This window comes from Oryza brachyantha, chromosome 12 (genome assembly GCF_000231095.2).
Source record: "Oryza brachyantha chromosome 12, ObraRS2, whole genome shotgun sequence".
Classification (NCBI taxonomy): Eukaryota; Viridiplantae; Streptophyta; class Magnoliopsida; order Poales; family Poaceae; genus Oryza; species Oryza brachyantha.
Genome location: NC_023174.2, coordinates 1,839,698 through 1,892,450, shown reverse-complemented (window position 1 = coordinate 1,892,450; position 52,753 = coordinate 1,839,698). Strand labels below are relative to the sequence as shown.

General features: G+C 40.3%; 5 protein-coding genes and 1 non-coding gene across 6 annotated transcripts in view; 3 read left to right on the top strand and 3 right to left on the bottom strand.

The window, feature by feature from the left end:
* The first annotated feature begins 8,409 nt into the window (after positions 1-8,409).
* On the top strand, positions 8,410-9,886 carry LOC102703534 (probable glycosyltransferase 3). The gene has a single exon (XM_006663755.2). It carries the CDS (start codon positions 8,410-8,412, stop codon positions 9,760-9,762), a length of 1,353 nt encoding a protein of 450 aa, XP_006663818.2. The 3' UTR covers positions 9,763-9,886.
* Positions 9,887-13,911: 4,025 nt separating this feature from the next.
* Positions 13,912-13,984, top strand: TRNAA-AGC. The gene has a single exon. It is a non-coding gene; the product is annotated as a tRNA-Ala (tRNA).
* A 1,611-nt stretch (positions 13,985-15,595) lies between these two features.
* LOC102701500 (RING-H2 finger protein ATL8-like) lies at positions 15,596-18,147 on the top strand. The gene is made up of 2 exons (XM_040529234.1): positions 15,596-16,132; positions 17,708-18,147. The coding sequence occupies exons 1-2, from the start codon at positions 15,819-15,821 to the stop codon at positions 18,093-18,095; spliced, it is 702 nt and encodes a 233-aa protein (XP_040385168.1). The 5' UTR covers positions 15,596-15,818; the 3' UTR covers positions 18,096-18,147.
* Positions 18,148-29,161: 11,014 nt separating this feature from the next.
* Positions 29,162-30,802, bottom strand: LOC102701224. The gene has a single exon (XM_040529602.1). The coding sequence runs from the start codon at positions 30,574-30,576 to the stop codon at positions 29,608-29,610; it is 969 nt and encodes a 322-aa protein (XP_040385536.1). The 5' UTR covers positions 30,577-30,802; the 3' UTR covers positions 29,162-29,607.
* An 8,065-nt stretch (positions 30,803-38,867) lies between these two features.
* Positions 38,868-40,730, bottom strand: LOC102700948 (seipin-1). Its single transcript, XM_040529741.1, has 2 exons — positions 40,074-40,730; positions 38,868-39,948 (listed from the first exon to the last, which is right to left on the bottom strand). Exons 1-2 carry the CDS (start codon positions 40,689-40,691, stop codon positions 39,301-39,303), a joined length of 1,266 nt encoding a protein of 421 aa, XP_040385675.1. The 5' UTR covers positions 40,692-40,730; the 3' UTR covers positions 38,868-39,300.
* Positions 40,731-51,528: 10,798 nt separating this feature from the next.
* Positions 51,529-52,753, bottom strand: part of LOC102700670 (phytosulfokines 5) — a 1,405-nt gene continuing 180 nt past the window's right edge. The window contains exons 1-3 of the mRNA XM_006664276.3: positions 52,555-52,753; positions 52,349-52,440; positions 51,529-52,240 (exon numbers count right to left, since the gene is read on the bottom strand). The exon at positions 52,555-52,753 is cut by the window's right edge and continues 180 nt beyond it. Coding sequence (XP_006664339.2) covers positions 52,100-52,240; positions 52,349-52,440; positions 52,555-52,714 — 393 coding nt within the window. The 5' untranslated portion in view covers positions 52,715-52,753 and the 3' untranslated portion in view covers positions 51,529-52,099. The remainder of the gene's footprint in view (positions 52,241-52,348; positions 52,441-52,554) is intronic.

Here is a 52,753-nt window from a genome sequence, read left to right as displayed (position 1 = left end):
ATAAAAATGTTGGATTTTTAGTTTCTAGAGTATAACTTTAATTTTATAGAAGCTAATTATTATTTGAGAGCATTTAACTTTCATAAATTGGACAGCAGATCTACTAAGACTCTCAAACATGGCCTTAGAGTATTTATAAAAACTCATTCAAATTTAATCATCCATATTATTATTTAAATAAATTATCTCTTTATATCGGTCATCACTCCAATATGACATTTATATAACGTCCTTCATATATATTTTATTAATATTTTGGTATAATAAGGACCGTCCCAATGGTATATTAATAGTGATTTCTATTCTTATTAAAAGATTTGTCACGTAAGTAAAATGATGACATGATAACATATTTAATAAAGAAAGAGAGAAAAAACTTAAAAATGGTTTCCTCATAAAGAAACCAAGTCTTCTCTTCATCCAATGCACCAAGAAACCATGAATTCATCGTTAGGGAGAAATCACCGGTTTCTACGAGACATGTGTCACGCTCACTGGTGTGGAAGAATATAGAGTTAGTAGAAAAAGAGAAAACAATTATTACTCGAAAATACCACCACCGTGAAAATGGTTTATATAGATGATTTGGCAATTATGTTAGTTTTTTTCATTAGGACTGCTCTAACTCTCATATTGTTCTCGCTCTCTTCATCTGAAATAAGATATTAAGATACGAAGGAAGTAGAGAAACTTTTTCGATATGGATTCCAGTTAAAGTATCTGCTAAAGCAATTTTTTTCTCTATTTTCAGCAAGTAGGAATGCTCTCCGTTTGCTTCGGATACGCGTCGTTAATTGCTTTGACCGAGCGGCTAATTGGCTAATCGATTCCCTCGTAGTCTTAGCTAGCAGTAGCCTTTTCACGGCTCGAAAAAGGGGGCTGCATGCAGTAACCAGTAATTAAGCTCGACGAGACGAGCCAGTAGCTTGTTGCTTCAGTTACGAGCAAGGCTAATTATATAGCCAATAAACTGACTATAGGATTTTATATAGTCTTTTTTTAGCTCATCTATATACTAGTTAGCTCTTTATCATTAGTGTAGAACCCACGTATCACTCTTTGGTTCTTGTGCTTAAACCGACTAAACTCTCTCCTCCTCTCTTTCCTCCATATAATCATATAGCCGGGAAACCAAACACAAACATCGCCGGCCGGCGACGTACTGCACGGTTCATCTCCTCTCGCTGATGCGGTGGTGAATCCCCAACGCGTAATTTTGCCACTAATTTTGGGGGGTTTGGCCGGTCGTACGTGCTTGGAATCGCACGTTAGGCTGCTAGAAAACAGCAGGGCAGAGAGCTACAACGTAGGTAGAAAGAAGCTACTACCTCTCTCCCATAAAAATCTCATTTTTCATTTTTTCGTGTCTAATGTTTGACCATTCGTTTTATTTAAAAAATTTACATAAAAACTTTTAAAAATTTAGTCACGTATAAAGTACTATTCATATTTTATTATCTAGTAATAATAAAAATATTAATCATAAAAAAAATTAAATAAGACAAATGATCAAACGTTAGACACGAAAAAATAGAAAATGGGATTATTATGGGAACGGAGGTAGTAGTACTACCTAGAGCAGAGGAGATGGTTGATATGGATGTGAGAGCGTGAAGTCCAAGTGTAGCCGGAACAAATGCATGACTCGACCAAACGATGGAGATACCATGCGTGTGTATTCTTCCGTAGCACGTACCTAGCTCCCTGACCTGACCTGGAACTTCTTCTCTCCCTAATTTTCCGTTTTTTAAATTATTTTACATTAAATTTAAAGTTGATTTTTTTATCGATGTTTCATTAGTTAGATCTCTGATAATACGTATATAAAATTTTATTTATAAATTATTTTTCATTTATAAATATATTCTTTCGTTCTTTTTTTTTCTCTCGTGTCACAGGCAACGGTACAGTCCCGCGAGTGACCTGGCTTGGCCACGTGGTCGAGAGGAGGGTAAAAAGAGAATGGCCCAAAGAGGTTTCTTAGAGATGGCAGTGGGGATCCGTGACCCGAAACCCGATGAGTATTTACTCTATTGGAGTATGTGTATGAGCTAAATATATTATCCTAATTGGGTAAATACTTTCACCGATGGGTACGCGGGTATGAAAACGTTCTTATGATCTCTATACATGTTTAACTATGGGTAATAAATACCCACAAGTTTAAATACATGTCATGGCCTAATATCATATTACCCTAGTCTAGTTAACCAAAACTATAGGTATTTAAACCATCCATGTATTTTCCACCACACTATATGAATATGTGATGTCCTAAGTATCTAGCGTCTATACATATACTATATAAAAAATATGATATTTAGATTGTTTTAAACTTTTACGGGTATATAGGTAAACCGATGGGTAAGGTTTACCCAAACGGTATAGGTATAGGGAAATTTTCTTATCTGTGACGGATATAGATACTTTAATAGTATAAAATTTTACTATTGAGATGAGTATGGAATAGCAATATCCGATAAGTATTTACCCATTGGCCAAAGGTTTCTCTGGCCTAGTAGCTTGCAGGACACACGATGCCCGAGGCTCGCAAAGCTGCAACGGGTGGTCCTCAAAAAAAAAAAAAGCTGAAACGGGTGAACATGAACAGCTCAGGCAACTGTACAGTCGATACATAAGACCAATTATCAGATGTCGAGAGAAAATAAAACGACCTAAAATTATGATATAATCGATTGAGTACCCACAGTCTAACGACTTAAAACCAAGAGAACGTAACTTAATAATAGATCAACTTTATTACATTAATATATTTATAAAGTGAATACAAACTACTTCTCTTAAATCCTATTTTTTCTATTTTATAAAAGTTATATTTATCCGGTCTTAACACCTCTCCTGTTTATACCTAAAAACCTCATCATAAACTAAGAGTACAACTCACTGGTCCTAATAGATCCAAATCCTCAATTTCCAAAACAGATTTAATTTAGCAGATCAAATTCTCCCCTCCCAAGTTCCAGCATTCAAACCAAAACGAACTATGTCAGTATGTATGACGCCCTACTACATAACCATGTGCTACAGTACCTATAAGTAGTGCAGGGGCAGCTCATCTCTATTTTTCTTTCTCAACTTTCCATCAATATTTCTTCACGATTTCTTAAATGCTTGCAAAGTTAACTTGTGAACCCCGTTACGATGACCTCTCCACACGGTATCCATACAACGTGTGCTATCTTGTATACAACATTGTTACCCGGTATCCTCAACCGTTCTGGACTTCAGTTTCTGTCTGAACCTAGTCTTGATTTTAGTTTGAGCAATGTTGATCAAGGATCTCACTCTAGTCTAAACTTGTCACATGACATCCCGACGGTACGAGACCCCGATTCCTCCCAGAACCTAGTTACGTTCCTCGCCATTGGCTAAGGTTGACCCTAAGTCACCAGCACACAAATAGACAAATCAACTATTTCTGGACGTAGATATCGCAACTTGATCCATAGTAGTTACACGCATGTACACTAACACCAGTAATATTTTCAAACCAATTTCTATTAAATAAATCATTTACGATGTCAATTGTTCATCATAAAATATTAATCATAACAATAATCTTATAGCATTGTGTTGGACGAAGTTGTGCCCCCATTCCATGATGCGGTCTGTCCTTTCCATGTGCATGGCTAGAAAAAATGTGGCGAGACAAACTACGTTAGGGAAGATGAGCACGGTGATAAGGAGAAAAGAGACGCGTACCATTAGCGATGACCTCGTCGGCAGGATAACAGATCCGTCGGCTATAGCTTCCCTCGTCATCCTAGACGTCGTCAACCTAAGTCACTTTTATATCCGCATTGGAGAGTTAGAGAGGAGAGGAGAGGTGACATCGACGGATCTGAATGGGCACTGCATGCATGGATCTAGTGGAGAAGCTATATGGTTGCGCTTATCGACGCGAATCTGGTAGAGAAGCTTATCAGTGGTATGGCGTAGATCGGTGGAGAAACTATTAGGATGAAGAAGGACGAGCCGATGATGTTGGCTGAAGAGGGACGAGCTCAGCGCTCTTCGATCTACATAGTCATCGGCCAAGGTGGGAAAGACGAAGGCAATAAGACTGGAGGGAAGAGATGAAAACGATTGGAGAAGGGATGTGTGCCAATGTTGCCTGGAGGAGAGGAGCGCCGGTGACCTGACTTCAACTGGGAAGGGAGATGCCGATGGAGAATGAGTGAGGGATCGAGGAAAGAGAAGATGCCTGAATTTCATATTAATGTTGGAATTTTGGAGGGTTAAGTGTAAAATTTTAAACCTATATGTAAATTTTAAAAATATGAGAACTTCAGCAAAAATAGTAAAGATGCTATTAAATTAAAGCCACCACTTGAAACCACTATACACTCAATCTTTGTGATAATTAGGTGATAGCTAAGACCACTCATATAAGGCCATGTCCAACGCATATGATGTGGCTACTGACCACATCTTGTTGGAGCTGACGTGGCCATGCAGACTGTGGTCTCACGAGGCTCTACAGAGCTCTGCGAAGCTTCAGATTCTTAAGTGTGTTTTTGTGAGGGACCACAGTTTACGCGAGATGTAATGCAAGTTGAGAGTGTGAGACTATACTGGATTAGGAGGGGTGTGGCCTTCTAGTGATTCTCGGGTCTTTGTGTTGGAATACCTAGGCTGCGTTTGTTTCGGCCTGTTAGATTGAATTTCTCCTCGTTTTCCATTAGATGTTTTTCAAACTACTAAATGATGTATTTCATGCAAAATTTTCTATATATAAATTGATTTAAAAGATCATAACTCTAGTTTTAAAATTTTTAATAAGTAATACTTAATTAATCATGCGCTAATTACGTTTATCGTTTTTCGTAGGACTAATTAGCTTCTGCGACCCTCAGCCCTAGCGTTTTGCATGGGACCAAGATGAAACTACGAGATTGTTGCTTTCTGTGTGGACGAGGACTGAATCTGATCGAAGGCCCCATGTTAGGATGGACGTGTCGGGGGCGTCAGTATTCATGGTATGGATACGAGAGAGGTGCGTGTTTCCTTTTTCAGGGGATTCAGAGACATCTGCAAAGCTCTTCGTAGGAGTGTAGGACCCCCAGTTCATCTGCGTGGATAAGCATCGGACACACAGAGTCACAGAGACGATCATCATCCATGACCTGCACTGCAATTCCTGCGTGTCTCTCGTTGCGATGCTCCTCCATCAGAGCTATCTAGCCGAATAATGTTAAACATGACAGCATTACAGAATTTTCTGTGTTTACATTGCCGTGGCTTGTCCATTGCAAACCTACTACACTTGTTCTTTGATGCCCTTGGGTTAATTACATTGCATACTAGGCTGTTTTTTGGTAGATGATTGATTAAATTTCATCATCTGATATATTTTTTTATAGCTATTAAATGATATAAACAGTGAAATTACATACTACAAAGTTCAAAATCAATTTCTATTTTAAAAAGGTTATTTAACAGTTTAAAAAATATGACTGCAAAAGCTAAGAAATAATCGGACCAAAATAACATAACCTTCCATGGTTAAGTCGAGGGGAAAGGTGATTCTGTTTTTTGCCGGTGTACGAGGCAGGCAGGGTCAACGGGGCAACATTGTTTTGAGACTTATGTCTGATTCTAAAATGTGGCTGGTAAAATCCCATGCCTTAGTTCTGTCGGCGAGAGCAGATGCAGCCAGCATTATTTCTTGTGATTGCCTCGTGTGTAGACTGAAAAGCTCAGAAACGTCACAGCCACGGCATGTAGACTGTAGTTCCCCCATTCGAATCCAATTGTTGATTTTTCACTTACATGTCTTCCAATCCTTTAAACGGGAGGTTTCCTCAGAAAAAAAAATCATTTTAAGATTTGCTAGAAGTTAATTGAGTTTTAGACAAAGCATAGTTAATTAAGTCGTTTATATTTTTAAATGGAAGTAGTTATCTAAAAGTTAGAATATAACTTAATCGTGCAATCTCAACCATCTTAAACATCATCATGGTATTACTCAAACAGTTTTGCTATAAAATATATGAGTAGTTTTTTTCCTTAAAATAACCCGAATGTAAACATAGTATAATGATAATGTAATTACAACGTAACTATTATATAATTACTCGATGTAACTAGTATGTAATTCTAATGTAATTAGCATGTAATTACAATGTAACTAACACTAACCTATGTGTGCTATTTATTTATATGAGATTTACATGTTAGTTATATTAGTTTTATTTGTAACTGTGTACTAGTTAGAATTGTAGTTATACTACTAAAGTTATGTTCGCGTGATTTTAATAAAATATTCTCTCAGTTGATATATACATTCTTGCTCAAAAGCATCACAAATGGATTGCACGTCTTAAAAAAAAAAGGATTGCACAGAAACAAAACCAAAAGGTCAACGGAATCTAGTTAGGAACAAATTCTTCTCCCTACAAGTTTTGAATTATCTCCCTCCTCATCCTGCCCTCTCTTCCCGCCACATGTCACCCACCCAACGCCTCAACAGGCCGCTCTATTTGTTAAAGGAATCAATGCATATGATCAAGTATAATAACAGGCTGTAAAATCAACTGTAAATATATGGAGAGAGAAAACGAAAAATGAAAGTATTAGTTGTCATCAGGGTTTTTTTTATCACGATAATCGTCACGATTGTCATGATAATGGAGCATATCAACCAAGAAACGAAACGGTTTGGATGGTTTCGTCGGGAAAAACCGCCCAAATTCAAAAACAATTGAAAAAATTGATGAAAAATTAAGAAAAAATAAGGCAATATATATGTATTTATTGAGCTTGGATGTGAAGAAAATTTTGAAAAAACTCAATGAATCATTTATAACTTTAAGAAAAGACGATTTGACTTAAGTTAATTGGAGAAAAATATACTTTTTCGCATAGCTCATCCGGCCCAACTTGGCTTAGTAGGGAGAATAATACCCTCCCATGTACGCACAGCCAGCGAAATGGTCCAAAATCTCTCTCTTTCCCCATTTGTATGCATGGCCGGTGTATTTGACTATGTTTATATGACAGATTTTCTGTTATGGTTGTGGACTTGAGCCTCTGGTCGTCGTAGATTTTACTAGATTACTATTGTGAACATTAATATATTGTGGTTGCCGACTTTCTTATAATATGCATGTTTATTTCATACCATGAATTGTAATTTTGTGATTGTTATCTATGCTCTTAATCGCTAAATTCTTAAACTATTAGCAAAGGTCATACCAATTTTTTTTATTTTTACTCTATGGCTGCTCAGGTATGCTTACTTTTTTACGTAAGCCTCACCATCTTCTCCCCTAATTTTTCTCTTTAATTTTGATGTCTAACGGCCTCTATATATTTTATGTAAAATCATGCAATTATTGCTTATATTGCCACGACTGAAACCGCACGATTATCGCTTCAAACCGCGATCGTCATATCGCCATGATAATCGTCTGAAACCACGCGATATGAGGCCAAAAACTGTGACGATATTTTTTGAATTTTGGAACTTGAATTTGTACGGTTTTCATTCCATAATCATGATAATCGTCAATTATCGCGTCTTCGCCCAAGAACGGTTTAGGATGCCCTCATGATAAATAAAACCCTAGCTGTCATAGAATAGATAGCTCTATACATATTAAGATATATGCATTAAATATGTATAAGTAAGATAAAGAGATATAAAAAATATTGAAGCTAACCTTATAGCTAACAACTTATACATGTTAGCTATAAATTTATAACTAATAAGTTGACTCTACGTTAAACTTGCTCTAAGGACATTAATAGTACAATGGCTAGGATGATATACATAGAATTAAAAGAGTTGTTACACAGGATAGAATATGACAGGACAAATAAGTAGATGAAAATAAGAGAAGAAAACATCTTGCATGAGAAATGATTTGTATACAACACCGAAAACATGATAAAAACTAAGTAACATTAAATTTAAATATAAACTAATAGTATTTGCATTGCACGAGTAGTGTACAACGCTAGTTTTTTTTAATAAAGTATATAGAAATTATAACCGGTGTTTTGCATTAGTAATTCTGTAGTGCTCTTACTTGATTAATTTGTCCCAATGAAGTCGCAGATCTCCGCGAGGATACAGTAATTCCAGAACAAGAATCAAAGCTGGCCTGCCCCGAATTTCATATTATTACCACCTCCCGCCTCAATCCTCGCGCGCTGACTTTCCCCTGCCGCCACGCGCGAATCGAATCGATCCGAGCCGAGGTGTAGACGTCGTCGCCGCCCACTCGCCGGCACGTCGCCGTCCCCCCCGTCGCGCGCATTGACCGGCCAGCCACCACCGTCCTCCCCCCACTCCGTCCGTCTCTAACTAATACGGGCTCACTGCCTGCCTCCTCTTCCACGTACTTACATTTGCACCTGCTACGCACGTCGAGGTTGGTTGGCATGGCGGTGGCCGGCGGTGGGCGGCCGGCGGGGAGGCCGGCGAGGGGGAAGCAGATGCAGAGGACGATCAACAACGTCAAGATCACGCTCATCTGCGGCTTCATCACGTTGCTCGTCCTCCGCGGCACCGTCGGCATCAACATCCTCGCCTACGGCGTCGCCGGCTCCGACGCCGTGGCGGCTGCCGAGGAGGCCAGGGTCGTCGAGGACCTCGAGCGCATCCTCCGCGAGATCCGCTCCGACGCCGACGACGACGACGAGGAGGAGGAGGGTGGCGGCGTACACGCGTCGGCGACGACCAACTCGACGACGCCCACGGCGAGGAAGAGCTCGAACCACACCTACACGCTCGGCCCCAAGGTGACGCGCTGGAACGCCAAGCGCCGGCAATGGCTGTCCCGGAACCCGGCGTTCCCGTCCCGCGACGCCCGGGGCAAGCCCAAGATCCTGCTCGTCACCGGCTCGCAGCCGGCGCCGTGCGACGACGCCACCGGCGACCACTACCTGCTCAAGGCGACCAAGAACAAGATTGACTACTGCCGCCTCCACGGCATCGAGATCGTCCACAACATGGCGCACCTCGACCGCGAGCTCGCCGGCTACTGGGCCAAGCTGCCGCTGCTCCGCCGCCTGATGCTGTCCCACCCGGAGGTGGAGTGGGTGTGGTGGATGGACAGCGACGCGCTCTTCACCGACATGGCCTTCGAGCTCCCGCTCGAGCGCTACGTGGCCAGCAACCTCGTCATCCATGGCTACCCGGAGCTCCTCTTCGGCAAGCGCTCCTGGGTCGCGCTCAACACCGGCAGCTTCCTCCTCCGCAACTGCCAGTGGTCGCTGGAGCTGCTCGACGCGTGGGCGCCCATGGGGCCCAAAGGGCGCGTCCGCGACGAGGCCGGGAAGGTGCTGACGGCGAGCCTGACGGGGCGGCCGGCGTTCGAGGCCGACGACCAGTCGGCGCTGATCCACCTGCTGCTGACGGAGAAGAAGCGGTGGATGGGGAAGGTGTACGTGGAGGACAAGTACTTCCTCCATGGCTTCTGGGCGGGGCTCGTCGACAAGTACGAGGAGATGATGGAGAAGCACCACCCGGGCCTCGGCGACGAGCGGTGGCCGTTCGTCACCCACTTCGTCGGCTGCAAGCCCTGCGGCAGCTTCGGCGACTACCCGCGGGACCGCTGCCTGAGCGGCATGGAGCGCGCCTTCAACTTCGCCGACAACCAGGTGCTCCGGCTGTACGGATTCCGGCACCGGTCGCTGGCGAGCGCCAGGGTCCGGCGGCTCGCCAACCGGACGAACAGCCCGCTCGTCAACAAGGAGGCCGCGCTCAAGATGGACGCCAAGATCGAAACCTGAAGAAATTTGAGACTTTCTTGTACCCCCTTCTAAATCAGGCACAGATGTAATCCAATATATGTGTGATCGATCGATCCCGCAATTTTTTTTTCCTTTTTATGTGTTTATTGGATTAAATACACATCGTTTCAGATTTTTTGTTAGCACTGAAATAGTAATGATGGCAATGATACTAGGGTTGTTAATGGGACGGGTCGGGACTAGGTTAGGCAAGAACGACTTTGGTCCTAACCCCAAACTTTATCTCTGGCACCGGCAAGACAAAAATGGGGCGAAACCCTCCCCTGGCCTTGACCCCGACGAATCTCTGAACCCGGAAGGGCCCGACACCCCAAGAAACAGTGCACAGAGAGAAAGGAGGGACTCACCATCGCTGGAGAGGGAGTGAAGACATCGGCCGCCATGCCCCCAGTGTCACACCGCTGTGACGCCCGCCGCGGAGTCCTGCCATCGTGCCGCCGTGAGACAGTGAGAGTGAGAAGGAGGGTGAGGCAAAGACCAAAAGAGAGTGCAGCTAGCTAGCTAGGGTTTCTTTAGAATTATATTGGGCTTTTAGCTATTGGGCTTTCAATTTACTACATTTTAAAGTCTAATAGACCTCTCCGGGTCGCTGCGGGTGTAAACCCTTCCCTAACCCTGCCTGACCAAAACCGGGGCCCCGGCTCTGAAACCCCATGGGGCTAAAATATCCCTTGCCCCGCCCCTACTGGGGAAATTACCATCCCTGGATGATACAGTAATTTGTGGCAGCAAGTCATCTGCTCCTTTTTGGTTTTGGTTCTGTTTTTTTTTAATTGTGGGACAAAATGAAACAAGACAAGGGGAAATTGACAAATACTTTTTTTGAACCGACGATTCCCATGACTCAAAAAGGTTGATTTGTTTGGTTCCATTATGGTTCAATGTGCACTGACCGTTACTCCATCCATTTCAAAATATCATTATTTCTAAAATTTCAATCTTGTTTCACAATATAAATATTTATAGCATTATTGATAATATTACTTTCATCCATCTATTCATATTCAAAATTCTTCCCGTTTTATCTTCGTCTACCCTCCCACCCCATCCATTTCTCATTTATTGAGATACACCGTATTTTTTTATTCTTTGCCTTAATCCTTGCTAAAACAATATAGCAATACTTTTATTTTAAAATGAATGGAATAATAATGTTTATCGCGCTTATATTATAAGATCACCTATCATATGTATGATGAATAATTGGTAAAATATATTATTGTTTACAGGATATGTTTTCTTTATCTTTGATGCGTAGGAGAACATATATAGTAGGTGATCATGACGAGTGATGAGATACCGAGACTACCCTGGGGTTTTCGATGTTAGTCAGTTTGAGAGAGGTCACTGGATAGCTATGCTCTAGGTTAGTCGCATGAAGATGATGGATACCGTGAAACAGGATGTATCTGCATTTGTTGGGTCCATTGCGTTTGGACGTGATTGAACCAGCTAGTGGACCGGTGGTTCAGTTTATAATGGATTATGAGCTTGCTGGTCTATATGGGTTTTTAACCAAGTCATATGTTTATCGGACCTCATCTACTTTATGGTATAAAAGGTTGAAATATAAAGATAGAGATATGATAGTAACTTTGGAAGATCCGGCTATCCTTCATCGAGCCTCCCTTTATGCGGATGACCTAGTCCTCTTTCTCTCCCCTATCCGTCACGACCTTGAATTTGTTCAAGGCATCCTCTCGGTCTTTGGCCTAGCCTCTGGTCTTTGTACTAACTTCTCTAAGTACTCGATCACTCTGATTCGTTGCTCGGCGGATGATCTGGAGCCAATCCGTTCTTCCTTCCCCTTCTCTATCTCTGATTTTCCTTGTACCTACCTCAGGATTCCTCTCTCGGTCCGTAAACTCCCGAGGATGGCCTTACAACCGCTGGTTGACAAGGTGTCCCGTCGGCTACCCCCATGGAAGGGCTGGCTTCTCTCTCTTGCCGGTCGCACGGTGCTCGTCCAGTCGGTGCTATCCTCCATCCCGGTCCACGTAGCCATTTCGGTTGGCCTGCCGGGTTAGACTATGAAAGCCATCGACAAGAGGCGTCGTGCCTTCCTCTGGATGGGATCAGACTCGGCCTATGGGGGGTAATGTAGAGTGGCCTGATCAAACGTCTGTCGTCCGAAAGCTCTGGGAGGGTTAGGGATACCGAACCTGAGGACTGTTGATTTTGCTATGCGCTTCCGCTGGCTTTGGCCTCAGCACTCGGGTCACCCCTATTGGGCTGGCCTGAAGGACCACTTCGAGCGTAGTGTCTCTGACATGTTCGCCGCCTCTTCCTTTTCCATCATTGGGGACGGGGAGTCCACTCTTTTTTGGATCGACCGATGGCTAGACGGACGGTCAATAGCCTCCCTGGTCCCACTCTTGCTCTTCGCAGTGCCTCGTCATCTTCGGAACCAACGCTCTATAGCCACTGGCCTGGCTAACGACGCATGGATCTCCGACATCCGAGGAGCGCTTACCGTTTCGATCATTGGTCAGTTTCTCCTCGTTTGGGAGGCGGTGAAGCACATCCGACTCTCGCTCGGAGTGCAGGACCGTCTGTGTTGGCGCTGGACTAGTGACCAACAGTACTCAGCGCGCTCGGCCTACAAGGCTTTCTTCATCGGCCAACAGTCCTTTCCGTGTGCCAACCTGCTCTGGCACGTGAAGGGCCCAACCAAGTGCAAGTTCTTCCTCTGGTTCGTGCTCCAGTGGCGCTGTTGGACAGCTGACTTGCTCCAGACGTATGGCATTGCTAGCCACTCTGTCTGCTCCCTGTGCGGGCAGGATCCTAAGATAGCAAACCACATTCTCCTTGATTGTGTGTTCGCTAGGCAGGTCTGGCACCATGTGCTATCACCGTTGGGCTGGACGTCACTCTCTCCCCGTAGTGGCGCTTGCCTTCAGGACTGGTGGCCTTCGTCTAGAGTTTGCTTACCTCACCACCTGAGGTCCTGCTTTGACTCCTTAGTCCTCCTCGTCTCCTGGCAGTTATGGAATGAGCGAAATCGCAGGATTTTTGACTTGAGGTTGTCTTCCGTCTTAGCAGTGAAGGAGCCTGTAGTTTCAGAAGGCCGACTCTGGTCAGCCACCAAGTTTAGCGCAATTCGATCGTTTGTTTTTAACCGATCTAGGTTTTAGTGAATGTATGTCATCTTTTGATTAGATTGAAGCTTGCTTAGATCCCTTTAATTTCGTCCATTGTTTTTCATGTTTCTTGGTTAAAATATTTGTTTTGGTTGCTTTGTAAGAAACATTGACGATCATTCAACTATCCATGCCATCCAATCCTACGTACTCCCTCCGTCTCAAAATAAACTAATTTTTCACTTTTTACCTTTAATTTTTGACTTTTCGTCTTATTTAAATTTTTTTGTGATTGATATTTTTGTTTTTATTAGATGATAAATCATAAATAGTATTTTACGTGTGACTAATTTTTTTCTAATTTTCTAAAAAAATTTTAAATAAGACGAATGGTCAAACGTTCGACACGGAAACCGGAGAATTCGTTTTTTTTTTGACAGAGGGAGTATGTTCAAGGGAAGTTCGTATACGACAATCTCATTACATTGTGTCATTGTGTGCAGGCCAAAACTTTGACCGTTGGAGAATAGGAGAAGCATCTCTCATGTACAGTGTACAGTCTTGTTTTTAAATCTGCACAGTTCACTTTTATCCTTCTAGATTAAATAAAATTAGCACCGTCTAAATTCGGGTTCGTTCAAATAAACTATATCGATGGGTTTTATCTTTACCGACGATAGGATGCCAGATTGCAATACCTTCCATAGCGCTGAATTAGGCACAGAGATCAACCAAATATGTGATGAACGACGCAACAAATGTTCCTTTCCCCCCTCCTTTTTGTACTTGTTTTTTCGAATCAGACACACTTCGATCCAGACTTTTATAGTGGAGAAAGTCATCCGTTGCCGTTTGGATTCTGTTTTGGCTTGAGATAGAATGAAACTGGATAAGTGAAACGGACCACATGCACCATCGCTCTTTCTGAACTGAGCTAATGCTGTTGCGTAAAGAAATGGATGGTCACAGCATGCAGACAAACTCTCTTTACATTTGTGCTTCCAGGACTATTGATTAATAAAGATTTGAACAAAAATTGGCCAAATACGGGGATGTAGCTCAGATGGTAGAGCGCTCGCTTAGCATGCGAGAGGTACGGGGATCGATACCCCGCATCTCCAAAGTTTTTTCTGTTATCACTTTTTCACTTGTTTTTCATCTTAACTTTCGATCTTAAGATTCATTTTCTCTGGCAAATTTCACTTCTTTTTCGCAAATTTTACCTCTCTTTTTTCCCTTGCCTTTTCTTTTTCATCTAACTTTCGATCTTAAGATTCATTTTCTCTGCATATTTCACTTCTTTTTCGCAAATTTCACCTCTCTTTTTCCCCTTGCTAACACGAGATTAAACATTCGATCTTAAGATTCATTGTTATCTTCACTTTATTTACATTGCATTCGATTTTAAGATTTATTGTTATCTTCTTTTTTGTTTACTTACGTTCGATCTTAAGATTCGTTTATATTAAGATTTATTTTTTATCTTCTATTTTTTTTACCTTGCTAACGAGAGATCAAATTTCACTTCTCCTTTTCGTTTCCCTGGCTAACACGAGATCCTCAGATTTATTTTTTATAGTAGTACATTAGATTATGACCTGGGCCTATAGGAGGAGGTGTGGCCGGCACTTGCATCGAGGGCTGATTGTATCGGATGTGATTGTTTGGTTTATTTTATAGAAAAAGTCAAACGGTATATTTACAAATAAACCATAATTTTAATTATGAATAAAAGATTTACATACATATTCTCAGCGTTTCAAAAGTCAAGATTGGAAATAAACTATGATTAAAAAACTAAAATCATTTCCAAAGTTAAAGTTGAAAATTCAATTTTTTAACTTATAAGGGTCCGTTTGGTAGAGCTCTAAACTCCAGATCCTAGCTCCAAACTCCAACTCCAATGAGAGCTGCTCCTGTGCGAGCCGAAGAGTAGATCAAAACTGTTTGGCTAGCTTGATCTGCTTCAGAACTCCTAAAAGAGAGAATACGAAGCACATTGACAATAATAACCTTGCGGATTATATGTAGTCATGATTAAACGGGCCCTAAATATAACAAAAGTGAATAAATAGGATTCTGAAAAAGGAGGAGGTGGACAGAGGAGGGGGTGGTGGTGTCGACAAGGCATTGGGTGGTAGGCATGGAGTGAAAGGATGAGATATATGGATTATGTTATGTCATTGGGCCTAATGGACAATACTTAGGCATGTTAGTCCTATTATACTAATTTAATCTATTTGGTTAACTCAATTCGGGCCATCTGAGACTGAATTGATGATTGAATATCTTGGTTTTTATGTTTTTGTTTGGCCTATTCGTATTTTGTAGCAAAGAACACTACATAAAAAAAATATTGAGCAGGTGTTGTATCCCGTATATTTGGATAGGGAAGTAGGATACCCGATAACATACCGAAAACTATTACTAGAAGGGAAGGGAGGCGACTTGTTTTTTCTCCGGATGGAGTGCACTCAATAAAAAACGATCTACTCCCTCGGGACGTTACTAGCGCAATCTTGCAACATGTTAGGCCTTTTTGATGCATGGGTGTTATGAACGGATTCCGTTGGCTCTCCTTCCTCCGTGCGTCGCGTACCAATCGTTGGCTCCTCCCTATTTCTATTCTATATAGTGCGTATTATGCCTTCCTGCGTCGCGTACCAATCGTTGCCTCCTCCCTGCTATATAGCGGATAGAGTACACAATAGACCGAAAAACGCAGCCGCGCCGCGGTCACGCTGCACTGTTGACATTGCGAATCGCATCACCTCCCACCCATCCCAAACCCAACCCAACCCAACCCAACCGAATCGCTCGCATCGCAACGGGACGCCACCTCCCCTCTCCCTCCCATGTAGCCTCGCCTCTCTCCTCTCCTCCTCTTTGCTTCGATCTCTTTGCTACTACTACTAATCGCGAGGGAGAGGGAGAGGGAGGAGGGAGAGGGAGGGCATGGCGTCGGGGGTGTCGAGGAGCATGGTGCTCACGCTGCTCGGCTTCTGCGTCAGCGTCCTCTTCATCGTCTTCGTCTGCTCCCGCCTCCTCTGCGCGCTCCTCCGCCGCCGCCGCGCCCGCGCCCGCCTCCGCCGCTCCTCCCCTCTCGCCCACCTCGCCGCCGCCGGGGTCCTCTCCATCTACATCGACCGCCACCACCCTCCCTCCTCCTCGTCCGCCTCCTCCGGCCTCGACCCCGCCGCCCTCGCCGCCTTCCCCACCCGCGCCTTCTCCTCCTCCGACCCCTCCTCTTCGCCCTCCGCCGCCACCCAGTAAGTACCACCGCCACCACTCTACTCCCCGATCCCTTGCCCCCGCCCCATCGGAGATTCCGATCGTCGCGTTGCGTGCCATCTAAGCTTCGAATCTACCGTCTTGCTGCCGCCGCTGCTATTAGCTTCCTAATTGCGTTTGTTGGCTGAACTAATCACTGCGATTCGAGTGGAGCTTGCGGTTTGAATGGACCTGTCACACTGGGATTGCGCACGCTCTAGTTAGCGCAGGATCGAGTTGATTATTATTTTGTGGGGGGAAGGGAAGTGGTTCCGCTGAAATTGCGGTCTTGCTAGTTGCGAGGACTCCCTCAGATGGGTGAGGAAAGGGGATCTGTCACCCACTATAAAATACAATTCGATACTTTCTGTTTCAGCACATGTCATTGTCAGTTGACAGGCTCGTCGGGATGTTACTTTCGTTTGGTGCTCACTCATTCTTTTCACATATCTAGGAACAGGAGACTAACTGACTGGTCGTATTATTTGTTTTTAGGGTGGGTTTTGGGTATATGGCATGGTTCAATCTGAAACTGTTGTATGTAATAGTTGCTTGAACTGTGCTACGATCCATTGTTAGTTAGAGCTGAGCAACAGTCGCTGAGTCTTGCAAGGCAACAGCTAATTAGTGAGAGAGACAGTCACTCAACCTGTTGCCTAAAATTAGCTGTTTCTGTACTAATCTTGGGAAAGTGTCTGCTTGCTTCTAATCAGTTGCTGCTACTTGTACACATCTGATCATGGCAAGCCATAGCCATAAACAACTGCTACTAAAAAACCTTTTAAAAAACGGCACCGTGCGAGGTTAGTACCAAAAAAAGGTCGTCATTGTGTATGTTCATAGATTAACTAGGTCCATGTGGATATTGGTCCCTGAGAAAAAGAAAGTTGCTTTGTTCAGTACCAAAGTCTTGATTATTGTGCTTGATTGGAGATTGACTATTGAATCGTGAGGTCCCTAAACTGCATTGCTACTGAACAGCTAAAGGCTGCTAGATAAATCACAATGGAGTACAAAATATTTAACTGCTCTTCAGTAAGGATGGTGCACTGCCATGAATGGGTTAAACATCCCTTCATCTGTGATTAATATGTTGGTAGCAAGGATGAGCCTAGTTGTTTTATGCATTTGACTGTTATCTGGAGGTGTTACATGCTTTTATTTGTTATGTTTGTCTTGTATTTACAAAGGGCTACTATGTTTGATTTCTACCAGGCATTATTGCATCTAAAGCAAATATGGTGGAACACTGTTGTTTACTCTGCCGTATATATTCTGAATTGTCATTTCTGTTATCTATAGACGTTTAGGACAAGATTTTACTTTTGACCTTTAATTATATATTAGAATAAGTGGATAGTAGTAAAGTCTAATGTTGTAGGCATGTTAGCACTTTCCGAGACAAATCTGTGCATACTATTTATTTTGAGAAATTATAGATGGTCAAAGTTTCAAAAGTTTGACTAATTCTTGTCATAAACATCAAATACTTATTACCAGAGGGAGTATTTTAGTGTTTTTCTCAGTTATACCAAGCCTAGATTCTGAACTAATTGCTTTATTACCATTGGCAGGTGTGTCGTCTGTCTTGCAGAATATGAAGAGAAAGATGTTCTCCGTGTTCTTCCCTACTGTGGCCACGGTTTTCACGTGGCCTGCATAGATATTTGGCTGATGCACCATTCAACATGCCCAGTATGTAGAATTTCATTGGGTGACTACCCTGATAGCAAGCAGACGATGTCTCCTTTACCAAGTGCAGCAATAATACCTCCATGTTCTCCTGAAGCATCAAGATCAGATCAATGCAATTGCCTATTTGTCAGCACAGGGCATTCACCAAGGACATCACAGGTTGTTAGAAACGAACCTGACCAGGCGAATCGGACTTTACGTAGTCCATCAGTGGAAGGGGGGAACAGCTTGCCATCATCTGAAGTTAATCCCCCTGGAGAGAAATAGCGATCAAACAATGCAAAAAAAAAAAAAAACAGTAGAGTCCTCGTATTCATGACAGATCATGATGCATTCAGCTAGGACCCTTCAACTAGCTGCTTGAAATTTCTCTTGTTCTGTCTGCTCTCTGCCGGGTGAACTACCTGTAATATTAGAAACAACAACACAGGGGGGGGATCCGTGGATTGCTACTATAGGTTAGGTTGGAGGGGTTTTGATGTAAATATATGAGAAACCTTTGAGGTTTCTTGTTAAGAAAATCACATTTATTTCTTATCATATTGAGATCTCACTGTATTCACTAGCCTGTTGTTAACAACAATGCATCTTGAAAATTGCAAAAAAGAAGTACCTGGAATGCCACAGGCAAACATGACGATGTAATTCCCGACTACAGTTCAGTGATGGGATCATTTGATAGGAACCTGACCACTCCAGTTCATGTCCTGGGCGATCTGCTGATCAGCAAACTGGAGCTTGCCCTACTCATAAAGTCGTGAATAAATTCTCCCTGAATAGCATCTATATCACTTGCCAACTTGCCATATTGTTTTGATCAACTTAGCGATTAGTCAGACATCACACACTGCTATTCAACGGCTCCTGCAGCAGCATGTGGCTTTCACTTCAGTGTCCTATGTTTGTCAAGTCTGATTGCACCATGGTGTGGTATAGTGGCCCAATTGCTGTGATTCTGGGATTCAGCTGATCAAACATGATCTACATTCATTGGTGGGAAACAGCACAGATTCTGAGTAAAAATTATGATCCAAGATCTGGTGTTTCAACTTCAGATGGTGCTGCCTCCTCTGGAAACCAAATCTTGCAGGGCCAGAGGGGCCTTCAGTGGCAGAAGAACAGCCTATGATTGTCCACCCAGGAATGCACGATGCTGGTCGGTCCAATCATGGCTCATGCTAGATCTAAACTGTGTGCTCAAGCTCAAAGCAGCAGCAGCAGAAGTAGTGATGGTTCTTCTTCCCTGCTGCTGCTTTGCACCCTGGGAAGGCACTGGAGGCGAGAGCTTTGTGCTTTTCGGCCATGGTGAAGTTCATGGAAGGACCCATGGTGGTCTAGTGGATGACATCCTGCATGCCATGGCCGCCCCATTCTAACAAGTATTCTGTAGGGCGCTACACCATCAAAAATCAAAAGCAGAACAAAAAGAGTGTTGGCTATTAATTTTAAGAGTGTACCATCATTGTGCATTGTAGTATAGTGCCATGTTCTTCGTGTGATTACCTTGATTGCACCATGCCCTACACATCTTCGTCTCTGCTGACCTTGATCAAACCATGGACGCTGACGGTCGAAGTCGTCGATTACACCATGGATTCCAATGAGGACATCGCTCCGATGAGCCGGAGGAGCATCTGAGCAAGGATGAAACTAAAGAGCATGGGGTATTGGGGTGACCAAACAGTATATTTGCAAATAAAAATAATTTATAAATAAAACTTTTACATATATATATATATATTCCGTGCGATCTAAAAGCCAAGACTGAAAAAATAATCTTTAGCAAAAAAAATCTTAAAATCAACTCTAAATTTAAGTTTAAAATTTTAAAATTTGGTTTATAGACCTAAACAGAAGCAAAAAGATGGGCTTCATGCTTATAAACCTAAGCAGAAGCAAAAATTTGGCTCAAAATCAGTGGATGCATCCGCATCAATATCAACACTTGTTGTGAGTTGGTCGCCCTCCTTTCTCCAATCTTATATCTTCGTTTCAGAAACGTCTCTCCATTTTGCTTCATCCTCGGAGTAGTATTGAATATGTTTTTTTTTTTGGTCGCTGAAAATCTTGGGTCTTAATTCACATAAATGTATACCAATGTCCAATCGTTGCCAAGGAATATTTCCTATTTTTAATAACAAATTTTGCTCCTTTTGGCTTACTACTAGTGTTTAACTGATGTTCTTGTATTCAGGTACAAAGCCCAACAACAATTACACTCCTCACAGGACAAAGATTCAGGCATGGAAGAAAACTCACATAAGAAGTGTCATGCACGCCTCGGGAACGAATGCATTCGTGGAATATTAGAAGGGTGCGGCTAATACACTATCCCTTCCCTCTTTGGCCGTGTTCGTTGCCTCATATAAGTTAACTTATTCGCTTCGTTTTTCATGCACACGTTTGTATATTTTTTATAAAATTTTCTATACGAAAATTCTTTAAAAAAAATTATATTAATCTATTTTATATATTTTTTAATAATTTATAATTAATTAATTATGTACTAATCTATTACTATGTTTTCCGTGCCACATATAAGTTAACTTAGGCCCCTTGGCCAAACGCGGCCTCTGAACATAAGTTTTTTTTTTTCCAAACCTCCGGTGCACAAGGGGTGATTGTTTGAGTTTTCAAAGAAAAACCCAAATAATATATTTACAAACAAGAAATAATTTGTGAATAAAAATTTTGTATACGTACTCAGATCGATCTAAATGCCAAGGCTGAAAAACGAACTTTGGTCAAAAAATCAACTCCAAATATGGGGTGCAAGGCCATTTTTGTTTGCGTTTTCTTCAACTGGTTACGTTGCTTTGTTTATTAATGTTCTTGTTTCTAGTTATGTAATCTTCATGTTACACAATATTTAAATTATTTTCTGAACATCAAACCAAGATTTCCTACTTTTTACACTGTTAATACTTATGAAGAAAAACTTGTATTTTATTATTTCAAGAATACAAGTCGCCTTTTTATTGTATACGGTATAATTAAAATTTCTGTGTGATGCATGTTTCTTTTACTCACTCAATCTTCCATTTTTACACCAGTACAAACTCTATCTCGACATGAACTATATATCTACATATGGTGTGAGCCTTTTTGTCATTGTTAAAAATTACATTGAGATACTTATGCGTAAAAATTTAGTACTTTAAGATATAATGTACCGTAAGGTATTAAAATTTTACAGTAAAATTTTTGGTATCTCAAGATATTTCTCAAGGATGATAAAAAAATCCTATTTATAAGAGAATATGGAACGGCGTACCTTTACAGAACGGGATACCTCTGTCCCACAATAAGTTCATTTTTTAGTTTTTAGATACAATGTTTTGACTCTTCGTCTTATTTAATTTTTTTTTGTGATTAATATTTTTATTGCTACTAGATGATAAAACATGAATAACACTTTACGCGTGACTAATTTTTTTAAGATTTTGTACAAATTTTTCAAATAAGACGAATGGTCAAAACGTTGGACACATAAATCGAAAAATGAAGTTATTATGAAACGGAGATAGTAGGTATCAGGTATGAACATAGGTGTATTAGGTTTGATACCTAGTTATCAGCCTATCCCGTTCCAACGTGATGCAGTTTTCTAGCATGGCTGTATTTATAAACATCAACACATGAGAGCCATGTATTGCTGTTATAGGTTAGTTTGGAGGGGGTTTGATGTAAATATGAGAAGCCGTTTAGTTTTCATGTTAAGGAAACCACATTCATTCGTTACCATATTCAAGATCTCATTGTATTAAATGTCTTACTGTTAACAACAGTGCATCTGCAAAATTGCAAAAAAGGTAAGTACCTACAATGCCACGGGCAAACAGAATGAAGGACATCTCTTGATTAGCTAATTGATCCGATCATTTGAGAGGAACATGATGCATGTCCTGGGAGATTAACTGAGCAGCAAATTGGAGCTGCCCCATTCATGAAGTCGTGCGGAAATTCTTCCTGAACAGCATCTAATATCAATCGCCAATTAGCCATCTCGTTTCGATCTACTTGGACAATCTCACATCACACGCTCCTGCAGCAGCATGTGGCTTCAGTGTCCTATTTTTTTGTCAAGTCTGATTGCAGTATGTACCATCACCATGGTACGATAGGGTGACTCAATTGGTGTGAATCTGATATTAAGGCCACGTTTAGTTAGGAAACAAATTTGGGAGAGAGTTCACGTTGATACGTACGGTCATATATTTAAAATATTAAACGTAGTCTAATTATAAAATAAATTTTAGATTCTGTCTAGAAACCACGAGACGAATTTTTGAGTCTAATTAATCCGTCATTAGGACATATTGGTTACTGTAGCACTTATGACTAATCATATACTAATTAGGCTCAAAAGATTCGTCTTACGATTTTCTCCATAACTATGTAATTAGTTTTAATGTTCATGTATATTTAATGCTTTATTTAGGTGTCCAAAAATTCAATGTGATATTTTTGGGAAAAAGTTTTTAGGAACTAAACATGCCCTAACTGATCAAACATGATCTACATTGGTGGGAACCAAATAATTCTGATTCAAGATCTGAAGTTTCATGTTCAGATGGTGACGCATCCTCTGAAAACCAGCCTACGGTTGTCCATGCACGGATGTCGGTCGATCCAATCAAGTACTCCCTTAGTTTATAATACATGATGCTGTTGAATTTTTATCAATATTTTTGATTATTTGTCTTACTAAAAATTTTTCATGTAAATATAAAAAAAAGTTGTGCTCAAAACACCTTTAATTAATTACATATTTTTTAAGTAAAAAAATATTATTAAACATACACCAGAAAATTAACAGTATCATCTATTAAAAACCGGGGGAGTATCGTTCAGATCTAAACTATGTGCTCAAAGCAGTAGCAGCTAGCAGCAATGGTTCTTCTTCCCTGCTTCAATATTGTGGGGGCTTGACTACCTATCTATGCTGAAATGATTCAACCAAGTGTTAGTAGTGTACTGCCAAGAAAGGCCTTGGTAAGCTTTACAGTGGTTCCTGCCGGTTGTGGTGGACCTCACCGGAGCAGCGGCTCTCACTCACACCGACAATAAAATGGTGGTGGTGATCATCGCACTCTTGCGGAGGTGAGAGAGCTTTGCGCTTTCCGACCATGGTGGAAATCAAGCACCTTTTTCCTGGTGAAGTTCATGGAAGCCACCCTGGTGTGGCGGAGGAGATGAGATGACATCCTGCATAAGCTTGTTTCAGAGATGGGCATTGTGAAATGCTTTGAGTGGTATATGCACATCGGTGCTGGTATATTCAGACTTGCTTTTCTGCTCCAAATTACTAGCGTCAGTAACTGGATGAACTTGTAGACCAGTCAGATACAACATGCCTAAGATAATATTACTAGTCCGATTAACTACCTGAACTAACCTGCAGCTAAAACTTGTTCTTTTATACCATTTCCAGCATCTAAAAAAGTGTCATTTTTCTTTTCAGGGGAAGGGAGGAGATGCTGAATTGCTGAGACGCAGGGCTTCACTGATGTCTTCTCCCTGACCTTCGCGAGCTTCTGAACTCTCAAGATCTGACGAGGTACATGAGCCACGAGAAACACCCGGAGTTCGCAGGCACGTTCATGGCAGCAATCGACAGGGTCGTCGTCGCCAAGCCACCGCCGGCCGGGCAGCATGATGACGACATGGACTGTCCATCAAGGCTCAAACATTCATCAACCATCGTACACTTCCTTTTCAGGCTCCATCCCCCACATCATTGCTTGTTCTGCTACATTTCGCTGTGTTTAGCTGTAATCCAGCGATATGCAGTGAATTCAGCTCAGGTGTTTAGGCCAATCAATAAATAAATTTCTTCATCTTTTTGGTCGATGTTACTCTTCTCCCTTTTGCTTTTCGGTCTTAATGATGGATTGACTGATTCCTAAACAGCTTTTATGACTCACAGTTGGTTAATGGTTACTTCTGAAAGCCTGAAGCTTTGGCGAAAGCAGGTTTGGTGCTTACTCGTAGAGGCACAAAATGGTAAACAAATGCTTGTGTCATGTGAAGCCACTTAGATTGGCATTTAAATTCCATCTGGAGAGGGGCGGTGTGATCACTTTTTTCTCTCATCTTTTCACTTTTCTCTTTGAGAGACGTTGGAGTGGTATCTTTCTTCTAGCCTTCATAGCAAGCAAACGGCAGATATGTATCATAGTATTCACGGTTGTTAAGGGGTAAAAGAGAAGGGCACAGTTGATGGGTGGTTAAAAAGATGAGATTTGAGTTATGCTCGGGTCCAACAAAAAGTACCTCGAGGTACCAAATCATTTCTTACCATTGGATCTAACTGAGTATGATGTGTACTGTTATATCCAACGATCAGAGACGATTTGTATCGCAAGGTATCGGTATCTCGAGATACTTTTTATTGGACTGAACCAAACCTCTAAAAAAGATAGGAATATTTCTTTTTAAACAAGGATATAGTTGAAGCATTTGAAGAAATGAAGTATGATGTTTATAGTGGGTATTTCAAAAGTATGACGCCTAATGGAGATTTTACATATTCATGCAATTTTTCATGATTATGGACGTGTCGATTATCCAACGGAAGTTTGCTGACAAGGTAATGAGTATCTTTTTTTTTTCTCAAATTCGCAGGTGTGCTACTTATCTTTGTACTCCCTCGTCCTTGAAAGACCTTATTTTTAAGCTAATTATGTGTTTGGCAGGGTGGGTTCCCAACTTCTACTTATATTTTTGCTCGAACAGTTTTTTAAATTATTAAATGGTATGTTTCTTTGCAAAAAGAAAATTTATAATAAAGTTACTTTAAAAATCATAATCAGCTATTTTTCATGCTTTTTACACTTAATAACTAATAAATCATACACTAATCCACGCTCTGTTTTACGTACGTGCGGATGAAGGGTTTACAATCCCAAACGAACACAGCCTGACCATTCTAATTGGAAGTTTTATTCCCCTTGAATATGGTGCAATATCCATATATTTTTTTTATAATAGGGAAATGAATTTTCGAAGAGAGATGAATTCAGTTTTGTCTAACCATGTGTACACTGTTAATAATGTAGCGTGTGTCTGTTATATATTACCTATGAAACGATAAAATAAAGCTTTTGCATTGTATGAACTTTTTCAATCATCAACTAAATATTTATGTTATTTTTGTGATACAATTTGGAAATATAAAAATGAAGCCTTTCGTTCAGAATGACCTTTAAGTATTTGTCCAACAAAAACCTTATGTTTAGACATGCGGTCAACAGGACCTCTTTATTAATACTCAAGGTTTTCTACTCGTTTATTATTTTTAGTTGTTAGATTTGGACCCAGTACTCCTCGTTTAGAGCACGTACAATAGTCTAAACAGCATTGTATATTTCACGTACACAGGTAGCTAAACTGACAAATTATACATGAGTTATCTATTTAGTTGTTTCAATCATATTAATACATTATTTTTTATGTTTTATATTTATTGCATGTAACCAATGCACGAAGTTTTTCTACAAAATAGGTTCTATATATGCAACTTAGGAAGACACACATGAACTGTAGATGAAAAAAGAGACGTCGACCAAGTTTTTGTTAAGTTAACAATGGCACGTATGATAATTAATCTGATATGTATGTATATATACAACAATTATCTCACTGTTACACATGCATTATATTCTCGGGTGCAATTAGTTGTCTCCACATGTGAAGGAGCTGCATCGATCAGGAGACATTGTGCCTGGGTTTAATTACCGTCCAGGACCTAATGAAGGATACGTTTGTCTTTTCTCAGTGACACTAAGAGCAAGTGTAATAGTAGGGACATATGATACCTCTAGTTTTATCCATGTAAGCAACTCATACTACCTCTAATTTTACTTATATAAGCAACTCGTTAAATAAGGGTCTTTTGGCATGGTTCCTGCTCTAGCTTCACCTCTTCTGGAGCTAGAGCCTAATCAAACAATTTTGGCTTCACACAAGATAAAGATAAGAGCGGAGCGAGCGAGAGTAATTAGAAAAAATAGAGCTGGATACTCCACAACTATATTTTAGACCAGGCTCCTAGAGTTAAATTTAAGAGTTGGAGACCTACCAAACAAGTCCTAAGACGTGATATATACAACACACTGCATATATGCTATTTCTAAACACTAATTCCAACCGTAAATGTTTGTCCAATCTACCTTTTCTCTTGGAACTGGTAGAAGTTCCCGCTTTCTCTCCTTCACCTTATCATCAGATCATACATAGCATCTTAGAGGTTATGTTAAGACATCCATAATAACTAGTCTAATATGTCTAAAATTACTAAAATTGAGGTCTTTTTATGGACAGAGGAAGTACATTAACAAGAAGAATGAAACAAACCAGCCCTAGGGGGGCACCATCAATGCCAATATACACACAACGCACAATTGTTACGACGTTAAATCGACAGGCTATTACATTACATGATATGATGTGATATGATACGTCACTAGCTGATAAATATGCTGACAATCTAAAGATACCATTGGCTGGGATTTGATAGTGTTCTTCGACATTATAATTTGTTTCGTTGAAGCATTCTTACATTGATAGGAATGTTTAGCCAGTAAGATTAGCGACTTGCAGGATTGGAATAGATCAAACAGATGAAAATGGATTCAGATAACGATAGGAGTGAAAGAAAAAGAGCCCCTTGCTTTCATCCCCAACCCATGTAAGCCACTTTACATAACTTGCAAGGGTAAACCTTATCAAGCATCATTTCCTGATTTCTTTAAGCATCCCATGTTTATAAACGTGCAGCATGGAAAGCATGGAAGAATCGCGAAATAACATTTTTACATGGTAGTTTTGTTTAGTGCCCCACAGAAAAAAATTATTTAGTACAAAAATTTGGGGAAAGTTTCAGAATTAGTAAATTTTTAGGTGGGTTGTGGAGTACATATTATTGAACTACCAAATACTCCGTAATTGATAGCGCAAATTTTGGCATCGAAGTATAGCTGTCTGGGTGAAGGGCCAGAAAAAGAATAACATTCGAGTTCTCTGCAAAGAGAAAAAAAACAAAATCATTTGAGTTATTTTTCACTCTAGCGCCTTATCTTTTGGCTTTTTGCCTGAAAAAACTAAACGACATATTTAAAAAACGAAAAAAATAGAAATTTTGTTTAACCTCAAAATCAACTATATATTTAAGGTTAAAAATTTAAATATTGGATTGTAAGTATAAGCAAAAGCGAAAGGATAAGGACCATACGTATAAAACGACTTGTATTTGAACCAGATCGATGTAGTGTCTTTAATTTAGTTCCACTTTATGCTAACTCTCCGTAACTAATTTGAGGAGGTACTACAAAATTAAATACCTCGTGATACCTCTTGAAATTAAGAACACAAGATTGCGTGGAGTTACTCACGCCAACAACTCAGCGTACCATCATTGTTTCAATTCATGCATATATCAATTCGATCGTTGGGGTCACCATTGTCCATTAATCATCATATACGCTGCATATCTTGAAAGCAAATCCGTAATAAATCGTGATAGCAACACTGAATTTGGCCGGTAGTATAGTAATCAACCCACGGATAAGGCCGGCCAAAGTGCCTTGTGAACAATTCCTGTGTGTACTAAAATCAGATTATATACTGTGCGATTTCAACAAAAGCTCTGTATGTGTGATTTTGTAATGTTCAACTTTATAATTATTAATTCATTAGTTTGTACTCTCAAGTAGGTATCACAAATCTTTCGGGTCTCATCTTTTGGCCTGAAACACACTTGCTGCTACCAAAATTTTTTGACTCCTGAAATTAATTTTGAAATTGATTTGAGGGGGTGTCTTTTTCACCAATGACATTATATTTGCTAAGAGCACAGTGTAAAATTTTACCTACAAATTAACTTTTAGTCGTTAATACATTGTTTGGCGTATAATTGGCTCTTGGTCAACTGATCAGAGCCTTCATCTATTCAACCATTCAGCTATTTAGCAGAAAAGAGCATGCCAGGTGCAGTAAAAAAAAGCCCTCATCACATTAACACTAGTAAGATAATGCTAGTGTCATGATGATTCCTGCAACAATGGAACTGTGTCCACAACAGCAAACCAACACATATTAAGGAATGTATGCTTTTTTCAAGCTTTGGTAGCAAGTGTACAAGGAAAACCAAGACAAGACAGAAAGGAAGTGACAAATTTTGTCTTGATGCACCAACATGGTTGCTTCTGAAATAGAGTTTTAAGTGTAAAGCTGATGATGAGACAACCTTCACATGCTTGCTGGGGGAGATATCATATCAGCATCAGTTCTCCTTTTTTCCTACTTCTGTTTACCAATTTGGCATTGTTTGGATTAATTAGCTCATTAGCAGCAGACAGAAAAACTCAGAGAAAAAACATACTGGTAGCAACCAACGAGTGCAGAATCCAGTAAGCCAACTCACTCTCTCGTGAGAGAAGGAGAGGCAGCAGCATGAAAGCAAAAGCTCTCACGAGTTGTACCACGAAGCAAACACCAAACAGTAGTGCAGTACCTCCTCTACTTGTCTGCAGAGGCAGCTAGGACCACGGTGAAATCAGGGCAGTGCCATTACATTTGCACCTGCATCTTCATCAGAGAAGACTGCACAAAATGTAGAACAGCATGTGGCACCAGCTATACGGTTAGGAGATGGCAATCAATTCTGGGAAGAAAAGCAGCACAAAACTGAAGAAATCAGTTAGGAAGACTACAGAGATCGACATGATGGAAGTGGATTTGTGTTAACTGCAGAGAAACATACGCATGACGCCAGACATGAGAATCATATATATCTCAGGAATCAGTGACAACTGACAGAGAGTTGAAGATTTCAGCATTTAAGCTATAAACAGTATACAGAAGAAGTACAAGATATGCAAGAGATTTTATGGAACGCTTGAAGAATCTACGCAGACATTGTCATGTTAATCCTGGTACATACTACTCTCTCCATATTTTACTACTCTCTCCATATTTTTATATATAACGTCATTGATTTTATGTTTACGTTTGACCATTCGTCTTATTTAAAATTTATATCTAGATATAAAAAATTATAAGGCATACTTAAAGTTCCTATAATAATAAATCATATTATAACAAAATAATTAATAATTATATATTTTTTGAATAAGACAAATGGTCAAACGTGGATCTAAAAGTCAGCAATGTCGTATAAAAAAATATGAAGGGAGTAGTATATACACACAGTTGAAGTACAAAACGATGCAAGGGGCAGTCCTGTGATTCTATGACTGTTAATTAAGTGCTGCATTGCATAAGAACAGTAAAAGAGTTAATGGCAAATTGGCAATGCAGGTAGATACCGATTTCCATCATGAAGCATCAGAAAGTAGCACTCTATTATCTCCAACACCTGATACATAGAGCAGAGCAGAATCAAAGCACACTCTGAATTGGCTTCTTTTGTTCCCTGTTAACTGTATAGGGACACACGCACACAAACAGACTAACCTAACAATTATTCAGTAAAGTAAGAAGAAGATGATGATGATCCTACACTAAACATCCACACCAATCTCTCAGTATATGACCTGTTCATGATCTTGTTCTTCCCACACATGATGATTATCTTATATCACATAAAAGAAATTATTCTAATCTAAGTCCAAGTTGTAATCAAGAAGCAGATATTGATTTGATGGTTTGGTAAACTCCATCATCGAGTCTCCAATGGAGAAGAAGGCAGTGCCCAGTGCAGTCACTGCAGTGAGCAAATGGGACCTCCTGAGGTTGAAGAAGATCGTCGTCGTCGTCAAGGTGGTGTTTTGAAGGCCTGGACGACGAGGGAGAAGCCCGGCGCGGCGGCCTCCTCCTCCAGCCAGAGGCGGCTCTCGAGCGCGCTCCGCGCCCGGAGCATCACCACCGCGCAGCCCGGCGGCTCCCGGAACCACCAGCCATGGAGGTCCCACATGACGTCGACGGGCGCGCCGTCGACGAACACCGTCTGGTTGCCCCTGAAGTTCCACCGCAGCCGGCGCGCCTGCACGGCGCGCTTGCCGTCGATGCTGACCCACAGCTCGTCCCCGCCGCCGCCGCCCGGCGCGCACCCGACGCTCACCTCGTGCTCCGGCCCGCCCTCGGCGAAGCGCGCGCGCGCGGTGTGCGTTATCGCCGCCGCGTCGGACGACACCACGACGCGCTCCCCGCGCGCGAACGGCGTGGCGCGGGCCCTGGGGATCTGGCTGCCGTCGAACTTGGCCCTGACGAACTCCTCCGCCAGGTCGCCCACGGCGAGCACCACCTCCTCGCTGGCGGCGACGGCCACCACGTAGTACCCGGACAGCGGCTCCGGCGACGCCGCCGCGTCGAACCGCGCGGCGGTGAGGTCCCAGAACAGCGCGAGCGGCGGAGGCGGCGGCACCGCCGACGACTCCGACTCGACGTCATCGTCCCCAGACCCCGAGGGGACTGCGCAGGACCCTCTCCGGCGGCGGACGAGCACGGGGCGGTCGGACACGGAGAGGGAGAAGGACAGCGTAGGGCCGAGCGGGGAGTGCGCCCAGGTGAGGCGGAGCTGCGTGGGTGACACGAGCGCGACGCGGTAGGAGGCGGTGACGGAGAGCGTGGAGGGCCCCGCGGCGGAGGAGGAGGAGGAGGAGGAGGTGGAGGTGCGGGTGGCGGACGGCGCGGTGCAGGCCCCGACGCGGACGGCGCCGTCGCCGATGCAGGAGGCGAAGCCCCGCACGGAGGACGGGAGCAGCAGGCCGGAGGCGCTCACCATGTCCCGAGAAGGAGATCCGCGGCGAGGCGGAGTTGAGAGAAGAGGAGGAGGTGGTGGTGGAGCAGTTCCTTCCCTCTAACTCGTTATTATGGCGGAGGCGACGATTTTAACTGCTAACCGCCGCCGGCGCGGGGAGTGGAGAGGACGACCGAAGCTTCACCTTCTCATTCGTCACCGTTGGATCACCGGCCGTCGATCGGTGGCCGTCCGATCGGTCCCGGATGCATCCCAGTTTTTTGACTATGAATTTATCACCACCACTTTTGTGAAAGTCGTTTCTCTGGCATACTTTTTACCGTGACATGGGCATTGATAAGTTGATCTTATTCAAGAGCGAGGTATTATAAAATTAGGAGAAAATCTAAAAAATATCATTAACAAACGTAAAAATTGCCATTGATAAATGCGAGTTCTAATAAATGTTATAGTACAAATGAATTTGTCTGAGAAAATATCATTGTCGTTAAGTTTCCATTTATTTTTTTGTCATTAAATACATTGTTCATACTATAGCACTTAACAGAAACCCTGACGATAATGATATTTCTTAGACAAATTCGTTTATATGATGATATTTTGTAAAACCCACCCTCATCGATTACATTTTTTAGAATTAACTATTTGTCAATTACATTTGTTAGATCTTTTCTAAAATTATTGATCTTTTTCTACCGTGTCTTCTGATTCTAAGTACTGTAGTGGAGTTCGGAGTGAAGGTGTGGATTGGCCCGAACCACGCGACTCCTCAAAGATAATTTTTTTAAGAACATCCTAACCTGTTTCGCTTTCTTTTTTATGTGGAGCAAAACCATTTGGTTGTGCTCTAGCTTAAAAAAAATATATGGTCTCTAATATAGTCCCGTCCAACAAACCCTTGAGCTTATATAGGTTCAGCTATGGCTGGTAAGAAATGAAGCAAGGCAGAACTTAGTTTTCCATGCCATTTGCGGTTTTAACGTCAAAGCTGCAGCTACAGACAAAACTTTAAAATTTAAAGTTTCAAAGTGTTGATCCTAGTTACGGCTGAAAAGCTATTAAGCAGTCACTGAGATAGAGCAAAAACTAATCCCGATCCTTATGTATGCTACTCTCTAATTCGTCGACGCCCTGTTCTGTTTAGAACACATGAATCTTACACAACCATCGGTGTAAACTGGATCTTTTTAATAAAACATTTGGCTTGATGCAGCTCTTTTTCGAATTCGGGACAAAAATTTATCGATAGAACACATAGAATTCCAAAGATACAAGAGGCAGTTAAGATAAAAATCCTACAGGGTTTTTAGCTATGGTCCCACCCGGCAGCCAGTGTCACCATCGGAGCTGCAGTCATGAGTAGTTGGGGCAACATGTGGGAAGTGTCCAACAGTCAGGAAACGCAGAATGCATGTATGTCTCCATGACCATGAGATGAGCCCACAGGATGGATGATCTTGGAAGAAAGATCAGCAGGACAGCAACCCTCTGGTTAATTTCCGGCTAATCTTGTACTACCCAGCATGATCTTGACTGGCCAACGATGTATTTATAAATAAAAAATAATTTATTATAAAAAATTATACGTATACTCAATGATATAAAAGTTAAAACTGAAAAATAAACTTTAGTAAAAAAACTTCAAAATCAAATCTAAATTTAAGGTTAAAAATTTAATCTTTAGGTTATAAGTATAAACAGAAACGAAAAGATAAGATAGGTACGCCCTTCTCCTCACATATGACTGACATCACCCTCATCCTGGAATCTCAAATACTGTTGCCTCTCCAATTCCACGTGTTTCCGATCCTGTGGGTTCAGGAACTTACAAGGTAAAAACTCGAGGTCAGATGAGTTCAGAAGGAAGAAAAAAAAAGAGGTCAAATGAGTTCAGAGTGAAAAATAAAATTGAGGTCAAATGGCTGGAGAGGAGGATACAGCCATGCCTCGAATCCTGAACTTCACCGTGTCAATTTGGTTTCAGAGGTTCCCCGCAAAAAAAAAAAAAAAGGTTTCAGAGGTGAAAGAAATGGTCCATGTGGCATTTGACGTTTGACCTCCTGTTTCATGTGTATTTTCTTTCACTGTAACCATCGCTTTTCTCTGCATGCATGTAACACGGTATTGTACTACTATATTAGAGGGGTGTTTAGTAGGGGAAATAAAAATTTTTACGTGTCACATCAGATATTTGATCGGATATTGTAAGGAGTTTTTGATATAAATAAAAAAACAAATATCATACCCCACCTAGAAACCGCAAGACGAATCTTTAAGCCTAATTAGTACATCATTTAGCGCATATTGGTTACTGTAGCACTTATGTCTAAGCATAGACTAATTAGGCTTAAAAGATTCGTCTCACGATTTCTCACATAACTGTGTAATTAGTTTTTCAATTCATCTATGTTTAATACTTTATTTAGGTGTCCAAAGATTCGATTAATGTTTTCGAAAGAAATTTTTAGGAACTAAACAGGACCTAGGTTCAATTCTTCAGTATTGAAAGTTTCAGTAACATAAACGACAGCGAAAGCAACAGATGAGGTGAAATATAATGTTTATTTTAATACATGAATTTTTTTATTTGAAATCACAACCGTATACATCCGGTTTGAATACATTGGCTGGGTTTTAATTCATTTTTGAAAAAAAATGATGCAACCATCTTGAAATCACTTTCGGTCTATGCGTAAAGTATGGACCGATCAACATCGGAGATACTAATTCCCCGCAAAAAAAAAACATCGGAGATACTAATAATAGATCATGAAAGCATAGCTCATGGTCCAGTGGACATGTATGATGAGGCAAAAAATACGGTACACACTATCGTAGGGTCATACGTCAAAGCAGAGGCCATCACCATTCACCAACAACCTCCCAAGATCACAAAATCTGATGGAATACGACGACAAGTTTGTCAATTGTCACCTTGTTACCTGCAGATTTTGGCTATCAGAGAAAAGAGGTTTTCACATCTCCATGATTGAAGATCAACTAATGACCTTAATAAGCTCATGGAAAGCAGGCAAAGGCGATGAATTAAAAGTGAAGCAAAAAAGATAATAATGCTGTGTTCCTTGGGCAACTCTTTCGGTGTATTTTACTGGTATTATTATACTATCAGTAGAAAAAGAGTATTTTTTACTTTGTTAATTACTTGATTAGTAATATTTTGTAATTTTATTTTTTTGCAATAAAGATCACAATAAAAAGATGGTATTACCCTTTTAAATTTCTACTACATCCAATATTATTAGTAGTATAATTTAATCATAGCCGTCCGATAAAAATAAATTAACGATATGGATTAAATTCTACTACCAGTAAAATGCGCCGGAGTCCACACGCCCATGCTTCCTTCGTCAGTTGGACAATGTCTGCACTGCATTGCACTGTTCTAAAAGTTGTGAGGTGATTCGGCAATCAAGGAACTAGCTCTTTTGTTGTACCAATCGCTCTTAAATAGCAAAACTCCCGTCACAAACATGGCAGGTAAAAAGTGTCGCAAGTAAATGCGGCCGTAATAATCTCATAAACATCAGCACCCTTCTAATCAAATCATGTTGCTAACTACCAAAAAGTATATGACAGATTAGGCAACATTGATGGGATTAAACCTGCTACCTTTTGTGATTCAGCATCCCCCAAGCTCCGTACTGGTTTATGAATAATGAACAGGCATGATGTGAGAAGCTAGGACACCAATCTATGATTTTAGAAATGCTCAACTGAGATGTAGTAAACTGAGTCATGGTCTGCTCTGAGATTTGATTGTGTGTGGTTCATGCATCAGAGAAGGCAGCCACATGATCCCAGAAGCATTACAAAATTAGAGCATGGTTTTTCTGACTTTGCTTATGAGGTTCTATTGAAAAGAAAACGATACTTGTCCTACCACATGGTCATGGAGAAATATGGCACTCGCCTGAAAACAAGGGAAACAGGATCCCTGAAAACAATAGACCAATTTTTCTAACTTTCAACAACCGTCAAAAAAATAGATAAAATGTTAGAACAATTTTATATTCCTCGAGAAGGTACCAGCAGATACCATTTTTTTAATGTAAAGTTTGGTATCTCTTGAAACCTTAGGTACTAGGAGGGACCAAATTTTACATTAAAATTTTGATACCTCTCGGTACCTACCTAAAATTGCTCAAAATGTTAATACTGCAAGTTAGTTGATCATTTCTTGGATCTTAACACAGAAGGGTTATCGACTTAAAAATGATAGTCCAGTTGGCAACAAGACAAATGTATTGCCAGGGAAGTGGAAGAGGCAACCAATAATATGTTTTACTATCAAACAGTAGATTAATATGGCTCCTGCACGCACAGTTGCACATGACACGTTTTCTTTCGATCTTTTGTTGAAGTAGGAGTCTATCAAAAGTTGACAATGCAATTCTATAAATGCAGCAGACACAAGTTGACAAACGAGGCCTTTCTCTTGCTAACTCACCATGGATCAAACTGACAAGATAATATTTTGCATTTGGGACCAAGCTATATTACCTTGACAGTAGCAGAGGAATTTGCTATTTAGGCCACGAAACCGAATGACTTCACTCAAATGGTCATCAAACCGAAGGCTTCTTCAAAATGGTCTCGTATCCGGCTCCTCTCCGCTAAAATGGTCATCTGGAATTTTCGAAATCACCGAAAAGAAATGTCAACCGGTCAACCAAATTTTAAACGAAAATACCCCTGAGAAAACAATAGAGCATGAGCCCTCTCTCTTCTCCCGTGCGTGCGTGCTCTCCTCCTTCTCCCTTCCTGTGGCTGTGCGAGAGAGAGGCGGTGGCATGGCCAGCGGCGACGGTGTGCCGCCGGCACCGAGCTCGTCGGCCGGCGACCGCTCGCCCCCTGCGCTCCCTCGTCACCCAACCCTCCTTCGCGCCCCCTTGTCGTCCACCCCAGCGCTCTGCCGACCGCCGCCGATTTGGGGGCGGGCGAGGCAATGGTCCTCGCCGGGCGCGCCGTCCTTGCCGTGGTGCTCCGTCCCCTCGCCACCAGCCGCCGCTGTCCTCGCGTCCTTCCCCGACCCGGACGGCAGTGCATCCCCCGGCGGCCGGCCTCGCTGGCTAGCTCCGGCACCGCCTGGTCCCGCCGACGTGCCTGGTTGCTGCACGCACGGGAGAAGAGAGAGAGGACCTAGGCTCTATTGTTTTCTTAGGGGTATTTCATCCAAAATTTGGTTGACCAGTTGATATTTCTTTTCTATGATTTTGAAAATTCCATATGGCTATTTTAGCGGAGAGGAGCTGGATTCAAGAGCATTTTAGAGAAGCCACCGGTTTGGTGGTCATTTGAGCGAAGCCACTCGGTTTCATGGCCTAAATAGCAAATTTCTCACGGTAGCTAGGCAGTCGAGGAGAAGGTACAGAGCCTTCTCAGATCTCACCAAACTCACGGCAAGAGAAGAATCAGCAGTGCAGGATGTTGGATGCATGCATCTTCAGAAAATCAGACCTCAGCTCACCACATTACAATAGAAAGGATCTTCTATTCTGCTGGCGATTGGACATGTGTTTGTCTTGTTCGATGCTACGTGATTTGTGATTAAATTAGAACTTGGAATGGCCCCATGCTAAGCTGCAAGTTGCAACTGCTGCTGGGTACTGATTAGCATGAGAAGTTTCCTCTCCATGATTAGCCTACTTGGTACTGCTGCTGGTTAGGCTTGCTTGCAGTGGCTTGAGATTGAATAATCCTCCCACAGTACTATGATACTCCTGTTCTGTAATCTGTACTGCCTTTGATACAGGAAAAATCAAGTTGCATCACCAACCATTACAGGCTTGGCAGAGTGACACACATTGGCTGGCATTGTCTTGTGATTCAGTACTGCACAACAGATAAGCTCCATCATTACAACCCTACCTCCTCCTCATCAAGCCACTGATGTGTCATTACTTCATACTAGTAGCTTAAAGCATGAATGACTTTGCATATTGCATTGCCTGCAGGACGATTAAGGTGGTGCTCTTTTCTCTAGAGACCTATATAATTTTGTGAAAGCTATTCGTCTATTCGAGTGTATAAATGACTGAATTAACTACTAGAAAGTTGAAGTTTGCTTTAGAAAGATCAAATGGAAATTATTTATATAGAATATGAGTAAACTTCACAATTACATATACTTTAACCAAATTACCAAAAAAACTACTAGTTTAAAGTATTGTATCACAAAACTATAGATGTAATATTAACTGTATTACAAAACTATATATTCAAGATGAGCTATCATAAAACTTGTATGTATGTCTCCTTAGCGATCTCAAAGTAAAGACTTGAAAATAAACTATAGCAAAAAAAAAGTCCTAAAATCAACTCTAATTTAAGTTGTAAAACATAAAATTTAGGTTTACAATCATATGTATAAACGAAAAGGTCGAGGGCAAGTGAACGTTAACTTGATATGGTATCTAGTTCTTCTAAAAGAAAACTTATATTTCTGTCAATTTGTTGGGGGGTTTTTAACTTTTTGTCACTCTTACGGATTTTCATAACAGATTTACCACTAGACCCACCTGTCATAGACTCATGAGGACCCACATGTCATAGACAGCGAGTGGCAAATCTGTTTTGGACGCTCGTAAGAGTGGCAAAAAGTTAAATTTCTCACTTGAGGACCCATCTCCAAATTACCGCTCAGATGCTGATTGGAGGCTTCTTTGTAGACTTGTTGGGCCGAAAGTCCAGGTCTATGCCTCGCACGGGCCTTAATTTTTGGGCCCAACATTTGATGGCCGAGTGCAAAGCAAGCAACCAACAACTGAGCTTGTAGAACACCTGTCCGTTCCGAGCCAATCCACGAGGAGAAGAATTAAGATCGCTTTTGCGCCTTTTCTAAAAGAAAAACTGGGCTATGTCTTCCGATTATTTAATTAAATACTATTTAAAATAAAAGTTATAAAAGCATACTACTCCGTACAAGACAAAGAAGATTTATATGTTATGTAGTTCGAGCTTTTGACTATTCATCTTATTTAAAAATTTTATTAAAAATTTGAAAAAAAATTAGTTGCACATAAAGTACTATTTAGTGTAGTAATAATAAAAATATTAATCATAAAAAAATTTCAAATAAGACGAAGAGTCAAAAATTTTATCCAAAACTTAAAAATTTGTTTATTTTAGGATGAAGGTTGTACGCCAGTTAAAAAAAATTATGATAAGACCATACTAAATAAAGGATGAATGATAGGGCCTATCAATGTGAGCTACAGCCGGTGTGACTCTCTCTCGTAAGCGGAGGTCTTGTCAAATTGGGTCGTGTTGACAAGCCTAGATATTCCTTGATGACCTTACCCAATTCGATAGAGCTCTTTTTCGTAATTTTTTATATTTAACTCTTATTTTTTTGTGATTTCTCATTTAAACGATATTATTCTACATAGTCTAGTGGTTGAGCTCAAATCTCCATCATCAATCACCTGGCCAGTATCCTTGTAACCTCCAAAGGGTGTAAATTTCTTAGTACTAAACATTTGATTTTATTTTGTATATTAATAACTGATATTGAATTTATGGCAACATTTATTTAATAAGTTGTCAAATGAGCATATATCTCGCACAGTACATCAAATGATATTTATCACTGGTTTTCGGTGAGAAAAAATGGAAAGAAAAAGAATAAAACTTTAATTCGGCATGTCAAAGAAAATATATTTCTCTCTCCCTCTCTACTACCGTCTGTTAACCAAAATTAAATCTAGTTCATGGAAGCTCAAATTATGGAGTCAAGAACACCCTGAAGTCCTGAACTATGAACTAGCTACACAAGCAGGAGCCAAGGACCTGAACTCTTTTCAGAACAAAACCAAACAATTGACATGAACAGCCTCAGCAAGAGGAGAAATACTGACTAACATTCAGAGAAAGAGAGTAGCAATGTAAGTTTTGGTAAATTTGATTTGAGCCACATAAATCGTACATATAAGTTTGTTCTCTGCAAATTTTGGTAAATTCCTAACCTAAATTTTGTAGTATCAGTCTTAATCTGAAGAAAGCAAAACATGACAAAAGGAGAGAAGAAATGAAGAACCAAACACATACGTGGTTTGTTGAGTTATGAACCAAATTTATTTGCGCTCGTATAAAGGTAACTTTGCCGGAGCAACACGGATGTAAAAATAGAATGGCTCTGACTAACCTGATGTATTCGCAGTACATACACAAAAATGGTGTGTACTCCTATATAGTTACAGAAGACAAAGAGTAGGCGTATGACTACAAGTCTGAAACAGTACCTTTTTACTTTGTCAGGCAGTAAATGATGGAAATACGAATTTATTCTTCTGCTTGGTAAGTTGATACATATAAATTTTAGTAAAGTTGCACTGTTAAATATTAACACATCACACATGTAAGTAGCAAGGGGAACAATGAATATGTGTTTAAACTTGAAATATCTCGCTTGCAACATATACATTTGAAGTGTCATCGTTGCGACCAGTCGTATTATATAAAGCTCCTGGGAGTCTTAACATCACCTTGCCTAGACCAAACTATGATCAGAAGTCAACACATGTTTCCCACTAAAAGCAATTTTACTGTCCTTGAGAACATACTATGAGTATCACACATACTATGAGTATCACCGTTTTTATGTAAAATTTGGTATCTCTTAGTATCTTAGATAATAAAAGGTATCAAATCAAATTTTACATAGAAAACAGTGATATCTCATGTTACCTTCTCGAGAATAGAAAAAATGCTCGCATTAAACGCACAAGCTCACTCTCCAGGACCATCAATCACCTGGCCAGTATCCTCCATAGCCACACCAGAAGCTGAACCCTTTGTGAACCTGATTGTTCCATGTGGGGCTTTCCTCTTTCTCATCCTCTCCTTCCACTTAACTGCAACACCAACACCTCCACATGAGCCCTTCTCTGATCTCTCATCCAAATCAGTAGACAACTTCTGAATGACCTGATGATCATGTAATCTCCGGTCCCTCGCAGAGATAACCGAAGGCGCCCGGACAAAGCAGATGACCAGAGCAATAATGAAAATATAGATACAGACAGACACCCAGACACATAGTGTCCATTTCAAGGCGCGAACCAGCTCTTTCGTCCACGGAAGAGCTGTCTGAACGATGATCTCTGCCTGGTACACCTGCGGCAGCTGCGCCGCCATGGCTCTTGGCTGCAGGAGGACTCTGATCAGCGCTGTTCTCCTGTGACGGCCATGGCCTTCCCTGTAGTGAAACAGCCTGAGGTTTGCGGTTTGGCTCTCGCTGCGGATGCCCATGGCGAGTGGCAGGCAGAGCAGCGTGGTCTGCATTAGCCGAATTGGGGAGCTCTTGTATCTTATCATGTAGGGCTGTGCAGCTGATGCGATGGTGGTTCCACTCATCGAGATTGCCTCCGATTTAATCTGGAGGAATGTGAATTTAGAATTTGAGAGTTCATCCAAAATGTAGAGAGATTTAAATTAGGATCATTTTCTTGTGAATGTTTGGATCAAGAATGTAAAGTATGTAGTGAGCATGTGTTGGGTACCTGAAACACGCCGATCTCGCGGTTGTGGTAGGAATCCGGCAGCAGCAACGCCATGGAAACCCTGACGGCGTGGCTGGCCGGCAGCGCCGCCGCCGCCGCTCCGCCGCCGAGCGCCACGGTGGCGCTCGGCTGCGGCTCGGTGTAGTCGAAATACAGCGGGTGGCGCACCGTCACCGGCTCCGCGACCCAGTGCCGGACGAGGGCGAAGCCGAGCAGGAGGGACACGCCGAACGCGGCGGCGAGCGCCGCGAACGTGCACGCCGCGGCGAGCGTGCCAGCGGCGGCGCGCCGGAGGAGAGAGGCGACCGCCGCGGGGACGGCGCGCAGCCTGCCGACGAGAGCGGCGACGGGGTGGACGAGGCTGAGGATGGCCGAGGCGACGGTCTCGCCGACGAACGCGGCCAGGCGGACCAGCCACCCTGCCGGGACGGCAAGGAACAAGAAGACATCGGTGCAGTCACCGGCGGTCGGGTTTCTTGGCTCACCTGCGTAGAAGCCGTCGCCGTCGCCATCGCCTCCGGAGCCGGAGGCCGAGGCCGAGGCCGAGGCCGACAAGAAGGGGTAGTCGCGGCGGTACGTGGACGCCGAATCCATCAGAAGCATGGAGAATGGGGGCATGGAGCAGACTCACCGAAGGTTCCCTAGCTGTAGATCGAGCTGAGCTGCTCGAGAGTGAAGAGCTACGCGTGGCAGGAGAAGGACACGTGGCGCACCCTCCACGCATGCAGGTCATCCGCACCTTCCTCCACGGCTCCACCCATCCATGGCGTCTCGTCGTTGCTATCCCGTCATGCCAATAGGTGTTTATCCAATTATCCACAGGGTTGGCGAATAAACCACATGCAAACAGATATTCAATCGTGACGAAAAATACAACCATGGTGGATGGATATTATAGCATGATGCAACCAAATTATGGTTTGTTTAGCTTGGAGCTCTACTAATTTTGGGCCAAAGACATATTTTCGCATGGCCAATATTTGGGTAAGTAAAATTGTGCTCGCTAGAAGTTAAAATTAACCCTCTTAGTTGTTTAGCTCTTATCATTGGTCTTTTCTATAGAATAGTTAAAGTTTGGATAAACAAATAGCAAGATAAATGAACTTAATATAAACTATTAATTGATAAATGTGGTGTGGTAGATCAGACTTAACCGAGACAGTATGAGAGTGAAGATATCAAACAAGAAATATAAAACCTAACCAAGAAAGTTCTTATCTAACAAATACAATTACGGGATAACTAACCAAAATGATTAAAGATACAAAAGTATTTTAAACTAAAATGATATGATAACTAGCAATCATACAAAATGTAGGACTTATTCAATATAGATGGTATGGTTAGCGGGCTGATGAGGACCCATTCAAATGTCGGTGATCGAACCTAACCAATGCAGCCCGCTTAGAGCTCAGTCCGTCGAAAACTACAACTAAGGTGTCAATACGCCAAAATATTATATTGATATGTGAAGATATGTTACAAAGGTTCTGTAGTGTACATGTGTCCTTGTTTAGTTTTCAAATTTTTTCCAAAAACATCGCATCAAATCTTGGGATACCTAAATAGAGCATTAAATATAGACGAAACAAAAACCTAATTGTACGGTTATGAGAGAAATCGTGAAACAAATCTTTTGAGCCTAATTAGTCCACGATTAGTTATAATTGCTACAGTAATCCACATGTGCTAATGACGGATTAATTAGGCTCAAAAGATTCGCCTCGTGGTTTCCAGACGAGATGTGAAATTTATTTTTTTATTTATGTCTAAAAACCACTTCCGATATCCAGTCAAATATCTGATGTGACACCCAAAAATTTTATTTTCACCAAGTAACCACCCTATATTTATACCGTTCGGTTGATACAAGTGAATATTGTACACAAATAAGACTTTTCCAATAAGAAAACAAAAATAAATAATCCTGCTTAATTATAAGAGATCCGAGGAAAGTGTAAAACTGCATTGTCGCAGTCTTCATAATTCCTCCTTGAAGTTGCTTTTCCATGTATCGATCGACTTCTTTCCTTAACCAAATACACTAAAGAATCATACCAAAATTTGATATTTAAATCTATATTTATGTGAGAAATTTGGTGTTAAATGTATATTTTTGGGTACGTAACTTTGAATCTATAGTTTTGTGAAATTTACTCAATGCAAAATGGTTGTCTTCTTTTTGGCTTTTTAATGGAGAAAAAAAATCAAATGCCATATCTACGAACAAAAATTAATTTATGAATAAATTTTTATATAGATGTTCTAGATAATCTAAAATCAAATGTTACAAAATAAACTACGATAAAAAACTACATAATTAACTCTAAACCTAAGGTTAAATATTTAAATTTGATTTATAATATAAGCTAAAAAAAACTTCCAATAACTCACGGATCACGCCATCACAACGACGGCACCACGAGCATGCATTGGTCTCATCTCCGAACCCACCATGAGAGCCCATTTTGTTGCGTTGTAGGACAGTGAACTAACAATAAAGTAATCACTGACATGTATGCTCATAGACAATACAATAGTATACATATATTTCATATGAATCAATTATTTCTTTCGTTTCATATAAGATTTACTTAGATTTATATGTACACTAATAAATCTATATATACATAAAATATATATATATATATATTAATACAGTGGAGAATCTAAATAAAAATATAATAATAGCCGAGAGAGTTCGGACATTGGATGACGATCTCGCTATCGCTAGGCAGAGACGCCATGGATCGGAGTAACTCCATTTTCAGAGCCACCGTTATGGGCTGTTTGTAGTCAGCCCACGGTTTCTTCTTGGGCCGACATGAAAGCCCAAATCTCTCGCGTTGACGTTTAGCTTCTGGTGCTAGTTGGAATTTTTTAATTATATTATTTATTTTAAAAGGAAATTAAAAAACATAATTTGTTTCCACATTTGCAGAAATATAAAACCTAATGTCCTCTAGGAGGAAAAAAACTAGGAATGGCAATGGGTCAGGTTTGGGGCGGGTTTTGTAAAAACCCACCCGTTATAAAACCCGTGACAGTAAGCTAAACCCATACCCCTAAACATTCATGGGTGCAAAACTAAACCCGTACCCATACCCGCTGGGTATTCGAAACCTAATGGGTACCTATCGGGTGAAACCATGTCAAACAAAAACATCTTAAACCAGACATCTCCATAAGTATATTGAGGTTTTCCAATATATAATTACAGTTAACAAATAAATACTATTGATAATTGATTAATATAGTAACAAGAAAATAAAAACGATACAACAAGAAGTATGTAAAACTAAGCTCATCGAATCCTAACACTGAGTCATCACATCATATCGATGCAAGCATCCAATCATGCATCAACAATTATCTCATGCTCCTGGTTTATAATACCGAACACAATAAGCATACTCTTTACCGACTATTTCAAGGCGTCGTTAGATTTTTGGGGCCCCAACGGATACCCACGGGTTAAATCTAAAACTTGTACACAACCCATAATTTCACGAGGTCCCATACCCATAAACCCATAGGTGTGCATATCCACCCCTACTCGCACCCACCGGGTACAAAACCAGTTGGGGCCCCGGACCCACGGGTCCAATTGCCCTCCCTAAAAAAACATCATTATAGAGGCTTTAAAGATGGAATTTTTTTAGAATTAATATTATTTTAATGGAAACCGTAAAAGTAGAGGTCATTCGGGGAAATCGCAAATTTAGGGGTCTATCGAACAGTGAGCATTCGACTGGGGCCTCTTAAATGAAGGGAGTTTGATAGGGCCCACCACACGTTCGACTGCTGAGCCAACCGGGCCTAACCTTTCTGACTTCCAAAGTTCGACAGGCCCCCATGTCAAACTTTGGCCCATGTCAAACTTTGGAAGTTAGACAGGCCCCTTGTCAAACAGGGGCAGTTCGACAGGCCCTGTCGAACTGCAACGCTGATGATCTAGTCCGATCTCCTCCCTAGTCGACTGTTGGCCATTCGATAAAGGTCCTATCGAACTACGGCAGTTCGACAGGACCCTAAATTTGCGATTTTTTATGGATGCCCTCTAATTTTATGATTTTTTATTAAAACAATGTTAATTCCGAAAAAAAATACTTAAATGTGACGTGGGTTCTATATATTCGTTCAGGTATAAGACAAATTGCACTTGTACCCTTAACACCCTCATAGAGAGCAGTAAGGCTCTAAACGTAAAATTTCTCGTATAGTTTGGTTTATAATTTTTAAACATACCATACGACGTCGGATGGAGTCAATTGTATATTAAAATAGTAGAGTTTGATGAGATCTATAACTTTGTTGTTGAAAATATTTTCATTTAAAATCATTTCGAGGGCCAAATATTGGTACAAAATTTCAAATGTGTACTTACAAAATCTCTAATCTACATTTCAAACAATCTCCGATAGAGATGAGCTCTACATATAACTTTATAGTTTATCACCTTTTCATTTAATATTGTTTAGGATATCAATTAAGCATTACTAATTTTCTTATAGTACCATACTAATAATTTTTGAGTGATGGTTTTCACTAGTACCATACTAATAATACTATTTGACAATATTTAAACGGAAAAATGATCAACAAAAAAGTTACAGATCTTATCGAGATCTTAAACTTGCTATGGAGCTTACCTTACATGGAGGTCATTTGTAACATACATCTATGGTTTTTTAAAAATATATTGAGATTTTGTAATGAATATTTATACCTCTAAATGATTTTAAATGAAAACTTAGTCAACTACAAAGTTATAAATCTCATTAAGCTCGATAATTTTGATATACCTTTGACTCACTCCAACTTTATATGACATGTTTAAAAATTATAAAATCACTATGTACCAAATTATACTAAACATTTTGCGTTTAAGCCCTTCCCGACATCTAGGGGGGCATTAAGGGGTCTAAATATAAATTTTCTCATGCACCGATGAATTATAGCTTTCATCCTATGTGTAACAGATATGTTTTATAAAAGGGCATTCACAATGTAACGAATAGGATGGTGTTCATAAAATTAAATGAATTACCATATAGAATAAAAAATAACGTGACAAGTGATTAAATGAAGAAAAAAAAGAAAATTATGCTTTGCATGGACATAGTTTCTACGCCAGACCTAAGACATGACGTGAGATAAGTAACATTAAATTCATATGTACATTAGTAGTGTCTGTATTGTAAAAGTAGTTCCAGTAGTAGTTTCTTGACGAGATGGAAGATATAAAAATCATGACTAGTGTCTTGCATTAGTAATGCTCTAAAGGGCGTTAGGAATATATTTCTTTAAATATTATAAATAAAAATATGTTTTTGCATATAAATAAAAAACTCTGCTAGTTGTACTATTCCTAGGTTTTAGGGTCACTTTGAATCCCATAAATGAAAAAACGGAGAAATAAGAAAAACATAGGATTTTGACAGGAAGATAGGTGTAAAACAGAGAATTGCAAAACACAGGAAAAATGTAGAAATGACCGTTTGATTGGACCACGGGAAAAACACAGGAATTTGAGAAGAGATATAGACTTAAAGGATTTTTTTCATGAGGTTCAACCTTTGTTAAATTTCCTCCAAAACTTGTATAGGAAGATGCATTTTATAGGAATTTCCTAGGGTTCGTTTCTTTGAGTCATTGAGCTTTGTAGGAAAAAATCATATAGAAATAAAATCCTCTAAAATTTCTATGAAATTCCATTAAATCAAACAGGGCCTTAGCTGCAGAAATACAGAACAGTGGTAGTCAGGATCAGCCATCGTATGCAAAGATTTCAAACCGATTAGTTAATTAATTATCCCGAGCTTAGCTGAGCTGCAATGAAGCCTGCTACTGCCAACCATGCATGCCAACCGTACGTATGTCATCATGCCCGCGACTTGAGCACTGTGCTGCATATATAATAGTACTAGGCGAGATGAGTGTAGTACGTGCAGTACAACTAATACAGCTGGTATTATCCGATAATCTTTTATCTTTTGTTTATAAAATAAGATATTAATCATGCTCAGCTTATTAGCACCTATGTTTCGGCTGGAGAGAAATATGGATTAGGGAGCCAAACCATATGCCAAATAGCCCCTAAAATGGAGGGAGTTTCTCTCTTAATTTCTCATTCATATCTCTCCCAAAATGTCATGTCTCCTAAATAAAAGAAGCATTTAGCCTCTATGTGACAGAGCTCTAGATCTGATATCTATGATGGATTCAGAATTTGTAAACTAAAGTGATTTAAAATTTTCATTTCATGAAAAATAGAAATAACACGATTCAGACTCATTATTGATGTAATCATGGATCCATATCCATATATTTGTGAAAATTTGTGAAGCTAGCAATACTCAACTCCAAGAAATCCCAGATCCGGAGCCGCATCAGACTAGACCTTAATATTTCATCCCTTTAAACTTTTAGTACCTCGTTAAAACTCCCCGTAGCCAAGTATGCCCTAAAATAATACTACTTCTATCCTAAATAAGGTTATTTTTTGCATTCTAGTTAATTTGTCCCAAAATAAATTTATTCTAAGTAATCATTGCATTAGAGTTTATACATGCAAAGAATAAATGAATTGAGAAGAGATAAAAGTGGAGGATAATTGTATTGATATTTGATCAAGTGAAGAATATTTTAGTCTTTGAGCTTTTGCATTGGTAGGTGTGGAACGCGTGAAAAATAAAAATATTTTGGGATGGAATGAGTTAGCACTGCTATGCACGTTCGGCTCTCTCTTTTCTTACTCTAGATTCCCTCGTTTTTCGCGTACACGTTTTCTAAACTGTTTAATGTTGTATCTTTTGGAAAAATTTTCTATAGAATTTTTTTAAAAAAATTATATTAATCTATTTTATATTTTATAATTAATAATTAATTAATCATGTACTAATCTATTACTATGTTTTTCGCGCTAGATAACTAACCATCAATCCCCTCATGTTGAACGTGGATCTAGTATGTAACATCCCGATTCTGGATGTGAGGCCGCGCTCAGTTGGGGCTAGGATAAATGACGCGGAAAACATGATATCAGATCAGTGTATAATTAATTAATTATTAATTATAAAAGATAAAAAATATTAATATGAATTTTTAAAACAACTTTTACGTATAACCATTTTATAAAAAATATATTGTTTAGTAGTTTGGAAAGTATGATATGGGTTAGTTACCTAGCTTGCCCAACGCGGCCATAGTAGCTGCCACTTGTCTTCTGAAACACTGTCATATATATGCCGACTGCCACTTGAAAATGGCTCAATCAGGTTAGTTAGGTGGTGTTTAGATTAAGAAAATTTTTGAAAGAAGTGTCACGTTAAATGTTGACCGGATGTTGGAAGGGTTTTCGGACATAAACGAAAAAAAATTTCACGGCTAGCCTGGAAACCGCGAGACGAATCTTTTGAGCCTAATTATCACATGTTGGTTACTGTAGCACTTATGGCTAATCATGGATAATTAGGCTCAAAAGATTCGTTTCAAGATTTCTTTCATAACTGTGTAATTAGTTTTTTGGTTCATCTACGTTTAATGTTTTATTTAGGTGTCAAAAAATCGATGCGATGTTTTTGGAAAAAAATTTTAGGAACTAAACAAGGCCTTATACTCCATATCGATCGTACTCGGATATTAACTAACTTTAGGTTGTATTGGTGGATCATCATTCCAAGTCAACAAAAGAGAAGATAAAAACGCGTCGATCAACCTAGCTACGACGACGAAAAAGAGCAAGCTAGCTTACGTAGCTAAGACTTGTTTACAATATCTTATTATATCTCAAAGCCTTTGACACTGATCGACCAAGACCAAACAGGCAACAAATCACTGATTAATTACTCGCTCTGTTTTAAGATATAAATTTTTACTCGTATACTTAAATTTATATAAATATTAATAAATCTAAGGACATATACACAATTATATATACTGTTTGATAAAGAAATATAGAAAAAAAAACATATATATGATATGGAAAAAATAGAGTATTAATTAAGGGTTCACTCCTAGTGACAATGTATTTTTTATTCACGGGTGATGGTAAATAGTACGTATTTGTAAATTTTAAAAAATAATCTATGAATAAATATTTTATATATGTATTCTTAGCAATTTAAAAGCCAAGACTGAAAAAGAAACTTCGGTGAAAAAACTCTCAAAATCAACTTCAACTTTAAAGTTAAAATTTAAATTTTATATTATAAACATAAGTATAAGCGAAAAAATAGGTGCATCTCTACTAACACGCGTAATAGCCGCGTATATTAATTAGTTTAGCGGCCAACCGAAACTACGATGCGGCAATGGCCTACACAGCCTGTCTTCTTCCCAGCCGGCGAGCTGCCGTACGTGGTTTTGTATGTACTTTCCGGCGGCTGGACATATATGGATGTACACATGCCGACCACTATTTTGGTAATTAATCCAGCACACAGACGTTATACTACTTAATTATAATACATCCATTCTCCTTAAATTAAATATGCACGACGTTATTTATTTTTCAATATATACAAAGTTATGTTTGACTCTTCAATCTCATTAAAAATGTATATAGATATTGTTTATTGTTTTTAAATTTAAGTATGATATTCTTTTCATATTTATACTAAACGTACTTTTTAATAAGACAAACTCTAATTATTCATAACATCGTATATTTAAAAATAGGGGAAACAGTTTGTAACATCACATTATAGTGCCTCCATACTAAATATTTTAAAATATATTAACAACAAAATTATCAATATATAGTTTAATTTTGAAAATGTTTAAAATATCGAGAAATGTGGAGTCAGAGAAAGCATAAGTTATGGCGTGACATTTTTGTTGAAAACATTCCTTTTCCTTTCATTGGCCTATCTTTATTGAGTAATCCTTGTGCTGTCCTGTCTACATATCCTACTTAAGCTAAATTAAGCTGACCTATTTGACCTACCTAGCTAGCCTCCTCTTTTGGCTATGTTCCTCCGAATGATGGATTAATGACCCGCTTTTCAAACTTTTAACCAATATGATTTCACTAAGTGAAAATTCTATTATTAAAATTTTAAAATACTATTTTGAGTTTAAGGGGCAGATCTACCGTACAGTGAGTGGGGGTCCTATGACCCACTCAAATTTAATATTTAATATATTACTAATATGTAATTAAGAAAAAAGTTTTCAGCACCTTATACCATTCTATTAAGATGCCCTCACTCGATTTTTTAAGCTCGGTTTTTTTCCCCTTAGCTATTATTATAAAATCATCCAGATATTCAGTTGTTCAACATAAAACCGCATGCTCTTAGCTACACCGGCCAACTCCAATATTCATCTACACAAATCAAAGTCAGAAATGCAATCAATATATCCATCGATATGACCTACCCCCTCCTACATGCACGAGGGGGGATAGATATTGATCACTGATGGATTGACAGAAAAATGGGGATATATTAGCAAGATAGATTATGTTGCAGACTTGCATATATTTTCAGGACAAAAGCGTATATGTCCGGCCCCTCCTAAGTGCGAGTTCAGTGGCCGCTTCCTCTCTGTTTCACACTCGATCACTGCTACTGATATATCGATGGATCTGCCGGAAAAAGAGGCAACTAAGAGCAGGTATAATAGCAGGCTATAAGTTAGCTATAAACATATTTTAAAGAGATAAGAGTGGAGAGAGAAAAGATATGAGCTAGGTAGCTGCACATAGAGACATAGGGTGTATATGACATATAGGACCATGTACTAATGTTTTGTATGTAACTATTATATAAATTGACTATTGGATTGACTATAGATGAATTGAAGCTAGCAGTTGGTTGTACCGTTGAACTTGCTCTAAAGTGCCCGTTTCTTCTGTCGATCAGTCGCGCATGCATATGATCGAGTTCATGCAAGTGCGATAACCTGACAATTGAACGCACTACTCCATCGATCACTAGCACACTGTACTCGAGATGGTATACTCTATTGTCTATAGTAGAACAGCAGCAGCAGCTGGAAAATTTTCTATTAAATAAACCTTTTAGCAAGTAATTTTATTACTAAACCACCGGATAAAATTTTTCAAAACTGAATCTTTTGACCACACCAGGGTTGGTGGCGTGGCAAGACAACGCTGCCACGCAACCTAGTCGGTGTGGCATATTGCCGACATTGGCGTGGCAAGCCGTTTCACCACGTCAATGTTAACGGCATAGCCAAAAGGTTCATACGGTGAAAATATTTTTCTAAGAGGTTTTAGTAATAAAATTATTTATTAAAAAGATTTAAAAAATAAAAAAATTTCCCGCAGCAGAAGCTAGCAGACTGATGATGCAGCTAACCAAGACTGACCTGATCATATATAGTACCGATCACTTGGTCTTTCAGATAATGGAGCTCACACTATTGCATGGCCACTAGATCTGCACTACAAGCCATATTCAAAATAACAATAGATAGATCGATCCTACAAGTGGCTGGGCAATATACTTGTTAATCTGTTCAGTTCAGTGACTGGCCACGCATGCGCATCTCTTCTTAATCGAGTTATAGTAGCTAGCTAGGGGTTTACAATTTACAGTAGTAATTAATTAAGTTAACTTGTAACCCATCTTGGTGTTTAGTTTGTACAGTGTCCTATATATGATCAGTTTGACTACTCAAGGCTCGAGATCTTTCTCAGCTACCACAGCTAGCACGCACAGCACAGTATCTCTGTCAGAGAAAGGTTAATTACCGTGATGGCTATAGTTTAAACTGATTTGCTTTGATATATACAGTTACTTACTGCTGGTATACTGTGTGAATCATTGGCATGGCATGTGAGGGAGCATCTTTCGGTGTCTCTCTTTTCATGGTCAGGCCAGATTTATCAAAAGCCTCTGTAGCGGCTGCACGGTGTTGACTTTTTATGATCTCTATGTCGATCATCATACCGACGAATCTTAGGGAACAGATTTGATTCATCAAAAATAATAATATTAGAGCCCATAATTTGACACTGTTAGACCGGGTGACAGGGCGAACCCATTGGTTGTTATCCTTGAAAAAATAAAATAAAAAATGGCTGTTCTAGCTCTCAGGTCTCGTTTAGTTAGCGAAAATTTTTTTAGAGATTACATTAACACGTTCGATCGTACACTTAAAATATTAAACATAGTCTAATTACAAAGCAAATTTTAGATTTTGTCTGGAAACTGCGAGACGAATATTTTGAGTCTAATTAATCTGTGTAATTAGACTCAAAAGATTTATTTCATGATTTTTTATAACTATGTAATTAGTTTTAATATTCATGTATATTTAATGCTTTATTTAGATATCAATACGATGTTTTTTGAAAAAAATATGGAAAGTGAAGAGGGCATCAGTGTGAGAGAGTGGAAGATTGTCGTAGAAATATAAAATTTGTTCAGAGGCAGACAAAGTTCACAGGCAGGCATTGAGACAGGAAGACAGACATGCGGCAGAAAACAAATGCAAGTTTGTGTTATATTATATTCCTGATTTCCTTCTCTTTATCAAGCATGCTATGAAGCTAGTAGGAGTACCAACCAGCTAGTAGTACCAGGGAAGATATAGGGAATATGTGCTGCTTGTCCAAACATTTCACACACACCATGTGCCCATGGCAGTTATGCAAAAACACCATTGATTAGCACTGTTCATACACTCGTTAGATAGAACACTCACAAGCAGTGCTCCCTCTGTTCTCTGATGCTACACATACATACATACATACATACATACATGCAGTGTACATGTGCTGCAGAGAGAGATAACACTTGTGGAGAAAAGGGATACAGCCATGTACACAACGGAGACAACAGGTATAGTACATATGCAAATTAACAGCACTGATCGATAATCCTAGATTGACATGCAGAGAAAACTAACATGCTGCAGGGTTCTCGTAGTAGCAGATTGATTAGTTTATGTGGTAGGTGACTAATTCCTCCTCGTATCAACTTCAGACGAACATGGATGATGCAGTAATTAAGCTGTGCTTGGATGGATCAGCATATCGATGAACGGATGGTTCACGGCTTGGTCGGCCTGCGCTGCGTGTAGATGTAGTCGAGGTGCGCGTCGCGGAGCAGCCTCCTCTGCACGCACTCCTCGTCGTCGTTCCCCTCCACCTCGCATGCTGATGCTGCCGCCTCCTCTTCTGCTCCCATCAACTGAGATCAGCAAGAACAGGACGGAGAAGATAAATAATCACGGTCAGTTGCTTCTTCAGTTCTTGTCTAATCAACCCATGCAGCTGCGTGTGTTCGATTCGTTCTCACCTCGGAGACCTCGTCGCCATTGCCGGTGGCACCACCACCCTGGAGCACCACCTCAGCTGCTGCTGCTGCCGCCACCTTGACGCCATCGTTCTCTGAAATTAACCAATAGCTTCAAAGCGTTAGCATCCATGCATGCGTGTACTACATACAATAGCTCGATCGATCTACAAAGCTATTAATTTAACGAGCAGTGATTTAACACCTACCTTTGTGTGCAAGAAGATGAACAGTCGAAGAAGGAGGCAGGGCGCGGGCAGCCGTGGCGCAGTGGAAGAGGGCGAGGAGGAGGAGGAGGCCAAGAGCACCCACCGGCGAAGAAGAAGAAGAAGAAGAAGAAGAAGAAGAAGAACGAGTACTAGTCCTCATATCTATCGCCTGCCAATCTCAAAAACTCAAAACTATATA

Coding starts and splice junctions, on each gene's coding strand:
- LOC102703534 (XM_006663755.2), top strand. CDS start 8,410: ATGGCGGTGGCCGGCGGTGGGCGGCCGGCGGGGAGGCCGGCGAGGGGG.
- LOC102701500 (XM_040529234.1), top strand. CDS start 15,819: ATGGCGTCGGGGGTGTCGAGGAGCATGGTGCTCACGCTGCTCGGCTTC. Junction 16,133..17,707: donor TCGCCCTCCGCCGCCACCCA/GTAAGTACCACC, acceptor TACCATTGGCAG/GTGTGTCGTCTGTCTTGCAG.
- LOC102701224 (XM_040529602.1), bottom strand. CDS start 30,576: ATGGTGAGCGCCTCCGGCCTGCTGCTCCCGTCCTCCGTGCGGGGCTTC.
- LOC102700948 (XM_040529741.1), bottom strand. CDS start 40,691: ATGCCCCCATTCTCCATGCTTCTGATGGATTCGGCGTCCACGTACCGC. Junction 39,949..40,073: donor GCGAGATCGGCGTGTTTCAG/GTACCCAACACA, acceptor ACATTCCTCCAG/ATTAAATCGGAGGCAATCTC.